Consider the following 72089-nt stretch of genomic DNA (forward strand, 5'->3'; position numbering starts at 1 on the left):
ACTTCAAGTTTGGGCACTAAAATTGAACAACAACTAACGTGGAGAGCCTCCGGGCGCGCGCTTGAAATCGAATCTCACACACTTTTTTTTTTGGCTTAAAACAAACTCACACTCAATCTTGAATGCCTTAAAGAAAATTAATCGATACTTGACGTGGAGGGCCTATAGGCGCGTGAGTTTGCTTTTGTTGACCCTAACTCTTCTTATTGTTTGCATTCTTCGATCGATTTACTTTTGTTGGCACTTCAAGTTGGAATTGAACATTGTCTCTTAAACATGAGTTCTTGCAAAGTCTAGATTAGCACACATAAGAGTCAGTTGGTAAAAGAACAAGCGTGTTTTTTAGCCCAAGGTCATCCAAGTCTTCTCTCCCCTTGTCGTCTTTCGAGGCCATCTTGGGTGCATAAGATTAGGATCCAAAACCTTGTTTCTTTTTAGGAGGCCTGCTTGGGGATTTCATCACCCCTTGGACGACCTCAACTCCAGCATTCTAGCAGAGTATAAGAATCGAGAGGTGAATCAAAAGACACCTCTCTTGGGATCAAGATTTTGTCACTCGGGCTAAGCCTCAAGGAACTTTATACCCTTGAGAAGTGAAAGAGGAGAAGTGGGTTACCACTCCTCTCGGCTGAGTGACATCTTTTTGGTCTCATCTACAGATTTGGGCCTCACGTACCTTGGGTATATCGAGGACTCCTTAGCTAAACCAACTGTTAGACTTGTAGACAACCATCTAGGATGTTAATGTGTTTGAGGTGACTGATCGAAACATTTGTAGAACATACACACTCCTTGGCGCAAGTATCACTTTCTGAGAATCAAAAACTTCTATCTGGTTGTTTCTATCTATTGCTTGATCTTTTATTTGTTGAATGAATGTTTGCCAAACTTGGTCAATCCTAGCTTAGGGCATACTTAGTGTAGTCACTGCCTATTCTAGAAGTTGAACGAGTTGAAGCAAAAAAACCAAGATCTCTCAAAGCCAAGCAGATTTAGAAATTGATGTCAGAGCAACCCAAACCCAAACAGAAGTTCCACAAAGTTAAACTCAAACCATCTCTAGCATACCAAGAACTTTCAGCCAAGAGAAAAGAAATAACACCAAGCCCACAAATTGCCAAACTCCACAAAGTAGAGGAAAAAGCTACCGAGGAAGCACTTCAAGAGGCCTGGTTAGAGCACAACATCAAATTTAGCCAACATCTAGGAGTTAATCCTGCTTATGCCTTACCAACTAGGCATGATTTCTATGATTAGACACCCTTGTTTCTCCACATCTTCTTGGATAAGCTTCACTTTAGAGTCATCTTTGTAGAAAAGCCAGCCATCTTAGGTTATCCCCTTAAGAATTATTAGCTCATCCATCTCATTTAGAATCAAACCATCTAGCCAGCAATCAAAACCTCACATCCAAGCCTTCAAAATTGTTGTCACTTTTGCCAAAAGTTTGCCACTCCTAAAATCTTCCAAATCCATCAATCTCACCAAGGTTATCCCTTTGACAGAGCTTTGTCTAGGGTAATCCAGCTTTGTCACTTGTTATCCCTCATCACCTTGAGCTAAAGGTTGGGATCCACAAGTGGTCAATCTCGTGTTCTTCCTAAAGGATCATCAGTCTATCCTTAAGTTGACACAATCACCACCAAACTTGCACATAGGAAAGCAGACCTTTCGTGCTTTGGCAACATATCTTTGAAGTTAGAATCTCCAACCCAATCCTCCTTAGGTTTTGTCATATAGCTTTGCCTTAACCTAGGAAATCATTTGCATAGAGAAGCCTTCCCCCTTTTGCATCCATCAGCATTATTGCATCTCATCCCTAGGAGCATTTTTCATGCCACCCATCACTCGCTTAGCCAAGAAGAAAGAAACAATGGAGCCCTATCATTTGGATCGAACAACCTCACCCCCCTTGAGCACTCAGCCATCCTTCAGCCCAGAGAAAGCTATGCCATCATGTACTGACATTGAAGCTTTTATGAACCAACCAGGAAATGCAGTATTGGTAAATGCCATTATAGACAAAAACAAAGAGACAATCATGGCTAATTTTTGAAGGGAAAATGTAGGAACCTTTGACTTTGGAAGACCCCCTCCATTATCAGATCCATCTCACCCATTGTTTGGGCAGCTACCACCACCCATAGGCTCTTATGATCCAAATTATCCTCAATATATGCCAAAAGAAGAGCCTCCAGCCAATCCATATGATCCAACAGACCCAAACATACCATCATCCACCCAAGTTGAAATCTCCATGCCGCAAGCCAACCCAACCACCACCACTCCATCCTTGGTTCATACCTCTCTGCTCCAAACCCCCTTTACCAAAAAAAGCTCACCGTTCACCCCCTTCACTATTGCTGCTGCTGCTCCCCAACCCAACCTTCCAAATCCACCCATCTCCCAAATCAGTGCTAGCATCTTTGGCCAACCTCAGCAATATACAACAGGGATGCCACCCATGGGGCTAAGTAATCAACCTTTCATCACCCCCAGCTTGTTCACTGCAGCCCAAAGCACAATCCCATCATTTCCATTAGGTCTTGGGAGCTCAATACCATTAGCCACAAATCTACAAGCTACTACCCTCACTCCACAAAGCTATCAAATCCCACAAGCTACTACCAATTTTCTACCAAGCTCCCAAGTGACCCCAGCCCCTGCCACCGCTCTACCAAGCTTCCAAATCCAACCACAAAGCTATCAAACCCCATCAGTTCCATTCCCAAGCTTTTAATTCCCACCACCTCCACCACCAACTAATCCATTACCTCCAATTACCAACTACTTTTCAATGCCACTTCTAGGAGGTAATCCACCACCCCAGCCAACCACCAATTATTTGCAAATACCATCCCAAATGGGGGGCACAACCCACATATATTGGTCAAACCCCACAAGCCCCCCGATCCTTTCCCCAAGCCTCTCAACCATATTATACCTTACCTCCACAAAGAAATCCATTTATCCCATAGCCAGCTTATGTTCCTCAATCCCAACCTCAAATCCCATATCAATAGCAAGCCTCGCAGCACATGCAGCAATATGCGCCACCTCCCCCTCAGCAACCTGTCATCCACCATGCAGCTGCCCAAACAATGTACAATCCCTATCAGCAAATCCCTCATAGCCATCCATATTCAGTGGCCCCATCCAGCACATACCTACCTCAAGGCACTCCTACATTGGGGGCACCCCATCCATCACCTATCAATTCAGAATGGGAGCAAATGAAGATAGCTCTGAAATCCATCCAAGAAGGGAATGATCCAAAGACATTCAAGTTTGAGAATGTGTGTCCTTACCCATTTGACAGAGCCATTACCATGACACCATTTCCCAAACACTTTGAGGTACCCAAATTTGACAAATTCAAAGGAAAAGGAGACCCTGTCACACATATCAAAGAATTTTACATGCACTGCCAGGACGTAGCATACAATGATGTCTTCCTCTTGCGCCCTTTTCCCAAAAGCTTGGCTGGACCAGCTCTTGAATGGTTTTATAGAATCCCCTATGGCACAATTAAAAACTTTGCTGAATTATCTGAGGCATTTATAGCCCAATATGCCCATCTTGTTGAAACAGAGCTATCAATAGTTGATCTTGTCCACACCAAGCAAAAAGGTGGAGAAAGCCTTACCGAATACCTGCAAAGATGGCAAACCCTTACCACCCGCATATCCTGCACCTTGCCAGAACGCCATGTGGTGAAAATGTTTATTGATAATGCCCATCCTAGCTTGGCTCACCACATGACCATGAACTATTTGCAGACCTACAAATATATCAAAGAGAAAGGAATGATCCTTGAGCAAGGACTCATTAAAGATGGTGTGGTCAATATTTACAAGGAAGCCAACCAAAATCAATCACATTCCAATGACAAGTCTAGGTATTGGAACAAAAACAAGCACGTTGCAACAGATGGTGTCACTGACACTAGACATGTGAATATTGTTGGTCCTTCTCACAACCAGTCCAACCCACCATATCAACCAAACAATCAACAAGCTATCAACTACCAACAACAGAATAACCAAAGCTATCAAAACCACAATCCAAGACCCAACTTCCAAGGGTCTAGCAATCAAGCTAATGCCATCAATGTAGCTGCAGGACAAAAGCCTAGATTCCAACCTATACCTAGAAACTATACACCCCTTGGTGAGCCATTGGATGTCATTTTTGAGAAATTAGTCAAGGAAAACCTCATCAAATTTCCTCCTACCCAGCAAATTGACCCAAGCCAATCCAAAGCTGCATGGTACAAAGATAATGGGTACTGCAAATTTCATAGGGTAAAAGGTCACACTACCCTCAGATGCATGAAACTGAAAGACTATGTGCAGGACCTCATTGATCGGAAGGAAATCACTGTTGGTGCCCAAACCTCTCCCAATGCAGGCTTACAGATCTATCAAAATGCTTTTCCTCCACACCACAACCAAAATCCTGGAAAAGCACCTATCCAAACCAACAACAACAACACCAACAACCGTCAACCAAACCAACAACATGGGAAGAACAATGACCACACTTCATCCTATATAGACTATGGTAGCCTTATAGGTTGTATATCCGAGAAAGAGCCTTCCGTCAATGTTATCAATATCCAAGGACCAAACAATGAGTGTGTAGTCACCACTCGAAGAGCATGATTTAACATCGTAGGCCCACCTGTTACACCAACACCATCAGCTCCATCAAAAAGCCAATACAATATCTTGGAACACCTTGGGAACATGCCAGCCCAAATCTCCATTTTAGACCTTCTTCGCACTAGTCCTATGTACAAGAACATCCTTGACAATGCTCTCATAGAATCCTGTGTCCCTTCTGATATCAATGCTAATGATTTTCGTAATCTTGTTTGACACCTCTCATCCTCATGTGCCCTATCGTTCAAACCCACTGACATACCCGTGGTCGAGCCAGATCACACCCTTCCGCTTCGCATAGCCATCATGGTATCCAAATTTTCTGTGAAAAGAGTAATGATAGATAATGGATCAGCCTTGAATATTTGCACCCTAAAATTCATAAAACAAGCTGGGTATACTGAGGCAGATATCATCAGTGAGGTTATCACCATCAAAGCTTATGAGAACTTGGAAAGAACCATAGAAGGAACTATTTTGCTACCAATCAAGGTTGGGCCAGTCATCCAAGAGACACTCTACCATGTTATTGATCTAAACCTACCATTTAACATCCTCCTCGGTCACCCATGGATTCATGCCATGAAAGCCGTTCCATCCACTTACCATCAGTGCGTCAAATTTCCGCATCAAGGCACTGAGGTAACCATCCATGTCGATCCAGAACCCTTTGCTTACTGCAATGCGGTTGAAGCTTCATATACAAACCATTGCCCTGGAATTGATATCGGCACATCCATCGCCAGCTCATCCCACACTTATAATGACCCAGAAACCATCCTCGCCTCTACCCTGTCTACTGTGAAGATCAATAACAAAGGTTGTGGAGAGTATAGTCTGTCAGATGCATTTGCTATCGGGGCACTCCCACTTGATCCACATGCCCATGGACGACTAACATATCACAAAGCTAAGGAGATTCCACCTCCTCGATACAAACAGTTTGGCCCAACAACCTTTGTATCCTCGAAAATCCCTCTTCATGAGGAGCTCACTCCAGATATCAACAAATGGTTACATAAGGATGCACCTCAAAGAAATCAAGCACGCCTTGATCACTTCAGCCAAAAGTATCCCCAAGAACATAAGCTCATTATTGACAAATGAAACTATCAAGGTGGTGGTCTAGGACCAGAAGAAAGAGGCATGCAGTGCCCCATCGACGCACACAAGTGGGAATCAAAGTTAGGTCTTGGCTTTGGCATACCCACAACTGGGGGCACCAATGAGAACGGTCACGCTTTTTCGAACATTCACCGCAACCTTGTCAAAATCGAAGACATTCCTGAGGAAGTTGAAAAGAGAGCCTACGACGATATCCTAGACCAAATCTCCCTCGGAGACTCTGTTCTCCAAGAACTATCCATCCACCTCATTGACCTACCAGTCGCCCATCCACAACTCATAGATTGGGACCAACCAAGTGTCATACACATCGATGAGTTCACATCAGAGGAGGCACTTCTAAGATTCATGGGAGCTGAAACTCCTCACAAGAAAACAAAGCCAGATTCTGCCTATATCTACAAGCTAGATCCCAAGGGGTATTTTGGAGAAAATCCCCAACCTAGTTCCGATACACCCAAAACTGGAACTAAGGTGAATCTGAGACTAGCTAAGGCAACGAAGAGAACCCCTCAGCAAGAAAATCCAAAGCCACAAGAAGAACATGAGGATTTAGCATTGCCTACTCAAGATAATCGACCAGAGGTGTCTTCTATTCTAATTGAGGATACTCGAGAAGTCAAAATTGGTTCTTCAGAGGTCCCTAGACTTGTTCACATTGTTGCATCCCTATCACAAGACCAAGCTGACCTCCTCTTTGAGGTCTTAAGAGAGAACATTGGCCGATTTGCATGGTCATATCAGGACATGCTAGGACTTGATCCAAAGCTTGTAGTTCATCATCTTGTAGTTGATCCAAAGATCAAGCCCGTCAGACAAAAGCTTAGAAAAATGCACCCCAAGGTGGCATTATTGGTCAAAGCTGAATTAGAAAGAATGTTAGCTGCTAAGGTTATCCGACCTATCGACTACTCAGAGTGGATCTCCAACATGGTCCCTATCACTAAACCTTCCGGTGACATCAGAATCTGCACTGATTTTAGAGATCTTAACAAAGCTTGTCCAAAAGATGATTTTCCCTTGCCCAACATAGATATGATTGTAGATCTTACAGCTGGACATGAAATTTTGTCCCTCATGGATGGATTTTTCGGGTATAATCAAATCAAGATTGCAGAAGAGGATCAACATAAGATAGCATTCACTACCCCTTGGGGAACCTTTTTCTACAACATGATGCCTTTTGGCCTAAAGAATGCTGGGGCTACCTATCAAAGAGCTATGACGGCCATTTTTCATGATCTCATCCATAGCATTTTGGAGGATTATGTGGATGATATCTTGGTCAAGTCTCATACCTTCATGGATCATCTTGCTGACCTAGAGAAAGTCTTTGATAGGTTAGCCAAATATCATCTCATGTTGAATCCCAAGAAATGTGTCTTTGGGGTCACATCTGGCAAGCTTCTAGGCTTCATAGTTTCTAAACGAGGTATAGAGATCGACCCCAAGAAGGTCAAGGCTATCTTAGACATGCCTCCTCCCCAGACACTGCGACAGCTTCGCTCTCTTCAAGGAAAGCTCCAATCTGTTCAGTGCTTCATCTCCCAGCTTGCAGATAAGTGTACACCATTTTCACATTTATTGAAGAAGGATGAGAACTTCAAGTGGGATCCTTTATGTTAGCGCAACTTTGACCATCTCAAGCAGTATCTCATCAATCCCCCTATCTTGGTTCCACCAGTTCCTGGTCATCCCCTGATTTTGTACATATCAGCAACACCTACTGCTCTAGGGGCACTTCTAGCACAACTTGATGACTACAACAGAGAAAGAGCCATCTACTACATCAGTAGAACCCTAGTTGGTTATTAACTCAATTACACTCCTATGGAAAAAGCTTGTTTGGCAGTTGTTTTCTCAACTCAAAAGCTTCGCCATTACATGCTAAGTCATACGATCCAACTAGTCTCCAAGATTGACCCTCTCAAGTATATGCTCTCTAGAACAACACTTACAGGCCGTTTGGCCAAATGGGTTATGCTCCTTAGTGAATTTGACATCTAGTATGTGGATAGAAAGGCAATCAAAGGGCAAGCTATAGCAGATCACCTAGCTGATGCACCTCTAATAGATGCTTATCCATTGATCACAGAATTTCCAGATGAGCATATCTGTCTAATTGAAGAACAACCCCCATGGAAACTTTATTTTGATGGCTCATACACATCTCATGGATCAGGGGTAGGAATATTGTTGGTCACACCTCAAGGAGATTACATTCCAAAAGCCTTCAAGCTACAATTCCCTAGCACCAACAATATAGTTGAATATGAGGCCCTCATAGCAGGATTAAAGATAACTGCAGAATGGAACATTGTTGAGCTACAAATCTTTGGCGATTCTCAGCTCATCATCAAGAAAGCCCTAAATGAATATCAAACCAAAGATGAAAAGCTATTACCCTACAAAGAGCTAGTTGATCAGCTAACCCAACATTTTACAAAGCTTCAGTTTACACAAGTGCCTCAAATACAGAACAAAGCAGCAGATGCTATGGCTACTATAGGCTTGCTCTTGGAAATTCCCCAAGCAACTACACAGTATGAGTTTTTAGTGGAGCAGCTCCTCACACCCGCCTATGTGAATGAGGATTCAAACCGTGTTTGTATCTTGGTTGGTCCCCAATCCCCTTGGTACCATGAGATTCACGCTTATCTTAATGATGGTATCATATCCCCTCACCTCACACATACCCAATGCCAGAACCTCATCCGAAAATCATCTCGCTATGTTATCATAGCCAATACCCTATATTGTCAAGGTTATCACGATACTCTCTCTCGATGTTTAGACCAAAATGAGGCCGCGATGGTGTTAAAGGAAGTACACTCTGGACTTTGTGGTGCCCACACGAGTGGTATTGTCCTAGCGCAACAAATCCTTAGAGCAGGCTACTATTAGCCTACCATTGAAGAAGACTCCTATGACTTTGTTAGAAAGTGTCTCCCATGTCAGCAACATGCAAATCTTGTGCACGCTCCAGCACAGGATCTACAGCCTATTGCACCACCTTGGCCTTTCGCTTGTTGGGGCCTTGATCTAGTTGGAACTATCACACCCCTCTCATCTGATGGACATAAATGGATAATAATAGCTACAGACTATTTCACTAAATGGGTGGAAGCAGTCCCCCTAGTCTCAGCTACAGGAGTTCAGGTCTCCAAGTTCATCTTGTACCACATTGTTTGCCGCTTCGGCATCCCATCCACCATCTTCACCGACCACAGAGGTAACTTTGAAAATCTCAACATGGAAGAATTATGCACTTCCCTCTGCATCCATCACTGCTTTTCTAGCCCATATTTCCCACAAGGTAATGGCCAGGCAGAGGCAACTAACAAAACCCTCCTCAAAATTCTAAAGAAAGTTGTCAATGATTCCGGCCATGATTAGCACCTACAAATAAATCCAGCCCTATGGGCCTATCAAACTTCCTTCCGTACATCCACAGGAACAACTCCATACTCCCTAGTCTATGGTGCCGAAGCGATACTACCTATAGAGGTTGAAATTCCCTCCTTGCGCATATCTTTGCAAGGGCAAATATCAGATGAAGAATATAGAGTAGCTCGACTCACCCAGCTAGATCTCTTAGACGAGAAGTGACAACAAGCCTATGATCATCTCACAGTCTATCAAACTCATCTCAAAAGGAATTTCAACAAGAAGGTGCTTCCATGACACTTTCAGCCAGGTGACATGGTCCTCAAAGAAAACATGAAAGTCCAAGTAGATCGAAAAAAGAAAGGCAAGTTTGAACCTACATGGCTTGGTCCTTATGTTGTCACTGCTTCCTTTGGCTCCGGAGCTTATCAGCTATCTACACCAGAAGGAGAACTCTTGAATGATCCTACTAACATCATTCATCTCAAGAAGTTCTATGCTTGAAGATCCTTGGTATACCCAGCTTTTGAAAAATACAAAAGAAAAAAATAGTAAAGAGAAATAAGCGTCCAATGGTGAAAACTTGGCAATTCAAGCACCTTGGATAGGTGCCTTGGTGAAAACCTGGTAATTCAGGCACCTTGTGTACTAAAGACTAATCCATTATCTATCACTATCCTATCCCTCATCCATTCACCCACCATCCCATAAGACACACTTGCTTGTTCCCTTGGTGTTCCAACCAAATATCCAAAATCTGATGAAGCTTGTAAATACCTCCTCTATAGCTTGTAAAATCTTGTACCAAAGCTTGTATTATACTTTGTAAATCTTGTACCATACCTTGTATATCCAAATCTTGTCCAAAGTTTGTACCATATTCCAGCCTATAAATAATCTTGTATAATAGCTTGTATACTATCACGTGCACACACAAAACCCCATTTTCACTTAAGCTTTTCGCAAACCATCTATCTATCCACCTATCACCTATTATAGACATCCCATCCTTCACAAACATTTAAATCTCACAAAAACCAAAACATGAACAAACTTGTACATTTGTAACATATCTTGGTCCATCAGCTTGTACATCCTCTTTAGCTTAGTACCATTGTATCTATCCAGCGTTCGTGTCAGTTTGTCCTTGATCAGCATCTTGCACCCATCACACATCTTGGTTAGCTATTCCAACGCATCCTTTAGCTAGATTTCCTGTCACCAAAGTGTTATCTTTCTTAGTTAAGCTTGCTAGACGCATCACTCATCCAAATCCACCAGCTTCAGTGCTCTGCGATAGGTCCTTGTAGGATATAGCTTTCCTCATGTCTGATCTTGGTCTGTTAGTACCTTGTCCTACCCATCTCATTGGAAAACAACTCTCTTTTGGATTTTCACTTTCTTTTGATTTGGGATCTTCCCTTTTGGGTCTTGAAGTATCTTTTCCAAGCAATCTCCTTGTTCCCTCCTCAAGGTTGCCATGATCTTCCATATCATGGTATGCTGCGAATGGGGCAATTAGAGCATAAGGTCTTGATCAGGTCTTTCATTTGTTTTTCTTTTCTGCTTGTGGGTTCTCCAGTGTCATTTCCACGCTGCTTCCTCTAGGATTCATGTGTGATGCTGGGGCAATCCTTGTGTGTTTGTTTTGAGTTAGTTTGTCAGTCCTTTGGACGGTTGGTGAAAAGGCCTTGATGTTCTTGGTAACCTTGGCAATTAACCAATAGTCCTATAGCAAATCTAGTGCTCAACTACATGGTGGTACTTCTCTTTGAAGTATCCCCTCGCTCAAAAAGCTTCAATGGTTTTCCTTCATCTCCATTATCCCCCATCCATATCCAGTATCTGTCTCTACTACCCCAGCTGATGCATGAGTATCTCTTTGAATCACTCATCACTCTTAGCTTTAGGGATCCACAATCCTAGTCTTAGGGATCCACCAATCCAAATCAACCCACCAAGCCTCATCTTTCGAGATCCACAATCCTAGTCTGAGGGATCTTCGAAACCCATCTTTCTCCAATCTAACTCTTTGAAATCCTGTTGCATCAGCTTTATAATCCCCTCATCCATCTCCCTATCCTGGATTCTTTTTTATAGCGCTCCGCTCCTTCATCCTCTGCAATCCCTGAGATCTTAACCTTGCTTCCTCTTGTGCCTCTGATTCTCCCTTTATCATTCTCCCATAGTAAGAGTTTGAGCTAACTAAACCTCTTCTCTTAATCCAATCTGAGTCTCCTTGCTCATCCCAGATTCTTGTACTTTTCAAGAAGTCGTCGAGCCTCGCTTTCTCTCCCCGCCGCCTTCTTGAGGGGGCATCTCACAGTCTATTCTCTCCTCTTCTGCTCTAGCCTTGGGCATCTTATTTTCTTATCTTTAATGCCATGCCACTTGCGGCATCACATCAAAGAGGGGCAAAATGTAGACACCTAAAAAACCTTTAGAAAATAAAGTATTTTTATTTTCTAAAAAATTCCTGATGACATCATCATTTATTAATTAATTAATTATTTAATTAATTAATTTATTTTTATGCCATTAAATCCCTTTATCTTAATTAAAAATATTTAATTAAGGAATCCCTCCCAAAAATGTTTAAATCTTATTTAATCATTATTTCCTTATTTATTAATTATTTAATTAATAAATTGACCAAAAATCCTAAAATAAATAAAAAATTTATTTTTTGCCCAAAACTTGGCCAATTTCCTTATGACCAATAACCTCTTCCAAAATCTTCTAATCCTTCTTTAATTTTGATTAAAGGCTAATCCCATCATTTCCTACCCCTAATCCCAACTCAAAATATTTAATTAAGATTAAATATTAATCCTCATGTTTATTAAAAAAGTTTTAATAAATATCTCCTCAACCCAAACCCTTGAAATAAATAAAATTTTATTTATTTCCTAAAAATATAATTTATCCTCATCCTAAGAAGTTCTAGACTCTTCTAGAAAGTCTTCATCCTCATCCTAGGAAATTCTAGACTATTCTAGAAAGTCTTTATCCTCATCCAAAGTCTAGACTCTTCTAGAAGATGTCTTTAAACCTAATCCTAATCCCCTCCTAACCTTGTCACATTCCCTAAACATGGGTTAAAACTTACTAACCCAAGCCAAAGTTAACAAATATCTCCTCCTTCACCCACCCTCATTAAATGCCATCCACTTGCCTATCCCTAAGCTAATCCTAAACCATCCTAATCCATCCTCTAATCATTTTCACAAGCCTAAACAAGCTTAAAACCTTCCTAATCAAGTCCAAGTCGAAATTGCTTTCATCACCCTCAAAATATCTCAACCATAAAACTTTATGAAGTCCACTAGGTCATAAATGACTCTTACAAGCCCTTTTATTGCTCTTACAAGTCATTATGAGGGTCTTTATGAAGATTTTATCCCTTGAGCCTCCTTTGTTGACTCATCCTTCCCCTTTCCTCCATCCTCTCACCATGTGACATGTGTCACTCCTTGATTGGTTGTAAGGAAGCACAATCCATGTGCTCTCCTCTCATGCAATTTGAGCCCTCCATGATCTTTTTCCCATCCTTGCATCTTAGCCCTCAATCCCTCAAGCCTCTTGCCTATAAATTGTATCCTTCCCCTTTGCAAAATAACACAATCCATGAAGTAAAGTTATAATGCTAGTTTGAGAGCCAAATCCATAGTAAAGCCATCTATCCACACCAAAAATCCACAATCATCCATTGAAGCCTTTGGAAGCATATTGAGCATACATCCTATCCATTTAGATAAAGCTACTCAACAAGAGAGCTTCTTATTGAGAGAGTCCATTAATGGCTCATATTCTCAATTGAGAGCTCATCTTAGTCTATCTTGAAGTTTATGAATTTTTTTTAGTTTGTAGAAGCTTTATTTAAATTTGGTTTCTATTAGCATACTAACATTGCTCATATACAGTAGTGGGGTCTCATATGATGACATGGCACCTAACATGTGGTAGGTGTTGGCATGGCACTAGTGCCACATGGCAGGTGCCTATGATGCCACGTGGGTGGGGTATAGAGGTGGCCAGAGGGCAAAAGAGTAGTGGTCATAGGTGATGATGTCAGAGCTTAGTGGCGAGGGTGGAGCTAAGTGGTATGGTGATCTTGGTGGTGGTGAGGCGCCCCAACTGTGTGGTAGAGGTTCCAGCGACGAGCTTGACCGATGGTAGAAAAAGATCTCTGGTAGCTACGAATTTTTGCTAGCTAGCAGAGGGTCAGTGGTGTTGAAAAGCACTACCAACACTAGAAAAGAGGGTTCCAAGCTGGAATATGGCCTGCGACGTCTTTTTTTAACTAAAAAAAATCACCTTGGAGTGCATGCAGGAGCCCGTACTACCTTCTGTGCAAAACAAACTTGCCTTCTGGATCAACATTGTCTAAAATGGACAAACTTTATATGGAAACAAAAGTTTTGACGCCTTCTGGATCCATCCATGAAGTCCGTTTGGCCTTAAATTGCTCCGATAATCTATGACCCCCATGTTTTCTCAAGAAATACTCAAAAAAATTGAGATCTAATCTGTCAAACCCTCATTCTTCCTTTTTCTCCAAATACCGAGCAAGCTACAACAAATCTAGTTTTGATACCATGAAGGATTTGAGCAAATATGCAAATCAAATCCATGAAGCCCTCAAATACGTGCATGTAGAAAACTTATTACAGAGAAGAAAAAGACAAGAGGAGGCAAGGGTTTGCTCTAAAAACATGCAAATTGTATTCTCAGAGAAAGAAAAAATGTAAGATGCTTACAAACAATCTATCCTTATAGGAAGATTGAAACCCAAAAAGGGTAACCTAAAAGGTACAAAGGGTAACCTAAAAGGCTAAAGTCATTTAATAATTACTAAATAATTATTAAATGTGAAATGTAAAAGTGCATAAAGTGAAATTTTAAGAAGGGAGAAAAGGTAATTTAAATTAACGAAATTAAATTAACCTTTGTCTCTAACATGTATATGTATATGTATGTATGTATGTATCATCTTACATTGAAAGCATTCTAATTTAATAAAAGTTTAGCACCTATTTAATGTGAGATGATAAATCTCCTTGCACCTTTCCTTTCTTTTTCCTTTTTCTATCCCTTCTCCTTGGTGGAATTGGAGTAAAACCTAATAGATCCTCTTGAAAAGATCCTATTTTCATGGCATAAAGCTTTAGGTAGGATCTATCCACCTAGGTCTTCCTCTCTTTTCATTTAATTACTCAAAATCTTCTCTTTATATTGACATAGCCATATCTTGGACTCCGTGCTTGAATTTTGAGATCTAGAACTTGTTTTGGGATCTCAAAGGTTTTGAGCCTTGGTTGATAGGGACATTGTGCATCCCTATCCAATAAGGGACATGTGACATCTTTATAGGACCATTCAAGGACATAGTGCATCCCTATTTTGGCCATGTTTTGGGTCCTCTATTTGGGTCTCGTGTCTGGATAGCTTTTAATTCCTAGGTAGGTCGGCCTATGAGAGTTAGTCAATTCCAAGTACTCTATAAGCCTCTCCATTTTCTCAATTTCTCATCCATCAAGTTAATGTTTAACCACTCATGCACTAGCACTCAAGTATTCAAGTTTTCAAGCCTTGCCTTCAATTATCCTTCATGCAATTCCTCCATTGAAGATCAATGATTCAAGAAATCAAACAATTGAGTGAACAATCTTCAAGATTTCCTTCAATCCATTCAAGGTCCTTTGTTGCATCTTCTAAATCTATTTATCTTCATCTTCTTGATCCAAATCAATTGGTGAAGTAAGCACATTACATTTGATTCAAGAGATCCTACTATTGTAAGATGAATTCGTACATTTATTTTATATTTATGCAATTTCAATAATTTCAATTCAAGGTTAATTCCTAAAATGAGGTTTGACCAAGGCAAAACGCCCTATAAAAAAAAAAAAATTCCTTTTTTTTGTTGTAGGTTGTGGATATAGGATTAGTGAACATATTGCAGATATGAGTACCCTTTTATGCTTTCTTTAGAACTACAAAATCAAAAACAATTTTAGAGTCATTCCTATGGGGTCGACTGGGAGACCCTTGATGTGCAACATCATCTAGGTCACCCTTGATCATCTAGTTCAACCTTGATAGGTTGCCAAACTATTTGTGCGTTTTATCCATCACAAAGTTTCAGGCACAGATCGTACAATTTCTATCCATTCTAATCAGTATAGAAAGCATAAAATCAGATTTTAAGGTGTTCCTTCTAACTTCTTTTTTCTTTAAACATATATACTCATTTCATGTATATATCTACCCCTAGCTTCCCATATCATCAAAGGGGTTTCAAGGATTTGGCTATCTTTTCCCCTATTCTTCCATAGACATAGTTTGCATTAGTGCTCCTTTCTCATTTGGCTAGTAGTAATCTCTCTAGATCTATCTCCTTACGATTGGGATTGGAAGGACCTATCTCCTTGACTTCCCTCTTTATTTATGTATGTGGGTTCATGTGATGAACTTAGGCTTTCTTGTCCTTGATTCACATTTCCAACACTACATTAATTGGTGAACCTAACCATGTCAACTCTTTCTTTTGTGGTGTTGGATTCCTATTTGCATGTTTTACATTCTTACTTTTATTAGATCATATTGTGTGCATGATTTAGTTCATATCACAAGTTTTAGTTTCTTTTTCATCTTCTTTCCTTGTTTGGTGTATAAGCTTTATTACCTTTAGCCCTACCTATCATATTCTCATTAGGAGAAGTCATAAACTCATGGTTCTCTTTGATTTAGATTCTCCTTCTCCTCACCTTAGGAACCTTAGTGACCCTATCGCTTCTCACGATCCTAATCCTTCCATGGATCATGACTCTTCTCACTCATCTCATGATGAGGATGAGGTTTTAAGGGTTTTTCTTGAACAAGTTGATATGCTTGCTATTGGGATTGATAAAATGCATGATTGGCTTTTTTAAGAGGATCACAATATTGATACTATTGCTACTTTTGATGGTATTAAGAAAGTGATACATAATAATAAACATGGTGTTAATATTTTACATGGTCTTACTCACCTTGTCCATATGTATGTTAAACCTTTGGCTCAAGTTGCATATGAAATAGGAATGACTTGGCCTATTACTACTCTTGAACCTACCTTGCTTATTTCTACACCTATCTCTATCATTTCTACCTATGTTTCTTTTTAATGTGACTACTTCTGTTCAATTGTCTAATCTTCCTAGTAGTCTTCCTATTCCTTCTTTTCGCATAAGTGTTCTACTTGCTTCATTTTCCACTTCACAACCTTCATAAAATAGTGTTCCTTTCACTTATCCTAATTCTCCTACTACAATTCCTAGTGTTCCACTTGTAGTTCCTTCTATTCTAGCTAATTCATACACTCTTCATAATGTATCGAATGTGTCTATGCCAGCTATTTCCTCTAATGATTCCACTATCCTTAGCCTTTCTCAAATTGTTTCTTCTTTGCAACAAAAACATGCTTCCTTTACTCAATCTAAGTTTAATGGTCCTACATGTGATATGGATAGTCCTTTGTTTTTTGACATTATTTGTCTAGTTTCTCCTCAACAAGTTGACATGCCTCACCTTGACACTTCTAATGGTAACGGTGATCCTGTGACTCATCTTAAGACTTTCCAATTTCTATGTAGTGATTATTCTCATGATCATAGGATTTTAGCTAAGTTGTTTTCTTGCACCTTCCATGACAAATCTTTGCAATGTTATTTCTCTTTTCTACCTTATTTTATTGATTCCTATCATAATATTGCTAATGCCTTTAACAACTAATTTCAAAATAACATTGGTCCTTCAATGTCTTTGTCTAATTTTATTTATTATAAACAAGGTCCCAAGGAGAAATTGATTAATTTTATTGGTATATTTTGATACACTCTTCATAGTGTATCGAAATAAATATAGTTATATGTGTGTGTGTGTGTGTTTGTATATATGTATATAAATATATGCTTAAACTGTCGACCTTGTGTTTCCTCATACATTATCAAAATTCAAAATTAAAATCTTCCAGTTGGGCATTTATATCTAGAATGTCATCCCTACCTTGTCAAGTTCTTGATTTGACAAGTCAAACCAACTCCTTGACCAATTTGCTAATACTCTTCCAAATTATCCCGTCTCTACGATGTCAAACATGTCCTTAGAAAATCTTACTAAAACATATGAAATGACATCATTATGTTTGGAGGTTTAAATGTATCTTTTATGATGCCAAACTAACTTTGTTCTAGTCCACAAACTTATATCCGCTCATTGTGAATCTCTTTGAAATAAATAGTTTAACTGTGCAATGCATTACCACTTCATACTTGGACAATTTTCTTAGTTAGTTATCACTAAGCTCACTACTTATATTCATAGAACTTAATACATCTTAATTTTTTGATTAATGAAAAATCTTATGAACTTACCTCATCCAGACTTCCAACAATCTCCCCCTTTTCCATTGATGGCAACATAGTGAAAAATTGGTTCAAAATTCAAAAATGTAAAAGCTACAAAATTGGTGGCCAAGTCAAAATTTGTGGATGATATCAAAATCATCTTTAAATAACTAGTATTGTTCTCCCCCTTAGATTACACATATTCATATATGTACTCCCCCTTAGCATATAACTAATACATACCTTGTAGGTTGTTGTCCTTTACTTCAAAACATTATTATTTTTTACTGCTCCCCTGCCCCCCCCACCCCCCCCACCTTTGACATCAATGACAAAGGTGAGTCAATGTTATACATAGAAGTTAAAATTATAATTTGTTCTTCAAGGAAAAATATTGATACTATCTAAAAAAATTCTCTTCAAAGTTTGAAGTTCAACATCCCATGTTTCCTTAACTAATTATCCAACATAAATAACTAATGCAGGAGCATTGAGTGGTGTAAGGTCAATCTTGCATCACCCAAAAATATGCTTAGTGTTAGTTTATGTTTAATATGTTTTTATTTTTGGATACCCATTTGGGTCAAATAAAGATTCCAACTCTCATAGTTCCACTATTGGTTTTCTAAGTTAGTGTTTTTGAGCACCTTGGGATATGTGCCAATGCAAAAAATAAGTTATTTTCTACTTGAGCCATAATTGTGATAAGTTAGAGGGTGTAAGTTGGAGGGATGATTATACTTGTAATTTAAAGCACTTAAAAAAAATTTAGCTCAAAAGGCTTTATGGTTTGAAAGTTATTATAATTTTAAGTTGCATGGAGGCCCTTGTTAGGAATAAACCATAGATAGAAATAAAAATTACATGTTGGCCCAAAATCTCGATAAAATAGAGCCCCAAAGAATGTATAAAGTATGTACAATACTTTTTTAATCAGTCACCACAATCTAACAATCTCCCACTTGGGGATTGATTAGGTTCCACTCTAAACAACAATCTCCCACTTGGAGATTGATCTTGTGTAGCTATGCCACTACTCCATGAGGATCCCACTGGACTCTACTATTCTTTTATTCGTGTTCAGTCTAGAAGACCAACCAAAGTTGAAAATGAGTTCAACTTCTCCCTTATTACTACCTTTGTAAACATATCTCTTGGATTGTCATCTGTATGTATCTTGTCTAGCTTTAACTGTCCATCCTCCAAAATTGACCAAATGAAATGGTACCACAACTATATGTGTTTGGTCTTTGAATGTAGAGCTAAATTCTTTGCAAGATGAATGACACTTTGACTATTTGTAAACAAATAATTATCCTTTTGAGAATGTCCCAATTCTTCCAAGAAGAACTAAAGCCATATCATCTCCTTGGCTACCTCTATAGTAGCTACATACTTTGTCTCTCTAGTAGATGAAGCATTAACGTTTTGTAACCTAGAAACGTAGCTCATGACTACCCCACCAACAATAAAGACATAACCTATAGTACTTTGCACAGTATCAATATCCTCGACCAGATCTAAGTCAATATAGCCCTGTAAATCAGTAGTAGAGCCCCAAAAGTGTAAAAGCTTATTGGATGTTCCTCTCAAATATTTGAGAATCCATTTGACTGCATTCCAATGCTCAATTCCTGGATAACTCATATACCTACTAACGACTCCCACTGCATGTGCAATATCTAGCCTTGTACATACCATAACATACATTAAGCTTCCTACAACTGAAACATAAGGTACCTTGGACATCTTATCTTCCTCTTCTTGTGTCTTGGGACACATCTCCTTAGTCAACTTCAAATGACTAGGTAAAGGTGTATTGACAGCTTTGGCATTGTCCATAGATAAATGGTGCAACACCTTCTCAACATAACTAGCTTGAGATAGCGTCAATTTCCTGTTCCTCCTATCTCTACAAATCTTCATACCAAGGATTTTTTTTGCTGCCCCCAAATGCTTCATGGAAAATGCATGTGTTAGTTGGCTTTTCAACCCCTTAATATGATCCATGTTAGACCCAGCTACAAGAATATCATCAACATATAAACATAAAATAATGTATCTTTCATCATCCAACCTCTTAAAGTAAACACAATGATTTGAATGACACCTATTGTATCCATGCTCATATATAAAAATGTCAAATTTAAGATACCATTGCTAAGGTGCTTGCTTCAAGCCATATAAACTTTTCTTCAATTTGCACACTAAGTTATCCTTACCTTTGACCTCAAGTGCTCATGGTCAAGCCATATATATCTCTTCATCCAAATCACCATGAAGAATGGTTGTTTTAACATTAAGCTTCTCTAAATACAAGTCTTTAGTAGCCATAATACTTAAAACAATACAAATAGAAGTCATCTTAAAAATAGGAGAAAATATCTCATCAAAATCAATTCCTTTTTTCTCTGCAAATCCTTTTACAACTAACTTGGCTTTAAATATTTTCTTACCTCCTTCCTCTTCTTTCAACCTGTAAACCCACTTATTCTGTAAAGCCTTTTTACCTACAGGCAACTTGCATAAATCCCATGTCGTATTCTTCAACAAAGAGTCCATTTCATCTTTCATTGTAGACTCCCACTAAATCTTAGTATCCACCTATACAGCTTCATCATAACATTCAAGTTCGCCAACATCTATTAATAAAATAGAATATAAAGAGGGAGAAAATCTTTCTAGAGGTCTAATTTTCCTTCTTGACAGTCTAATATTCACTGGTGTGTGTGGTATTTGCTGTTGCTGTTGTTGCACATCATGAAGAATGGTTGAAACATCATCTTTTGGAGTATCATCCAACACTACATAATCATTTTTTTTCTTCTAATGTTGCTACAAAAATCTTTGTACAACACTTTCTCATTGAATATGACATCCCTACTTCTTACAATTTTATGATTTTCAAAATCCCAAAGCCTATAACCAAATTCATTAATGCCATTTCCAACAAATACACATTTATTTGACTTAGCTTCTAGCTTGGTTCTATTTTCAAAATCTATGTGAGCAAAAGCTTCACAACCAAAGGTTTTGAAAAAATAATAACTCACCTTCTTACCACTCCATGCTTCCTCTAGAATACCACAACCCAAAGGAGTAGAGAGACCTCTATTAATCAAATATGCAATAGTATTGATGGCCTCTACCCACATGTATAAGAGCAACCTAGCATGCAACCTCATGCTCCTTGCACACTCCATTATAGTCCTATTCATGCGTTCAACCACTTTATTTTCCCGTGGAGTCCTTGGAAGAGTTTTCTATCTACAAATACCATTAGTGGAACAATAATCTTTAAATTCATGATTGCAATACTCACCACCAGTATTAGATCTGAGACATTTTAATTTCTTACTAGTTTCATTTTCAACCAAGCATTTCCATTTCTTAAAATTTTGAAATACATCAGATTTCTATCTAAGGAAATAAACCCATACTTTTCTAGTTGTGTCATCAATAAATGTAACATAATAATGAGACCCACCAAGGGAAGATACCTAGGCCGGTCCCCATACATTTGTATGCACAAGCTCTGATTTCTCCTTTTTGTTTTCCTTCATAGTCTTCACAAAATTCACTCTCTTTTTTTTTCATACACACAACTTTCACAGAAATCCATATTAACACATTTCAGACATGGTAAAACTTTCTTTGAATGAAATACTTTCATACCTTTCTCACTCATGTGCCCAAGTCTGTTGTTCCATAGTGTTGTATTAGAATTTACAAGAGCTATTTGTTCTCCCTGCTCAACTGCAACAATTGTTCATGAATATTCATTTTTCTCTGAAATAATTAAATTAGAAGGAACAATATGATGTGTATAAAGATATAAGGTGCCTACTTTCACACATTTTTCTACTATAAGGGAACCTTTTGAAACCTTCCATTTTTTATCATTAAAAGTAACTACACAACCCTCATCACTGAGTTTCCCTGCCAAGATTAAATTCCTACTCAACTTTGGAACATGTCTTACTTCATGTAGTAGCCAATGATTCCCATTCTTCAACTTAATCTTAATTTTTTCCTTTCCAACAATTTGATAGTGTTCATTATCCCCCAAATAAACAAGTCCAAAATCCCCTTGGACATAATCAATGAAATAACCTCTATGAGGTGTAGCATGAAAAGAAGCACCAGAATCTAAAACCCATGAATCATCAACACTTTCTAAAGATAGAAGCAAAGCATCTTCTTCAGATTTTTTACTTACCACATTTGCTTCCTTGTCTCCATCTAATTTATCTCCTTCATTTTTCTTTTGATTCCAGCAATCTTTCTTTTTGTGACCCAGTTTTCCATAGTACCAACAGTCATTGGGTGCTCTCAATTGAGACCTCCTCCCTTTTGACTTTTCTCTTGATTTCCCATGATTTCTAGAGTTACTTCCTCTCTTAGTTGTTATGCCCCTACTTTGTGCATTCAAAGCACTTCCTAATGTAGATCCACCTAAGGTTTTCCTATGAGTTTCCTCACTCAAAATAACACCAATCACATCAACATATTTTAGGGTACTAGATCTAGGAATAGAATTACTTACAACCATTACCAAGCTATTCTAGCTTTTAGACAAAGAACACAAAATCAAGAGAGCCCTAATTTCTTCATCAAAATTGATACCCACAAAAGATAACTGACTAGTAATAGTATTAAACTCATTTAGTTGATCTATAATAGATTCGCCTTATGCCATTTTCATATTAAATAAATGCTTCATGAGAAATACCTTGTTTGAAGGAGAGGACTTTTCATATAGTTTCGCTAGGGTTTGCATCAATTCTTCTGTCGTTTTCACTTTTGTAATATTAAATGCCACCGATGGTGCTAGGCATAATCGAATGTTCCCAAGTGCCTTTCTATCTAAAAGATCCCATTCATCATTTGATATAGATTCCTAATTCTTGGCTTTGCCTTCCAACAGCTTCCATAAATCCTTCTGATAAAGATAGTCTTCCATTTGCATCTTCCATAACTGAAAGTTTTGCCCATTAAAACTATCAACCCTCAACTTACCCTTGTCCTCCATCACTCCCACTTGAGTGTGAGACTCCCACTCAACCATGAGACTTTCCTACAAAGGATAACTGAAAAATAACCTCGCTCTAATACCACTTGTTAGGATTAAACTATGGATAGAAAATAACAATTACATGCAAATATAACCAATAACAAAAAATAATAGATCACATAGAAAAAAGAACACAAGACACCAAGATTTAACATTGTTCACCCAATCCTTGGGCTACGTCCACCAAATAGCAAGTCTAATATTTTTATGATCCAGTGATTACAACCTGATTACAATCGGTAATCCCTTACAACTCAATACCACCACAAGAACCAATTTTAAATCACCACAATAAAACATCCCTAACCCTAAACCCTTTTATACAAGTATTAAACTACTTTAGTGTTACTACATGTTGGCCATAAATTGGCAAATATTAGCCATTACTTTATTGGCAAATCTACAAATGGAAAATCTACAAATAGTACAAAAAAAAAAAAAATTCTCCAAAGAATTTATGAAGTATGTATAGTACTTTCTTGATCAATCACCACAAACTAACACTAGGTAAGAGAGAGATTGAAGAGCCAAAGAAAGACCCTAGATAGAAAGCTAAAGCACATGGGCCAACCTTAAAGAAACTTAAATGACTATTTAGAGAAAGAGTAAGAAGGAAAATGAAGTTGAAGAAGAACATGAGAAAGAGGAAGAAGAATGAGTTCAAGAACAACAACAATTGGACTTAGTTGTAGAAAGAAAGAAGAGGAGGCCAAAAATGATGAGGATCGTAGAAAGAATACAACATGGTATGGGAAGAAAAACAAAAAAGAGAAATTAGAGCTTGTGCATACTGATGTATGTGGATTGGCTTAGGTATCTTCCCTTGGTGGCTCTCATTATTATGTTACATTTATTGATGACACAATTAGAAAAGTATGGGTTTATTTCCTTAGATATAAATTTGATGTATTTCAAACTTTTAAGAAATGGAAATGCTTGGTTGAAAATAAGTCTAGTAAGAAATTAAAATGTCTTAGATCTAATAATGGTGGTGAGTATTGTAGTCATGAATTTGAAGATTATTGCTCCACTAATGGTATTCATAGATAGAAAACTATTCCAAGGACTCCACAGGAAAATGGAGTAGTTGAATGCATGAATAGGACTATAATGGAAGATGCAAGAAACATGAGGTTGCATGCTGGGTTTCCCTTACACATGTGGCTAGAGGCTACCAATACTACTTTATATTTGATTAATAGAGGTCACTCTACTCCTTTGGGTTGTGGTATTCCAAAGGAAGCATGTACTGGTAAGAAGGGGATTTATTCTTTTCTCAAAATCTTCGATTGTGAAGCATTTTCTCACATAGATTATGAAAATAGAACCAAGCTATAAGCTAAGTCAAAGAGATGCATATTTTTTAGATACGGCATTAATGAATTTGGTTATAGGCTTTAAGATTTTTAAAATCAAAAAATTGTAAGAAGCAAGGATGTCATATTCAATGAGAAAGTGTTGTACAAAGATCTGTTGCAACAACATGAGAAGAAAGAAGATGATTATGTAGTGCTAGATGATACTCCAAAAGCTGATGTTCTAGCCATTCCTCATGATGTGCAACAATTGCAACAACAAATACCACACACACCAGTGAATGTTAGACGGTCAACAAGGAAAATTAGACCTCCAAAAAGATTTTCTCCCTCTTTATATTCTATTTTACTTATTGATGCTGGTGAACCTAAAAGTTATGATGAAGTTGTGCAGGTGGATACTAAGATTTAGTAGGAGTCTGCAATGAAAGATGAAATGGACTCTTTACTAAAGAATAACACATGGGATTTGTGCAAGTTGCCTACAAGTAAAAAGGCTTTACATAATAAGTGGGTTTATAGGTTGAAAGAAGAGGATGCAGGTAAGAAAATATTTAAAGCTAGGTTAGTTGTAAAAGGATTTGCATAGAAAAAGGAAATTGATTTTGATGAGATATTTTCTCTTGTTGTTAATATGACTTCTATCCATACTATTTTAAGTCTTGTGGCTACTAAAGATTTACATTTGGAGTAGCTTGATGTTAAAACAACCTTCCTTCATGGTGATTTGGATGAAGAGATATATATGGCTAAGCCATAGGGATTTGTGGTCAAAGGTAAGGAGAACTTAGTGTGCAAATTGAAAAAAAGTTTATATGGCTTGAAGCAAGCACCTCAGCAATGGTATCTAAAATTTGGTAGTTTTATGCATGAACATGGTTATAGTAGGTGTCATTCAGATCATTGTGTCTACTTCAAGAGGTTGTATGATGATAGCTACATTATTTTATGTTTATATGTTGATGATATGCATGTACCTGGGTCTAACATGGATCACATTAAGGGGTTGAAATGCCAATTAGCACATGCATTTGCTATTAAGGATTTGGGGGTAACAAAACAAATCCTTGGTATGAAGATTTGTAGAGATAGGAAGAATAGAACATTGACACTATCTTAGGCTAATTATGTTGAGAAGGTGTTGCAACGTTTCTCTATGGAGAATGCTAAAGCTGTCAGCACACCTTTACCTAGTCATTTGAAGTTGACTAAGGAGATGTGTCCCAAGACACAAGAAGAAGAGGATAAAATGTCCAAGGTACCCTATTCTTTAGCTGTAGGAAGCTTGATGTATGGTATGGTATGTACTAGGCCAAATATTGCACACGTAGTGGGAGTTGTTAGCCAATATATGAGTCATCCAGGAATTGAGCATTGGAATGCTATCAAATGGATTCTTAGATATTTGAGAGGAACATCCAATAAGTGTTTACACTTTGGGGGCTCTACTACTTATTTATAGGGTTATGTTAACTTAGATTTGGTAGGGGATATTGATACCAGGAAAAGTACTATAGGTTATGTCTTTACTATATGTGGGGCAGCTGTGAGTTGGGTTTTTGGGTTACAAAAGGTTAATGCTTTATCCACTTTAGAAGCATAGTATGTAGTTGTTATAGAGGTAGCCAAGGAGATGATATGGCTTCAGTTCTTCTTGGAAGAATTAGGACATCCTCAGAAGGATAATTATTTGTTCATAGATAGTTAGAGTGCTATTCATCTTGCAAAAAATTTAGCTCTGCATTCAAAGACCAAACACATATAGTTGTAGTACCATTTCATTCGGTCAGTTTTGGAGGATGGATAGTTAAAGTTGGAGAAGATACATACAAATGATAATCCAATAGATATGTTGACAAAGGTAGTAACAAGGGAGAATATGAACTCCTTTTCAGCTTTGGTTGGTCTTCTAGCCTGAACATGAATAATAGAATAGTAGATTCTAGGTTGGTTTGATCTAGTGGGAGCCTCATGGAGTAGTGACATTGCTATAGGATCAGTCTCCAAGTGGGAGATTGTTTTTTAGTGTGGAGCCTGATCAGTCCCCAAGTAGGAGATTGTTAGTTTGTGGTGACTAATCAGGAAAGTATTGTACATACTTCATAAATTCTTTGGGGCTCTGATTTTTTTTTTTGGGTACTATTCATAGATTCGCCATTCGTAGATTTTCCACTAAAGTAATGGATAATATTTTCCAATTTATGGTCGACATGTAGTAACCCTAAAGTGATTTAATGCTTGTATAAAAAGGTTTAGGGTTAGGGTTGTTTTATTGTGGTGATTTGAAATTGGTTCTTCCAGTAGTATTGAGCTGTAAGGGATTACAAATTGTAATTAGGTTGTAATCATTGGATCATAAAAATATCAAACTTGTTATTTGGTGGATGTAGCCCAGGGATTGGGTGAAATATGTTAAATCTTGGTGTCTTCTGTTCTTTTTTCTGTGTGATCTATTATTTTCTATTATTGGTTATATTTGCATGTAATTGTTATTTTCTCTACGCAATTTAATCCTAACACCTGGTTTGTCAACATGCTTATTTGGTTCATCTTCTTTCTTGACTACAAGTGAGGTTCTAGATGATCGTGTAGGAGTTATAATTTGTAGAATAACTTGTACCTTAGTGATTTCAATGTCATCCTTAACCTTTCTTTCTTCTTCTTTACCCTTTGTTGCTACCTCTTTTGAGATGTGTTCTTGTGGTACCTGATTGCTAGAGGCTTCAAGTTTAGCCTTATCTTGCATTTCACTAATTCTTCTCTTTATTTCTTATCATTCTTCTTTTGTTATACCTTATTTTTTAACCATTTATTCTACCATTTTGAAAACTTTCCTATGTCTTTCTCCACTATAAATTTGTTCTCTCACTTCTCTAGATTTTTCCTTGTATGTTCCCCATATAGGACATTCAATGTCTCTCTTAGACTCTAAAATTTTCTTTGTATATACTTCTAATATTTCTTCATTGACCTCATAACCCACTGGGTGAATAAATATGTTCCTAGGCTCCACTTCCTCCATACAAGTGTAATGTGTATCCACTATAAAACATATAGTATCCTCATACTTCACTATAGACCTAGGAATCCTCACTCTTTATTTCATCTTTATTTGGAATGTCTTAATCATCCCAAAAATTTATGTTGTTATCATAGATTTAGGTTGTCTATTATAGTGTTCGGTAAGTAAATTCATTGCACACATTCTAGTTGTCCATTCAATGTGTGACATGTTAGGAAATCTATGAGTTACTTGGAAGAAAAGATAGAAAACTTGATCTAAATATAAATGGTGTTTATTTTTCTATCTTTATCCTTTTAATGTTTTCAAGTAATTGTTGTCTTAGTATCTCACACACATTAACCTATTCTCTATCCACTATCACCTTATTCTCTATCCTATTCAAATTCAGTTTAGCCTAGATGTGTGATTCATTTTGTATCCATGATCTTACTAATTAATCTAATGTACATTTGAATACTAGTATTTAATTTCATTCTTCTCCTATCCCAAACTACTATAGTATTTTTCTCAACTTTTTTTAAAACTTTATTTTCTTCTATAGGTACAATTCCTTCAATACTAAGTCCAATTACTTTATGGATTAAGCCACTAGTAATTATAGTGGGTTGTTCACCCATTCACATCATGAATTCTATTTAGGATTATTATAGTCCAATCAAGTTGATCTATTCCTTATAAAACATATATTGTTTAATGTTGCATTGACCTAACTATTCAAATCATTCTTATAAAACTTTTCCAAATCATCAAATATTTTTCTATCTCTAGTAGACTGAAATTTATAGTCAATATATGCTCTAATATCCTCCAAATTCAATAAACCTTCTGGAGTCTACACGAATGCTCCTACAAGATCATCTCCCATGGATATAAATGGATGTTAAATTGATAATACCTTCTTAGTAGAATTTAGGCAATCCAAAAATAAAGCTCCAAACACTTCAATTCACTTTGAATTCTCTCTAACTCTTTATTATTTTTTAGGGCTTGATTGGTAAGAAATTCCTTGCATTCCAACCCTTAAATCAAAATGAAATGGAATCTGCATTTAATTGCACTTAGGAGTACAACCAAAGAGTTGATTATACTACTAGAACTCATCAAATCTTTTGTGGCCTCACATACTTACATCTTATATTATATATATATATATATATATATATGATAATCATTTCATGCTATAACTAACTACATAGAACTTAATTCCATCTCTTAGAGGTTTGATAATTTTTTGATGTAATATCCATTTTTAATGCTATAAAGTGATAGATCATGTAGATATAGAAGGTTCAATAATAGGTGTTAAAATGTTAAACAACTAAGATGGGGGTTGAATCAACTATCCAAGGTCCAAATGCACTAATTGAACAAACAAACACTTACATTACTTCAAAACTTAATATCCATTAGCTCAACCTCTGTACAGTTCCACAATAGATAAAGATAATCACGGCATCATTCCTCTTAAGAATACTATGTCCATCTTGAAAATTATCCATTCTATCATGAAATACACTTGAATTGTCAACCCAGGGATGTAGGACTTGAAATGGGTCAGCACAATTAAGAGTCTTAACACCTATGCTACAGGAAAATAAAATGCATGAAAGGAATCTATACTAATGATACAAAATAGTAAACACACTTGGACTAACAATAGATAACTATAGAAAACTTTGAAAAAAGAATTCTAAACTAGTTAACTATTCAAACATCCACCATGATCATTTCCCACAAGTGCTATAGGAACTCTCATAGTAACAATACTGTAGGACTAATATAGTAAATCTATCTTAAAATAAGAAATTGCAAGAAATTAATCTACTATACCTAAATCTATTCCACCTACCAAGTGGTCCCCCTTGGTTGGCTTCAACTAACTAATAACACAAAAGGTATTCCAAAATTACTCTCTCATTAGAATCCTTTTTTGTTTACATCATTGAATAATTCATGAAGAATAGAAAAGAGAAACTTGTAAATCTTAAACTAATGTTATCTTTTTACTCCTCTCATTCAAAATGATCCCAAATCTCTTATATAGAGGATTGGATACTTATTAAAACAATGACATAAATGCTAACAACAAACATCGCCAGAAAAGAATGCGGAATCTCAACCATGACATTGAACATTGATTAAGAAATAGAATAATAGCTTCATAAGAAATATAGAAAGTTGATTCTTCTTGGTTTTTCTTAGAATAATAACTCCTCTATAGGTTTGGCTCATCATTAGGAACTAATCTTCACTTCCTTTGCTATGACTGATCCTCATCATCTTCTTTATTTAATATGGTAATCACCACTCTTTGTGCCACTTCTCCATTTCCTAAAAATTATAAATGTTCAAAACACATATGCATGACCACATTTCTACTCTTATTCAAATATTAGAACATAGCTTAAAATTTTTATATGAAATACTGCATTCTATGTATAATATTAAGCATAGTATGTCATAACCACTATCCATTAGTTCAATAAGTTCTAGCCATATCTGGCATAAGTTCACAAGACATTTAAAAAAAAGAGTGTTGTAAATATTTTTCACAAGGATCAAAGAGTAAGTTCAAACTATAAAAACTATATCAAATTTGAGACATTAATATGCCTCATCATCTACCCCCCACTATGCCATTGCTTGTCCTCAAGCATTGCATTTCTTTACCATGGTTTTGAAATCTCCCACTATAGTCTTCCCTTTTTTCCCACTTCTAAAAGTGTAGAAATATCCTTTGGTGCATCCAGGACATTAAAGCTTCGAGGTGGACATCCCCTATGTAAAGTAGAGGGTTCCACTCTATCTCATGTAGAATTATAAAATTATGCAAATAGACTTGACACAACAAATTCTTTTGCCATGAAGGTAAAGTCTGATACATGTTATAAAAATGTTGAGCATTTTTGAATTCATAATCAATATTTCTCATTACCATCATCAACTAAAATAAGAAAAGCTACTCCTTTAAAAAAATAGCGTACACTCTTGGTGGTGGTTTACTGGCCATTACTTGGTTAGTTAGCTTTAAAGTTTTATTCATTTGTTGCTTCTATTTTTCAAGTTGGTCCTTCAATGATTCAATTTCCTCATCTCCATTAAATATTGCCTTCTACATTTGGTCTCTTTCTTGCCTCCACAAGGCTTTTTGAAAATTGAAATGATTGTATAGACCAAAAAATATTGATTAAATTGTAGATAAATGAAAATTTTGAGCCTTAGATTTCATCTTTTTTTCTTTGGCAACTTACTGGAAATATTGGGTGTACCAGGAGATTTATAAGGTATAAGAGAAACATTAGAATAAATAGGGACTAGAAGCATGGTAGGTTGATTATTGCTAGGGGCCTTTTCTAGAACAACAGTAGGGTTTGATTTACACATTTCCTAATTCTCTTGTGATGTCTCATTGATAGGTTCATTTTCATGTGTTTCCACATTTTGAGGTTCCAATTGCACAAGAGAATCATCTGGGATATTTTCAACTACTGGGTCTATGTGAGACTTTAAAATTGGGGCATTTGGATTTTCAATGGAAACTGGGGATGCTTGACCTTGTATACAAGGGCTTCTACACACAAGAATCTCTTTAGCTTGAACTATTTTGTGGGTTTGCTTTGGTTTAGGCATGACTGGAGTAGATGTTGTAGGAATGGTTGCTGCAGAAACATGCCTTTTTCTTTTTTTAAAACTTTAATAGAGGGGTTTTGGGCTTCCTTTTCAAAATTAGTGCTTTCTTTACCAACCTTACACTTGCCTTTGTCTATAGAAGTGCTTAGTATAACATCCTCTAGAATAGGTTCAACTGGCTTATTAGGAGAGGGTTCCTTTTCCATTTTAGCTAGATTTCGACTTGGCTCTATAATTTCTTCCTCATTTCCTAAATTTTGTGGAACAAAGTTGGCTTGAGGCTGCAAGGTTTTAAATTTAACAAATTCTAACCATGATATAGGGGAATAATCCCTAAGAGAGCTCTCAACTAAAATTTTGATGAGGGCATGATGAGAGAAAAAAATTGCATTTCCTTTTTGAGTTTCTTCAGCAATAATACAAAAAATATTATAAAGGAAATTGGGGACATTAATTTAAATATTATGCCTTATACAACTGAGCAACTTAAAATGATGAGCATGCAAGTTTAAAAACCTACCTTCACAGGTCAAATACTTGATAATGTGGGCTGCCAATTCTGGATATGGAGCTGGAAGAGAAAGTCTTTTACACCCTTGCATTGTAATGCCTAGTGGAGTGAACTATGCCCGTGAGGACCTGACATCATTTTCATTTGGATAATGCTCCTAAACTATTGGTAGTCCTGTGAATTTTGTTATTGAATCCTTAGTAGCAATCACTCTTAGTCCCCATACTATGGCTTCCCCTTCATAAAATGTAGTCATAAATTCCATTGCCACTTCTTCATTGTACTCGATTAATTGTAAGAAATAGCCAAGCCATCCACAAAAATGAAATTGTTAGACTACTTCAACATCCACAATTAAAATATTATGAATGATCGGCTCATACCTTTTTAACTGCCCCCATCTCAAAATGTCTAGCTTTGATTTTCTCTACTCTCACCACACTGATAAGTTTTTCCCCTTTTTGCCTTTGCAAATTTCCTCTTCTCAAAATTTCAAATTGATCTTTTTGATGAATTCCGTTACCACTTCCCTTAACAAGATTCCATTGTGTTCGGCATGTAAAATAATGATGCATTAATTATGAAGGACATCAAGGTTTAACTAAATGTGTTTTCATAATAAATCTTAGTCCTTTCAATCATCCCAAACACAGGTGATCTGTACCAAAATTGCGATGAAAAGGTATGATATATACATAAATATTTTTAAAATTAATAAAAATATCAAACTATTGCCAAAGTATAGCCTATAACATGGACATGACCAAGATAATGTGGAGATGATATTTGGGAATTAATACACTTTCTCAGCTGCCCACTAAAATTTGACAAGTGTCCACACTTTAAAATTTTTGGCATAGGAATGAGAAACTAGCTTAGGACTTATACGATGCATTTAATGCAATATTAGATATAAATATCAAAACCTATGCGCTAAAAATGAACAAAGAGTAAAAACTATTGTACCTAAAAATTTGAGAGTATATGTTCACATGCAGGTTGATGATGTGGAAAAGGCTAGTGATCGTAGAAAAGGTGTTGATGGCATGGTTTATTGAAAGCAATAAAAATAGATTTTTTGGGTGATGTGGAGTGTGAGTGGATAGTGCTGGTGTTTTAAAACAACTAAGCAACAAAATTCTCAATACCAAGATGACATTACTAACACAATCTAAAGACTAGCCAATTCTAATTAACAATTGTACATGCAAACCATTTTGGCCCAACTTCAACAAAAAAAAGGGTGATTTTCTACTCTTCAGGCTTTGCAAAACCAGGGTGGGTATACCCAGGGATGATTCAAGACTGGGAAATACTGTATGAGGAATATTTTAGTTTCATTCTGATTCTAATCTCACATCCTCAAATATATGCATAATTCATGGAAATTTTCTAAACACATCCCATATAACAGATCTAGCCAAAACTCTTCTATAGGTCTGTAGATGTTCTCAACAATAGTGGCTAATTGAAGCTAAAACATTCCATGCAAACAAGGACAGGCCAAATTTGAAAATCTTTAGGAAATAAAAGTAAAATTGATTATAATTATGCATTTGAAAACCATTTATGATAAATCTCTCTTTCAGCTAAATCAATTTGACCAGTGCCTAATCCATCAGGGTTCAGAGTCTACAACAAATCCTTAGATCTAATTTGTTGCCTTACAACAAATTTTATTAGCAATTCTTATCAGAATTCATCATTCAAAAATCCTTTCACCTACTACAACAATCTTATCAAATTCATCAAAGCTTTTACTTAATCCATTGAATTAATAGTAGTGATGAACAAATATACAAACTAACTAGATTGCATTCAATTGCACAAGCCTTTACTTATACAATATCAAGATAACCAAGTAATCAAAAGGAGACAAGATTTAGAAAGAACTAATATGGGGACAACTCATAATTTGTATTCATTTTCTTTGAAAATTGTATACATTTACAGTAAAATCAGAATGACCTTAGGGAAAAACATAGGGATCATTCTATTATTCATGTATTCTGAGGAACTAACAGAGAAAATACATCACAAGCTTGCTCCAAACAATGGACCAAAAACAAACTAAGTATATCACTTAGAAAAAATAGAATTTGGACCCTTTCTCTAGTCCTGAAATCTCACTTATATAGTGTGAGATGCAACAAGCTTTAGGCTAAGATAAATTGACAGGTGTCCTTTACAAGAAATATTTACATACACCCATCATGAAATGACAAAAATGTGGGTAACAGAAGATATCCAAATCAAAACATTCTTTTTGGTGGGTCAGCTTCTGTCACATGTTCTAATGTTGCTGAGTTGGCTATTAATCTGATTCCTCTTCATATGCAACTACCAAATTAGCCAATGATGAAGTTTTTTTTTACGATGGCACATTAGCCTCCACCTGTAGGTTTTCACCATCTGTATCCTGTATGGTAGGCACAACTTCTACCTTTTCCCCTTCTTTAGTTGTAGTGTCATCCTATGGTCCTAGGCTTGCAACTAAAAGTGATAGATTATTCTTGTCTTCTTCTTCTAGTCGGGTCTGAGTAGTGATGGTGTCAATGATTTGGATTTCCTCACCCTACACCTCATCACTGTCAGTTTCATCTTCATCATACTGCTCACTAGGAGCCATTTCTGCCATTCACTTGTCAAATAGTGTGTCATCTGGCCAATTGAATTGCAAAATATCCCTTTCTCCTTTTAGTATATACTCAGCCTCATTATCAATATCAATGAATTCCTATTTTAAAGAATCAAAGAATATTTGGGCTTTCACCATTTCTTCTGTTGTAGAAGCCCATCATGCATGCCCTATTTCATTTATAATTTTGTTCATCTTTAAACAAAAAATATCATCAAGCTCCTTCGCCCATTCATCTTTGTTTTTCAAATTATTGCTTTTATCTAGGGCATGAGGAAACAAACTAAATTTTTGGCTCTTGTATTTGTTTAAGTAGCCTATTATTATCTTCTGTAAATGAATCCTTTTATTGTCAAAATTAGCAAGATCAGAAACAATGTCGAAGGTTTTTTCAATTTGATCATAAGAATTATTTATAACATATAAACACAAAAATGTCATTGCTTTCTCCCTTCTCACCCATTTATTCACAATAGGCTTTAGAGCCTCATCATTAGCTTTCAAATCCTCCCAGATACTGATCACCCTGGCCAACTGATCATGAATTAGTGGCCATTCAACTTTGTCTCCTAAATATGTGAGAGCTTTACTTAGTTTATCTTCATATTTGGACTCCAATTCTACATGTAAGGCCCATAGTTTACTCTTTTCTTCTTCAAAATCCTCAGAAGTGTAGTATTGTGGCCTTTCGGGTGTATCTGGCATTTCTATGAAGGGGGTGGATTTGAAGGGTTCAACTGGGGGGCAAGGGTATGTTATTCTTGGCCTAGTGGATTTTCCCAATAGCTTGTTCTCAATCTTAATTCTCTTTTTTACATCTTTATTGTAGGAATCCACCACTGTTTCATACTTATTTTGTAATTCAAACATAGCCTATTCCTCCTTCTTAGTAGTGGCCAAAAGAAACTTGGAAGAATCCACATTCTAGTGTGCTTCCTGCACATGTGATGTATCAGCAACTCTTCTCACAATTATGCTTCCCATCAATTTGGACTCATCTAGTTGTGATGATGGGGCTCTAGATCCTCTTCTCAATGACCAACTGACTAATGCAACTTGATCTTCAATGAATGAAGTGCCCTAGAAATGCCCTTTATTTAGGTCTTGCAACTCAAATTTATTAGAAATAGAATTGAAAATCAATGCATCTGCAATATCCCAATTGGGAAATAATAGAATGTTAGATGTCTTTACCATTTGCCTTCCCTCTTTAGGGGTAATGTTCTAGAACTCTTGCATCATTTTTTCCTTTATTTATTTTTTGATGGAGGCTTCATCCATTTCTAGATGCTTTGTTTTTAACCTTTTACATTTCTCCTCAAACATATTCATGTTTGCCCTCCAGGCAAACTGTTGAAAAGCCCTAGACTTCACAAAACTGTCATCAGCCAAAAATTGATAACTTGCTTGTTCTAACACAAGATCCAATTCCCTTCCTCTATAGTTAGCTATTGTTAGGTCTAGACTTGGTAGAGGAGGCTTTGGACAGTTACCTTCATCCAATTCTACTTGAGTAATAAAAATACCTCCTTGTGATCCCATCTCCTCAACTTGCTCACCTGTGAGTTGTTCTTCTCCAATCCTCGAAGGAGATTGAGTGGGTGAATATTCCTCAACTTGAGGCCTCTCTTCTCTTATTACCTTTTGCCTCTTGGGACTAGGCTCATCAAGTCTCTCCTCTAGGGCTGCACTAGTGGATCCCATTATTTATTTTCCCTTATCTATAAGAGCCCTTTTATTTTGAATTACAGTGTAACCAAGCTTCTTTTGTACAATTATTTGACCAACTCCTATATTAGTAGTGAAAGCCAACCAGAGGCACACCATCATTTCTTCTCACAACTTTAATGGCTTGGTCATAATTTTTGGCAATGTCTTCTAGAAAATTATAATCCATGAAAACACTTGGAACTACTAGCTTTCCCAAATCAAAATTCTAGATATTAGCATGAGGGGCAAACAACTTCCTTTCTGAAAACCACTTTTTTAAAAAAACAAGGCCAAATTGAGTAGTTACTGCATCCCTAATCCAGTTCCTGTTCTCATATAAGATATCAAAAATTTTAAGCCTAGGGTTTAATGAAATTAACCTTTTAACTTGTGTAGGCTTTGTAGTGGTTCCTGGGAGTAATTCTAACAAATCGTCATGGGCATTCTTGTCCATATAATTAACTTGCCTAGAAAATGCTTTCTTAGGAGGCATCTTGATTGTAATAATGGAAACTGGAATGTCACAGATGTTATTATTGAGTACTTACTTGACTTGCCAGAATTATCCTTCTTTGAACTTCTGTAGTTGCTCTCAAACAGATGTGGGATTGCTTCATGTCTTTACCAAGCTTAACACAATGTGATCGACAGGTTTTTGTGCTCAGAAAACATGAAATATTTGTTTGCGTGGGATTGAAATGAACGAAAATCTTTTGTATTATACTCTATTTTTTCCCACACACGAAGCTTTCTTTCATCATAAATGCGCGGAATAGAAAAATAGGATAGCATTGCACTTTCTTTTAAATTTGCGCTGTTGATCCTTGAAAAATCCTACGATCCAGGAATGAAAACTAGGTTGAATCAATATTTTTCTTAACATGCTGGTAGTCAAGCCAATAAATTGCCTCCATCTATACCTTTCCTCCAAAGATGGCATTTCAAACTAGGCCCACGGATGACCAAGGACATGTGTCATCAACTCGCTAAGTAACTATATTTTACTTTCGAGCACCTTTCCGTAGCGAGCTAGTGATAACCATTGATCTTGATTTGATTTTATGGCAGATATTTGAAATAAATTTTCAAGGAAACAACGATGGGTCCCTCACTCGGTAACTCACTATACTTAAACTTTGAACATCTCTTCATAGCGAGTTAACAAACATTGTTGATCCATACTTAATCTTGTGGATGACAATTTACCGCAACAGTGGTGGGTCCCTCGCTTGCTATCTCGCTATACTTATCTTTCAAGCATTTTTCCACAATGATTTAACGATGGCCTTTGATCTTGGTTTGATTTAATGATCAGAATTCTTTTTATGCTTTATACATGGGGAGTGGGTCCATATACTGCTGTCACTGAGATAGCTGAACACACTGGCACACACATGTACTCTTTTTTTATTCTTTTAATGACATCACATGTTCTTGGCCTTGTTGCATTTGTGACTTTTAGGTGGGTCACTACATCGCTATTGCCAAAAACACTAAATATTCGACTAGTGATACAGTGAGTTCTGATGAATCCAGATTTTTTGGCTTATAGATGCTCAATAGGATGCCATCATGTAATTTGATTTGCTCAACTCAGCTTTATCATTTCACTTGTTCAGGGCCCACCTTTGAGGATTTTCTGATACACCACTACTTTTTGACCAGTCACTACATCACTACCGATGAAAAAACCAACTATCCAGCTAGCGATACAGTGACCTCCCGGTAAACATCAAAACTGACATTAGGAAATAAAGCACAACTTGCACAAAAGTAAAAGAAAAGTCTGCATAATATTTTCTTCGAGATCCTCAAAAATCATTCCTTGTTATAAAAGAATGTCATCTTTTGCAATGATCAGGCCCTCACTATGTTGCTACCAAAAAAGTGGTATTATTCTGGCTAGTGATATAGCGACCTTTGACAGATTCTCAATTCTGGTGACGAAGAAAAAAACATGCATTGATTGAAAAAATACCAATTAATGTTGGTGTCAGAGAAGGTGGCTGTGCACATTTATAATACTGCGTGGGAACTTCTGTGTTCATATCAACTTTTTAAGAGAATACTACCTTTTTTGCAAAAAATTTGAGCATTCGCTATGTCGCCACTGACAAGTCACATGGATTTTTGGATAGTGACTTAGCAAATTGTCGAAGAAACTTGGACGTCGGTGACACCATTCACAGTTTTCTTTACATGTGTTAATTCTTAAAATTGACAATTTTGGGAGATAGCACGTGCCATAATTTATTCATGTTAACACAATTCTTGGCACTGGAGTTCACTTTTTTAGTATCACAAACACGTGTCATCAACTCGCTAAATCGCTATACATAACAATTGAGCATTTTTCCATAGCGAGTTAATGATGACTGTAGATTCAAAAAAGATCCAATGGTGGGGTAAAACTTCTTTCACAAGGACTAAAAAATGACCCTATAATGGGTTGAAAAAGAATATTCACTTATTCTTATTTTTTGAAACTTTTGTGCTAGGGAATTTTTAAAATGGAATGAGACATAGGGTTTGAACAAAAAATTTCATAGGCTGATGAAATGGAAGGTTTAGCTAGAAACCCTATTCACCATCAATGGATTCAAATATGAATTTTTATACCTGGGCAAAGGAAATTTATTATGTAAAAATTTAGACCAACAATGGCTCTATTTGGGGACATTGAATTCTTTGGATTCAAATGAAGGCTCAAAATTTTTGGGAGAATCATACCACACACCTGAGCCTTAAACTAACAACTTTGAGAGAGAAAGAACACAAAATAGAAGAATATACAAGGACTGTACAGAAGACACAAAGATTATACAGAATGTAGAAGGAAACCTAGAATACTTTTCATGGAGAAAATAAGTATTTTTTAAGAAAAATACATCTTCAATAACTGTCCATGAACTGGCAGTTCAAGAATATTTTCTGATAGATCTTTGAGTATATAAGAATCCTCACCCCAAGTAGTTTCAATCAAATTAGGGCCTAACCAGATAGGATCAAATTTTCCATGTTTTCCTTTATCCTTAATTTTGGCATTCCACATTAAGACTAGATCTCCATCTTAAAACTTCTTGCTTACCATTCTTTTATCATAGAGTGTCTTAACTTGCAGTTGCAACTTTTGGTTCTTAAGAGATGCTTCTCTTCTAGTTTTTGTCAGTCCTACTAGTTCATCCATCCTTTCTTGCATTTCATCTATAGTATCTTCATCATACAATTGAATGGAATTGTAGAGTCCTATCAAGTTTTCTAAGGAATTCATGCTTGAATTCCATACACCATATCAAATGGAGCTACACCAATGGCTTTCTTCACAGTTACCCTGTCAGTCCATATTGCTAATTGTAACTTGGAATCCCATGCTTTCTTGTTATCATCCAATGTTCTCTTAATAACCTTTAATAGGCTCTTATTTATGGATTCAACTTGTCCATTTCCTTGTGGATGATAAGGAGAAGATTATGAACTTGTTTTTCCATATTTATCACAAAATTTGATGAATTCCTTAGACCTGAAGAACATTGCATTGTCTGTTACAATTTTCTGAGGACAACCAAATTTGGAAATAACATTATTTAGTAGGAAATTGTTGACAACTTTACTTGTTGCATTTCTTGTGGGGATAGCCTCTACCCATTTTGTAAAGTAGTCAGTAGCCACTAGTATCCAAGAATAGCTAGTGCTAGACTTGGGGGAAACCTCTCCTATGAAATCCATACCCCATTGTTGAAAAGGTGCTTGGACTTCCACTAGCTTCAATGGAGTATTACCTGAGAACTTCAGTTTCCCAAAAAACCTCTGACAATGGTCACATTTCCTAATCATAATTAGAGCATCCTTGAAAAGAGAGGGCCACCAAAATCTAGCCCTCATGACTTTATGTGCAGTAGTCTTGGCCAATAGTGTCCTCCACAAACTCTAGCATGCATTTCATTTAAGACTTCTTTTTCCTTTTCTTGATCAATACACTTCAGCAACACTCCCTCAAAATTTCTCCACCACAAACAGCCTTGAACAATTATATATCTAATGGCTTGTAATTTAGTACTCCTTTTTTCATTTTCAGGCAAATGGGAAGGAGCTTCCATGTGTTGCAAGTAATATATAACATTAGTGTACTAGTCACAATGATCCAAGTCACATAAGTCAAATTTGAGGCCATCAACTACCACATTTATTTGATTGGCATCGAAATTAGATTCAGCCATGAGTTTAGCCAAACCTTGACCTCTTACCAACTTAGTTATCTGTATTTCAATATTGAATTATTTGATCCTATTGATCCATCTGCACCTCCTGCCTGATACTTCCTGTTGAGAAAATATGTCCTTCACAGCTACACTGGGTACAAAGGCGATGATAATAGCACCTACTAGGTAGCATCTAAAAGCCTTTACAACCTTTACTAAAGCATATGCCAATTTCTCATTTATATCATATTTCAATTTAGCAATCTACAATGACTTACTGAAAAAGGCAATGGGTTGTTCATATCCTTCTTTATTTTTCTACAACAAGACTGCGGCTATAGTGTGGAAGGATGCAAAAGAAAAAATATGCATAGGCTTTGTATAATTTGGGGTTCTGAGGACTGGAGCATTTTTTATTACAGTTTTAATATCCTAGAATGCTTGTGAAGGCTCACCATTCCAATCTATAGTAGCTCCTTTTTTGAACATCTTTGAGATAGGTCTACTAATTTTAGAAAAAAATGGTAATAAACCTTCTAAGGAAATTAACTTGGCCAAAGAAGGATTGAATTCCTTTTACATTCTTTGGCTTGGGGACTTTATCAATAGCTACTACTCTCTCAGGATCTATTTTCACCCCATCTTTAGATATTATATGTCCTAGTAATCTGCCTTCTATCACGCCAAAGGTACATTTCTTTGGGTTCAAGGATACTCCATATTCTAGAGCTTTGACAAAAAATTTCTCAAAATGCCTGCAGTGATCCTTAGCCTTCTTAGAATATACTATAAGATCATCCTAATACACCACCATAAATTTGTCAATATAATCATGAAATGCCACATCCATAGCTCTTTGGAAAGTAGCTCTTACATTAATCAAGCCAAATGGCATCCTTACATATACATATGTTCCCCATGGGGTTGTGAAGGCTGTCTTAAATTGTTCATTCTCCTTTACCAGAACTTGATTGTACCCAGAGAAACCATCCATCATGGACATTAATTCAGAACCAGTTACTTGTTGCAACATGGCTTCCATATTTGGTAATCCATAATTGTCCTTCAAGGATGCAATGTTCAAATTTCTGAAATCCACACATAATCTTATGTCTCCAATTTTCTTTCTGACAAGTACCAAATTTGAAACCCATGTGGAATGTCTAATTGGTTTGATTATCCCCCCATCCCTTAGTTTCATCAACTCTTCTTGCATTTTGGGAGCTAGGGTAGAGTTTATTGGTCTTTGTTTCTATCTAAAAGGTTTTACATTGTCCTTTAGTGGTATGACATGTTGGAAAAAATCTTCCCTATAAGCCTTAAGGTCATCATATGACCATGCAAAAACATGTCTATACTTCCTAAGCAAGTCAATTAATGGTTTTCTGATTTCAACAAGCAAATTTTTTCCAATATAAGCCTTTTTTGGAGCTTCATCAGTACCAAGGTTTATCTCTTCTAATTCTTGAGGCTTGGGGTCCTTAACTCCTGGTTTGACTCTATCTTGATTATCAAAAATACTTTCCAAAACCACTAACCCCTTAGGCATCTTGTTGATTTTCAACTACATAATCTCCTAACCAAAAATGGTTTCCTTACCATCTATGGTTTCGATTAAATCACTATAATCCATTTCCTAGCCATGGTACTTGTCTTCATTTTACAAAAAATTTATAATGTCTTTGTCATCTTCAAAGACTTGCCAATTTTCAATGTTATCAGGTATAGAAGGTCTATTTTGTACCTCAATTTGAGAGATTCCTGCAAATGATATCTCCTTAGGTTTGATTTCTAAATTTGCTAATAAATTTTTCATTTCATTTTGAGTCCTATCTCTCCATGAGATACCAAATGCATCAAAAGATTCTATCTGATCCCAAACTGCATTTCTATATTATTTCAATCTCCTGTTCTTGGATGCATAGTTTTCTTTTATTTGGGAGATAACTAGTTTAGAATCACCTATGACATGCAATTTTTTGATTCCATGATGTGTAGCAACTTTCAATCCTAGCAACAAGGCCTCATACTCTGCTATGTTATTTGTGCAAGAAAACTTCATAGTGAATGAGTATCTGAAAGTATTTTTCTCAAGGGAAACGAAAACTACCCTTGCCCCTGCACCCTCTTTAGAACTAGCCCCATCAAAGAAAATTTTCCATAATATTGGTGAATTCATGCAACATTCAACTTCATGTTCAATTATAGCAGGAAAATTCTCAAGTTCTTGAATAATCAATCCAGCTCTGAAAGTGTTGACACTAGTGTCCAAGAAACAAGTGGAGTCTTTGTCAATATCTTCCCCTAAAATGTGACTGACCTTGGTCTCTATTTACCTTGATAGCTTTATCTCTAATATGAAAAGTTGGATAAGTCAAATCATATTTTAGGCTTCCCCCTATAGCAGCACTCCATTTTTTGGAGAGGAACATTCCATAGTGTGGAGGTATATCCACTACAAGGACAGACATGGTTAACTCCACTTCAGGATATGCAACTAATTTGAATGGTAAAGCATTTATGGTGCCTATGACTGGGACTTCCCCAACATCCATTCCTCTACATCTTCCCTGCTTGGTGTCCACTTTTAACCCTAAGGCTTCCATTACTTTGAAAGGCATTATGGTGTTAGAAGCTCCTAAATCTATCATGCAATTTTTTAGAGTCTTCCCTTTTATGATCAGACTGAGGAAAAATGGGTCAATATCTTCTAGAAAGGCCACTAAAGAATCATCTAATTTTTTTTGGAGAATCTGAGATATGATACCACTATCCTCTACTACTAATGGGGTTTGTGGGATAACAGTTCATTCTACAACAGTATTATTGTTTCCTATCCCTCCCAACCATGATAAAGCCTTACTCTTATGTTCTTCAATTCTAAAAAGTTCAAACAAAGGTACTTTTACAGTTATTTGGGACAACATGGATATCATATCAATAGGTTCAACAATAGTGGGTTTTGCAAGAATACCTAGAGTTGAAGTCTTTTGAATAGTAGGCACCACTGTTGGCTTGATAGTGTTCAGACTTCTTTCCTTGCACAACTGGTTTTGTTGTTTCATTCATTTTAAATTGAACCTTCTTTTCTAGTTCCCACTTCTTAACCTTGTTTTCTTTGATCTTAGGCACATCTATATTGGCCTTCTTAATTTCATCATTCATTTTATGGGTAATGTCTTTGATGAATACAATGGATGGCTTTCTTGCATCATTATTTATTGTTCTATTTCTCAAATTGTAGTTACTATGGACTTGGAAAATTGTTTATGCTATAATTCTGTCAATCTCCTCTTTAGAGGGCATTCTTAAGCTTGTGTGACCTACATTAGAAGATGTAACACATACCTTATCTGCATCATAATCTTCATCATCTGAAAGCACCTGCTGATGATGTAAATGATAAGTAATTCTCTAATTGGTAATATCATTTTCAGGTTCCTTAGAATTAGAATCTATAAAGTCATCACACATGCTCACCATATTGCAACTTATATCATCATGGATTTTCTCTTCACTTTCTTCTTCAGGCTACATAGCTTGATCTTTGGAAAATGACTGAGCAACAACACAATAATCATAAGAATGAGGTGATTGACATACAATGCACCATGGTACATCATCATTCATATTTATAGTGTTCCTTTGTAGGGGATCTAGGGTACCCTTATCCTTCATATTTTGTGTCTAGGTGGGGACTGGCTTACCATCCTACCATTGGGTGGTGTAAGGGTAATTTTACATTCTAGGTTGCCTATTGAAGTTGTTATTGTTCACAGGGGTTCTCTCAGCAACATTTGGCTTATTGAAGTTAGTAGGATTCATCTTCTTCAGTAATTCCAAAACCTGGCCTATAGTAGGTTCTTCTGGCTTTTTTCCTATGGGAGTTTTATCACCCTCCCCTTTTTTGTTGTTCGTGGGATTAAAAATCTTTGGATCATCCCTTCTATCTAGTTTTCTAGATGCTTTTCTATTATTCTCTATATTTATAAATATTTTATAGGCATCCCTTAAAGTTTTGGGATCCTTATCCCTAAATTGATAAGCCATTTTCCTATCAAAAGCATTGAAATATGTTGTGAGAAAACATCCTCATTCAACCTCATAACTTGAAATAGTTTGTACATACCTTTCTGGAATCTTACATTGAAGTCAAATGTGGACTCATTTGGGTTTTTCTTGATGTTATTGAACTCATTCAACATGAATTCTGCATTAGTGTTGTCTCCATATTGCTCCTTGAATAATTTCTCCAAGTCACTCCATGAGGTGATACTATCATCAGGTAGCCTCTTAAACCAATCCCTTGCATCCTCAGTTAGTGAATGCATAAACAATTTCATTACCATATCTTCATGTTCAACTTCATAATCATTTAACATGTCAATGAAAATTCTCAAATGTTCTTCACCAGTAACAACATTATTCCCAGAAAACTTAACTACTTTGTCTCTTAAATCAAACGATATGGGATGTGGAGCACAAGGAATTCCAGCAAATGATATTTTTCTATACTTTTCCAGGTATATAGATTTCTTTTGGAAACTAGGAACATTGTAGGTACTTGCTATGTTAGCTTGGTTTAGAGGAGTAGCTTGGGATTGTTGAGGTTGGATAAAGGGGACTTGGGTGCTAATGGTGGAAGATGAGGCAAGGGCAGATTGGGATATTCCCTGAGTTGAGATTATTTTACCAATAGCTGGTGTAGGAGTTGCAGGTGGGTAAGAAAAATTGGGCCATGAAGCCAATGTAGAATTAGATTTTATGAATTGGATTTTTCTCCTAGTTTCCATGGCTTCATCTTCATTCTCAACCTTCTCCAATTTTTTTGCAAGATATTCCTTCTCCTTTCTAGCATTCTCCAAATCTAGATCTAATTTTGACATGGAGGGTTGTATGGGTTTGCTTGGTAGAGTTTGAGGTTCATTTATTTTGATCCCTATAGCTTTTCCTTTCCCTTTATCTATAGCTTTTGTAGTGGGTTCTATAGGGTCCACTTAAACAGGTCTATAGGCTTGGACTTGAGCAATAACTGGTTCTTGCCTTTGATTTAGGCATTTTTCTTGTTCTTGAACTTTAGCTCTCAAATTCTCTACATCTCCAAATACATCAGTATGGAGAGTTGTGGTATTTTCTTCTAGCTTTTTATTTTTCTCCTTCAAGGTAGCCATCCTTCTCAGCAGAGCATCCCTTTCTATTATGGCATCCAAGGTGGTTTTCTCCTTCTCCTTTTCAAGATGAATGCATTTAGCTTCTTCTTTAGCAATCAATTTCTTTAGAACTCCTATCTTAGAATTCACTTCTTTAGGATCTACAAAAGTAGCCTCTGAATCAACAGAATTGTCTAGATCTATAAGATTTGGCTCTACATATGGGGCTTCTCTAGGATTAAAAGGATCATCAAATGAACTCCTAAATCCTAGCCTATAGTTCATATTTGCTATGAGATTTGGCCTTGATGAAGAAATTCCTACCATGGACACATATTTGTCTGGAAAAATCTCTCATCTAGTAAAGGGGTACTGAAAATGCCTCCTAAGAGTCTAGTAGTTTCAAATTCAAAATTGAGTGAAGAGGACTCTCTCCCTAATGTTGGTTGATACTGGGAATTGATAGATATATTACCTCTGGGTTTCTAGGTGGGATTTGGATTTGTCCTTTTTTAATTTTGGTTCTTCCTACCACCTTGAGGTAAATTAGTATACATTGGTACATCAGGATTGGCTCTCATGTAAGCTCTTGTGTTCTTTCTTTTGTCATCCATATTCACCTTTTGTTAAAATAAGCACTAGTTTCAAAGCCTTGACTGAGTCACCACCCTATTTTTGGGAAAATACACAATGGAAATTATTCTTGACTCCAAAGAAAAACACACAAATAAACTTTGAAATATTTGACACGGATAGAAAAATCACTGAGATCATAAGACTGCAAATCTTGCTTGTTAGATAAGACACTTGGATAGGTTGGATACATCAGTGTGTCATTGTGGTACTTGGGCTATTCTCTTTTTAAATTCTCAAGGTTTGTTACTATAATACTCCCTCATAACCATGAGAAAAACTTAGATAACCTGACACACATGTACACAATAGAACCAAAGAAACTACAGTACTTTTCACAGACTTGTTGGACAATTCCCAAGCAAAGTTGCAATTTTGTTGGTGCTTTAAAACTACTAAGCAACAAAATGCTCAATACCAAGATGATGTTACTCACACAATCTAAAGACTAGCCAATTCTTATTAACAATTTTATGTGCAAACCATTTTGGCCCAACTTCAACAAAACCAAGGGTGGTTTTCTACTCTTTAGGCTCTGCAAAACCAGGGTGGGTATACCTAGGGATGATTCAAGACTGGGAAACATTGTATGCGGAATATTTTAGTTTCATTCTGATTCTCATCTCAAATCCTCAAATACATGCATAATTCATAACAATTTTCTAAACACATCCCATATAACAGATCTGGCCAAAATTCTTCTATAGGTCTGTAGATGTTCTCAGCAATAGAAGCTAACTGAAGCTAAAACATTCCATGCAAACAAGTACAGGCCAAATTTGAAAATATTCAAGAAATAAAAGTAAAATTGATTATAATTCTGCATTTGAAAACCATTTATGATAAATCTCTCTTTCAGCTGAATCAATTTGACTAGTGCCTAATCTATTGGGGTTCAGAGTCTACAACAAATCCTTAAATCTAATTTGTTGCCTTAAATTTTTTTTATCAACAATTCTTAACAGAATTCATCATTCAAAAATCCTTTCCCCTACTACAAAAATCTTATCAAATTCATCAAAGCTTTTACTTAATCCATTGAATTAATAGTAGTGATGAACATATATACAACCTAACTAGATTGCATTCAATTGCACAAGCCTTTACATATACAATATCAAGATAACCAAGTAATCAAAAGGAGACAAGATTTAGAAAGAACTGATATGGGGACAACTCATAATTTGTATTCATTTTCTTTGAAAATTGTATACATTTACTGTAAACTTAGAATGACCTTAGGGAGAAACACAGGGATCATTCTATTATTAATGTATTCTCAGGAACTAATAGAGAAAATACATCACAAACTTGCTCCAAACAATGGACCAAAAAAAAACTAAGCATATCACTTAGAAAAAATAGAATTCAAACCCTTTCTCTAGCCCTAGAATCTCACTTATATAGTGTGCGATGCAACAAGATTTAGGCTAAGAGAAATTGATAGGTGTCCTTTACAAGAAATATTTACATACACCCATCACAAAATAACAAAAATGTGGGTAACAGAAGATATGCAAATTAGAAAATTCTTTTTGGTTGGTTAGCTTCTGTCACATGTTCTAATGTTGCTGAGTTGGCTATTAGAAAATTCTTTTTGGTGGGTCAGCTTCTGTCACATGTTCTAATGTTGCTGAGTTGGCTATTAATCTGATTCCTCTTCATATGCAATTGCCAAATTAGCCAGTGATGAAGTTTTTTCTGACGATGGCACATTAGCCTCCACTTGTAGGTTTTCACCATCTTTATCTTATATGGTAGGAACAACTTCTACCTTTTCCCCTTCTTTAGTTGTATCGTCATCCTATGGTCCGAGGCTTGCAACTGAAAGTGATAGATTATTCTTGTCTTCTTCTTCTAGTTGGGTCTAAGTAGTGACAGTGTCAATGATTTAGATTTCCTCACCCTACACCTCATCACTGTCAGTTTCATCTTCATCAAATTGTTCACTAGGAGCCATTTTTGCCATCCACTTGTCAAATAATGTGTCATCTAGCCAATTGAATTGAAAAATATCCCTTTCTCTTTTTATTATATACTCAACCTCATTATCAATATCAATGAATTCCTATTTTAAAGAATCAAAGAATATTTGGGCTTTCACCATTTCTTCTGTTGTGGTAGCCCACCATGCATGCCCTGTTTCATTTATAATTTTGTTCATCCTTAAACAAAAAATATCATCAAGCTCCTTCGTCCATTCATCTTTGTTTTTCAAATTATTGCTTTTATCTAGGGCATGAGGAAACAAACTAAATTTTTGGCTCTTGTATTTGTTTAAGTAGCCTATTATTATCTTTTGTAAATGAATCCTTTTATTGTCAAAATTAGCAAGATCAGAAACACTGTCGAAGGTTTTTTCAATTTGATCATGAGAATTATTTATAACATATAAACACAAAAATGTCATTGCTTTCTCCCTTCTCACCCATTTATTCACAATAGGCTTTAGAGCCTCATCATTAGCTTTCAAATCCTCCCAGATACTGATCACCCTGGCCAACTGATCATGAATTAGTGGCCATTCAACCTTGTCTCCTAAATATGTGAGAGCTTTTCTTAGTTTATCTTCATATTTGGACTCCAATTCTACATGTAAGGCCCACAGTTTACTCTTTTCTTCTTCAAAATCCTGAGCAGTGTAGTACTGTGGCCTTTGGGGTGTATCTAACATTTCTATGAAGGGGGTGGATTTGAAGGGTTCAACTGGGGGGCGAGGGTATGTTATTCTTGGCCTAGTGGATTTTTGCAATAGCTTGTTCTCAAGATCAATTCTCTTTTTTACCTCTTTATTGTAGGAATCCACCACTGTTTCATACTTATTCTGTAATTCAAACATAGCCTATTCCTCCTTCTTAGCAGTGGCCAAAAGAAACTTGGAAGAATCCACATTCTAGTGTGCTGCCTGCACATGTGAGGTATCAACAACTCTTCTCACAATTATGCTTCCCATCAATCTAGACTCATCTAGTTGTGATGATGGGGCTCTAGATCCTCTTCTTAATGACCAACTGAATAATGTAGCTTGATCTTCAATGAATGCAGTGCCTTGGAAATCCCCTTTATTTTGGTCTTGCAACTCCAATTTATTAGAAACAGAATTGAAAATCAATGCATCTGCAATATCCCAATTGTGCAATAATAGAATGTTAGATGTCTTTACCATTTGCCTTCCCTCTTCAAGGGTAATGCTCTGGAACTCTTGCATCATTTTTTCCTTTATTTATTTTTGGATGGAGGCTTCATCCATTTCTAGATGCTCTATTTTTAACCTTTTACATTTGTCCTCAAACATATTCATGTTTTCCCTCTAGGAAAACTGCTAAAAAGCCCTAGATTTCACAAAATTGTCATCATCCAAACATTGATGACTTCCCTGTTCTAACACAGGGTCCAATTCCCTTCCTCTATAGTCAGCTATTGTTAGGTCCAGACTTGGTAGAGGAGGCTGTGGAGGGTTACCTTCATCCAATTCTGCTTGAGTAATAAAAATACCTCCCTGTGATCTCATCTCCTCAACTTGCTCACCTGTGAGTTGTTCTTCTCCAATCTTCAAAGGACATTGAGTGGGTGAATATTCCTCAGCTTGAGACCTCTCTTCTCTTATTCCCTTCTACTACTTGGGACTAGGCTCATTAGGTCTGTCCTCTAGGGCTGCACTGGTGGATCCCATTATTTGTTTGCCCTTATCTATAGGAGCCCTTTTATTTTGAATTACAATGTAACCAGGCTTCTTCTATACAATTATTTGACCAGCTCCTATATTAGGAGTTAAAGCCAACCTTCTCATGACTTCTCTAGCCTTATCGGGATAAGAATCAATTAAAAATTGTTTCTTCTCATTCATAGCTTCCATTATTTCAGGGAAGTTACTCATGAGCTTATTTATTATGTTAGCCTCTGTGTTAGCATTATCTAAAGGACCATATTTTTTATCAAAACAATGAATGAATTCTACGACCCAGGAGTAAACTCTCCAATTTTTTTTTTTAGTTTCTTGTTCCTGTAATGAGAATTCATTTCTTATAATGTCCTTTGGATAATATGAATCATGTTTGACCAGTACCAGCTTAATCCTATGCCTCAAAGTCTGATTGAAAAATCCCTCAGAATCACAAAAATGGGGATGGGAGATAACCATCATATACTGATCCAAAATTTTATGCAAAAAGAGCCAACCCCCTTTGGTAATCATGAACTGATGGGCCATTGTGAAGTTAGGGAAAATTGACCCTAGTTGCCTCTTCAATAGAAACATTTATTCTACTCCTCCTACCTTTAGAGGCACTTGGTAATGCAAGACATGAGGACTCCCTTTAAAACCATAGATTTCAAAAACTGTAGAAACAGGGTAAGGAATGATATCTCCCCAATTGTGTGAAACTTTCAAGTTATGGGGCTTGTCCATAGGTCTGAGGAGGTCCATTAATAGCTTAGGGATTCTAGGATTGTCTCTTAATATGAGACATTTCTATTTAGAAGCAAAATATCTATCAAATCTGAGAAAACTAACATTATTTGCATCCCAGGTAATATCTGCACTCCACAACTGGACTGGCAGTGCTTCCCCATTTTCCTCTCTATCCAATTCCATCTCATTACCTAAATATGTCACCCCATTGAACAAGAACATATGCATTAATAGAGAATAGTGGCCAAAAGTTTTCTCCACTTTTCTTTTTGCAATTCCAACTAAACCAATGTGAATTTCTTCAGCCAAAAAGGAGGCAAAATCAAAGATAACATCTACACCAAAAGAAGCAATTTGAACCATCATATACATAAGGCCAATGGGCATGAAATCCCACTCATCTTCACCAAAAACATGGCACAGGGTCCTGTATATCTCTACAGCCCGAGAAGTGAAAAGACTCTTCTTAAAAGGTTCTCTAGATGCTGCGGTAATTACTAGTAGAGTTCCTATAGTACCAATGTGTTCCCTTAGTGCACCTCCCCTAATTACATCTCTCATTTCTTTGTATTCATTTTCTAATTCTAGTAAATTTATTGGCACATGGTAATCTGATAATGGTTCTAAGTGAAAAACCTCTCTAATTTCTTCAGGGTTAATTAAGACCAGAGGCACACCATAATTTCTTCTCACAACCCTAATGGCTTGGTCATAATTTTTGGCAATGTCTTCTAGAAAATCATAATCCATGAAAACACTTGGAACTACTAGCTTTCCCAAATCAAAATTCTAAATATTAGCGTGACGGGCAAATAACTTCCTTTCTAAAAACCACTTTTTAAAAAAAAATAAGGCCAATTTGAGTAGTTACTGCATCCCTAACCCAGTTCCCCTTGTCATATAATCCATCAACAATTTTAAGCCTAGGGTTTAATGAAATTAATCTTTTAACCTGTGCAGGCTCTGTAGTGGATCCTGGGAGTAATTCTAACAAATCATCGTGGGCATTCCTGTCCATATAATTAACTTGCCCAAAAAATGCTTTCTTAGGAGGCATCTTGATTGTAATAATGGGAACTAGAATGTCACAGAGGTTATATATGAGTACTTACTTTACTTTCTAGAATTATCCTTCTTTGAACTTCTGTAGTTGCTCTCGAATAGATGTGGGATTGCTTCACATCTTTACCAAGCCTAACATAATGTGATCAACAGGTTTTCATGCTCAGAAAACATGAAATCTTTATTTTCGTGGGACTAGAATGAATGAAAATATTCTATATTATACTCTTTTTTTTCCCACACATGAAGCTTTCATTCATCATAAATGCACAGAATAGAAAAATAGAGTAGCATCACACTTTCTTTTAAATTTGCGCTGTTGATCCTTGAAAAATCCTATGATCCAGGAATGAAAACTAGGCTGACTCAATGTTCTTCTTACCGCATTGGTAGTCAAACCAATAAATTTCCTCCATCTGTACCTTTCCTTCAAAGCTATCATTTCAAACTGGGCCTACGGATGACCAAGGACACGTGTCATCAACTCACTAACTCGCTATACTTATCTATCAAGCACTTTTCCATAGCGAGCTAGCGATAACCACTTATCTTGCTTTGATCATATGGTAGATATTTGAAACGACTTTTTAAGGAAACAATGGTGGGTCCCTCACTCGCTAACTCACTATACTTAAACTTTGAACCTCTCTTCATAGTGAGTTAACAAACATCATTGATCCATACTTAATCTTGTGGATGACAATTTTCTGCAACAATGGTAGGGCACTCACTCACTAACTTGCTATACTTATCTTTCAAGCATTTTTCCATAGCGAGTTAATGAGGGCCTTTGATCTTGGTTTGATCTAATGATTAGAATTCTTTGTATGCTTTATACATGGGGAGTGGATCCATATACTGCTGTTGTTGAGATGGCTGAACACACTAGCACACACATGTACTCTCTTTTTATTCTTTTAATGGCATCACATGTTCTTAGCCTTGCTGCGTTTGTGACTTTCAAGTGGGTCACTACATCTCTACTGGAAAAAACACTAAATATCTAGCTAGCGATACAATGAGTTCCCATGAATCTAGATTTTTTGGCTTATAGATGCTCAATAGGATGTCACCGTGTAATTTGATCTGCACAACTTAGCTTTATCATGTCACTCATTTGATGCCTACCTTTGAGGATTTTCTGATAGACCACTACTTTTCGACCAATCACTACATTGCTTCCAGTGAAAAAACCAACTATCCACCTAGTGATACAGTGACCTCCCAGTAAAAATCAAAACTGACACTGAGAAATAAAGCACAACTTTCATAGAAGTAAAAGAAAAGTCTACATAAGATTTTCTTCGGGATCCTCAAAAATCATTCCTTGTTATAAAAGAACACTATCTTTTGCAATTATTGGGCCCTCTCTATGTCACTACTAGAAAAGTGGTATTATTTTGGCTAGTGATATAGTGACCTTTGATGAATTCTTAATTCTGGTGATGGAGAACAAAACACACATTGATTGAAAAACTACCAATTAATGCTGGTATCAAAGAAGGTGGTCATGCACATTTATAATACTACATGAGAACTTTCATGGTCATATCAACATTTTAAGAGAATACTACCTTTTCTGCAAAAATTTGGGCATTCGCTATGTCGCCATCGGCAAGTCACATGGATTTTTTGATGGGGACTTAGCGAATTGCTAGAGAAACTTGGATGCTGGTAACACCATTCACAATTATATTCACATGTGTTAATTCTTAAAACTGGCAAGTTTGGGACATAGCTCGTGCCATAATTTATTCACGTTAACACAATTCTTGGTACCAGACTTCACTTTTTCAATATCACAGACATGTGTCATCAACTCGTTAACTCGTTATACGTAACAATTGAGCATTTTTCCATAGCAAGTTAATGATGACCATAGATTCAAAAAAGATCCGACAATGGGGTAAAACTTCTTTCACAAGGACTGAACAACGACCCTATAATGGGTGAAAAAAGAATATTTGCTTATTCTTATTTTTTGAAACTTTCACGCCAAGGACTTTTTAAAATGGAATGAGACATAGGGTTTGAATTTATTTTTTCATATGCTGATGAAATGGAAGGTTTAGCTAGAAACCCTATTCACCATTAATGGATTCAAATATGAATTTCTATACCTAGACAAAGGAAATTTATTATGCGAAAATTCAAACCAATTGATGGTAGATAGAGAAATGAGATGGGTTGATATGAAGAAACATATGAATGAAAGAATGGACCTCATACTAAATAAGGTTTTATTATAAAGTCTCTTTAAAAGTTTGTCATGGTATGGCTGCACGAAGAAGGTTATCACCTTCTATTGTAGGAACTATGTTCGTAGGAGTTGGTAAACTAGTTGGTTGGAACTGCTACAAGAACTCATCTTAGGTCTATAGTTTATGATAGAGGTGCAACCTATGGCCATTTACAAGTAACTTGAGCTAGACATGATCAATTTTTGTTAGTTGCATGGCTCCATTGTCAAATACATATTGAATTTCATAAGACTCTAACCATCGAGTCTCCAACTTCCCTGGATTATCTTTGAAGCGAAAATCTTATAGGAGAGCCTAATCTCCTGCTTTGAATTATTTATTATGGATATGTACGTCATGCCATTTCATTCACTATTGTTGAATAAGTTATGTTCTTTCCAAAGTTGTCTTTCTTATTTCATCTAGCAAGTTCAAGTGGAAAAGTCTCTCTTCTTGTGCTACAAGAAGACTGATGTTCATCTCTAAAGTAGTGTGTAGTATTTTATGCTCAAATTCAATAGGAAACATTGCTACTTTACCATAGACAAGCTCAAATGGAGTGAATCTAGTTGTTGTCTTCCATGTGGTCCTATATGTCCAAACAACTTTAGTTAATCTGCTGGCCCAATCCTTCTTGTTTATGTACATTATCTTAGTCAGAATGGCCTCAGTTTCTCTATTAGTGACCTCTACTTGCCCATTTTCTTGAGCATGATAGGGACTAAATTTATGGTGCCTTATGCTATATTCTTTCATAACCTCAATGATCAAGTTTGATGTGAATTGGACTCCTTGATCTATAACAAGTTCTCTGGGGACTCCATAATGGGCGAATATTTCTTCATATAGGAATTTGGCTACTTTCTCATCTCTTGCATTTTTCATTGCTCTAAATTCCACCCATTTAGTTACATAATCCATGCATACTAAGATGTAGTATTTTCCACTTGATGGTGAGTCAATCAGACCTATGAAGTCCATACCCCACTTGTCAAAAGGTGTTACTATGATCTGTGGATTGAGTGACATCTCATCAATTTTGGTTGGTCAGCCCATCCATTGGCATTTTTCGTAGTTGGTTGTATAAGTTATTGCATCCTTATGTAAGCTTGGCTAATAATATCCAGTTATAAGTACTTTCAATGCTGTTCTCTTTCCTGAAAAATGGCCTCCACATGGTTCATCATGACAAGCATGAAGTATATCATATATCTCATCTTCCCTAACACATCTCCTCATAACTTGATTTGATCCAACATAGAAGAGATTGTTATCTATCTAGGAATACTGAAAACATTTCTCTGTTAGCTTCCTCCTCTATTTATGAGAGAAGTGTGGGGGCATTCTCTTTGCAGCAAGATAATTTGCTATGTCTGCATACTATGGTGTATGAGTTGCTATATGGAACACATGTTCATCTAGAAAGGAATCTTTAATTGGAGTTGGATCTTCATTAGTAATGTTCAATCTAGACAAATAATCAACAACTATGTTGGATTTTCTTGGATTATCAATAATGGTAATATCAAACTCCTGTAACAATAAGAGCCATCTTGCTAATCTACTAGTTATAGTAGGTTTGTTCATTAAGTACCTTATAGCTAAGTGATCAATATGAACAAAAATAGGATATCTAGTTACATAATGTCTAAATTTGTTCAATGCATAGACTACAGCTAAAAGTTCTTTTTTAGTTACTGTGTAATTCAGTTTAGGTCCATGAAGGCTTTTACTAATATAGTAGATGACATTTTCAAGATTAGCAAGCTTTTTTCCTAATACAGCTCCTACTACATAGTTTGATGCATCTGTATGGATATGAAATGGAATTGACCAATTAGGTCCCTTTAAAACTGGTGCCGTAGTGAGGGTTTTCTTAAGCTGTAGGAAGGCTTCATTACATTTAGGTGTCCAAATGAATTCAACTTCCTTAGTCAACATTATTTACAAAAGACTAGCTATTTTACTGAAATCTTTTATGAAATGCCTATAATAGCAAGAATGACCTAAAACATACTATACATCTTTTGGTTTTGTAGGTATGGGTAATGTTAGAATTACCTCTATAATTACCTCTATCTTATCCAGATCCACTTGTATTCCTACAATGGTTATGAAATGACAAAACATCACTCCTTCCTGCATGAGCATGAAAAATTTCTCACTATTAAGTGATAGATTATATTATTTGCATCAGACAAGAAACTTTTCAAGATTCATTAAGGCTTCTTCAAAGGTGACTCCAAATGTTGTGAAATCATCCATGTATATTTCCATGCAATCATGTGATATATCAGTAAAGATGCTGATTACAGCTTGTTGAAATATTGTAGGGGCATTACATAGGCCAAATTACAAGACAAAATATGCAAAAGTACCCCATGGGCATGTACATGTAGTTTTATGTTGATCTTTAGGAGCTATACTTATCTGATTATAACCATTGTACCCATCTAGAAAAGAAAAATATTTCTTACCAACCAAATTGTCTAGAAGTTGATCAATGAAGGGTAAAGGAAAGTGATCCTTTTTGGTTTCCTTATTCAATTCTCTATAATCTACACAAATCCACCATTTCCCTCCCATTTGAGGCACTATAACTAGAGGTGAGACCCATCTACTATTAGATTTAGGGTATATAAAACTAACATCAAGTAAATTTTATAGTTTAGTTTCAACTATTTCTCTGAGGGCTATATTAATCCTTCTCTGGGGTTGATGAAGTGGCAGACACCCTTCATTGATGTATATTCTATGAGTGCATAATGTAGGACTTAAACCTTTCATATCCCTATAGTCCCATGCAAAAGCCTTTTCATATTTTAGAAGAAGCTCTATTAACTATTACATTTGTGTGGAAGGAAATTTGGGATTGACATGGAGATTATGACCTTTTAACAACTCAACAGTAGTTTTAAGATAAACTATAGCAGCTTTAGAGATTGGACTTGTATTTAGTTCACATGGTAAGAGCTGATGGATAATGTCTAGCTTCTTGAGAAAAAAAAAAATCTTATTAAATTCCTCATACATAGTTAATTCTAACATAGAACTATTAGATACATCTTTTTCTATGACACAAGTGTTATTAAGAATACTCTAAATTACCAAATCCTCTTCCTATAGCTTTCGAAAAGATTGTATACGTAACATTATAAGTTGTGCTATAGAGTTTGACTCTTCTTCTCCATCCCCTAAATCTGGCCATACAAATGTACTTAAATCTAGTTGTGATTGTGCTCGAGGATATAGATCAACTTTCTTTGTTGCCTATCCATTAGATATGGTCATACTTCTTGACCTACAACTTATATTTGCATCAGCTATAGCTAACCATGGTCATCCTAAAATGATAGGGTAACTAGATAAATTAACTTTTGGGGACATAATCATGAAATCTATAGGATACTCTAGAGAGTCTAGGGTTACTACTATATCTTCTATCATCCCCTCAGGAGTGATAGTAGAATTATCTACAAGTTGCAAAATTATTGGGGTAGCCCTTAACCTTTCTATATTTATCTTTTTCAAAGTATCCTTAGTCATAATATTTATAGAAATACCAAAATCAACTAAAGAATTTTTCATAGACTGACCATTTATAATTACATCCACAACTAGACTTCCTAGATCAAAATATTTAGGAATAATCAATTTTCCTAACATAATGTTAGCCAATTGTCTTACAACTTGGACTGTAGTTGGGTCCTTTTTCTTCCTCAAGGGCTTTTTCAAAAAGGCTTCTCTGATGGCTTTTCCATAAATAGGAACATCTTTAATAGCTTGGAATAAGGTTATTTGGAAATGCATGTTCTTTAACTAATCAATGATTTCAAAGGATTGTTTCTCTATTTGTGCAGGTTTACTTTGTTGGAGCTTTTCTAGAAAAGGAGGTTCAACTGCTGTTTGAGTTTGAGCTGAGCTAGTTAAATTAGTTGGGTCAACCACTTGTGGCTAAGAAGTTGCAAGTTCTAATGTTATAGGAGTATTTGGTATTTTAGTTATGAGAGGCTGTTTTGGCACTGGTAGGGTCATACCAAATCTCAAATGTATATCTACAACATTTAGAGCAAAAGAAGGGCATTATCAAGCATCAACAAAATACATGGGTTGTTGTGGTTGTTGGCTATTTGGATTTGGTTGAGATTGTGTAGGCAACTAAGTTTTCTTTTAAGGTCTAGGACTTGTAGGTGGTGGCATTAATGCAGATTGTTAGACTGGAGGTGGTAATTATGGATTACTAGTGTTTTGGTTAGGCCATTGCTAAGGTCCTCTCCATTGGTTTGTAGACTACCAATTCCCTTGGGGTGGTTGCCATTGGTTCTGCTAATTCTTCCATTGATTATTTTACTAGGTTGGCCAGAAAGGTTGGGAATATTATGGCCATTGAGGTTGTTATAGATTATTTTGCCGGGCATTATTCCAATTAGGTTGATTATATTGTGGAGGACCTTGGGTACTATGGTTTTGCCATTGATTACCATATAGATTTGAATTTTGTAAAGGGGCTTGAGGCATACCTTGACATTGGGCCCATGGTTGGCATTGAGCAATGAAGAATACTTGCTCATTCTATCAATCTATCTTGATGTACTTAGTTGGGAGATGTTGGTTTTCCACGTTAGTAACCAATTTGCATTGGCAATCTACTTCTGCTATCTTGCTTAAAATTTGAGAGCAGATTAGATATCTTGAGCTTCGAAATACCCTAACTAATTCCTTTAGTACTTGTAGTTTGGTGTCCTCTTCCTTTCTTCATAGTTGACCTTGAGTAGTTAAGTTAGATTTTTTTAAAGATCATCCCAAGAATATTGATACACATTACCACTAGCTATCAAGTCTAGTGCATCTAGACAATTATCATTCACCCCTCTCAAGAAGACTAGCTTTTATGAATCCTTTAATAGTACATGATGAGGGTTCTTTTGTAGTGTATACAAAAAATGTGAAACATAGTCTTCCAATGTTTCATCCTCCTTTTTTTGATATTTTAAAGATATCATATCCTCTTGAATCATTTTCTTTGCAATACTCTTTGTATTTATCTAGAAATAGAGTGGCATTTCATCCCAAGTGCTTGCTGCATTGGCTCCTAAGCCCATGAACCATTGTAAGGCTAATTCTTTTAGTGTTTCTAGAAACAACTTAACCTTATAGGCATCAATGTTGTAGTCAAAGCTATGATAGAATATGTCAAACTCAGACAAGAAAGTATTAGGATCTTCAGTTGCAAGGCCATAAAACTTTGGAATAGCATTTGGGGATATATTTTTGAGATTGGAATTGGTCACAAGGATTGGGAGAGGAAATGGAAAAGTAGATTGTGCCATTACTAGAGGTATTTGATTATGGGGTTGCTGCTAAAAAGGAGCATTGGGTACTGTATTGATAACAACTGGTGGAGTTGGAGTAACACTATCAAGGAAATTGGCCAAAATATTATCTAAAGGTTCTACTCTAGAGGACAGTTCTATAGGAAAAATAGGGCTTGCATCCACGAAAGGAAACTCAACTTCTTCTTCAATTTCTTCATTTAGATTAACAGATTCCCATGGAAGAAATCTCCCATATTCATCTCATTGTCTTCTTCTTCGATGCATGCAATTGAATTGGTGAATTGGTAATCAACTCACAATTTTTGCAGTTTCTAACTAATAAACTAATTTGAAAATAAAGGACTCACAAAGGTTCCTAGTTTGACACCATCCTCAAAAATGGTGCCAAAAATGTATGATTCCATAATAGATAAAGATAATCACACCATTATTTCTCTCAAGAATACTACATCCATTTTGAAAATTATCCATTCTATCATGAAATACACTTGAATTGTCAACTCGAGGACATAGGACTTGAAATGGGTCAGGATGGTATGTGCACTAAGTTCCTTTAGGATTCTTAACACCTATGCTGCAGGAAAGTAAAATGCATGAAAGGAATCTTTACTACTGATATAAAACAGTAAACACACTTGGACTAATAACAGATAACTATGGAAAACTCTGGAAAAAGAATTCTAAACTAGTTAACTATTCAAACATCCATCATGACCATTTCCCACAAGTGTTGTAAGAACTTTCACAGTAACAATGCTATAGGACTAATATAGTAATCTATCTTAAAATAGGAAATTGCAAGAAATGAATCTACTCTACCTAAATCTATTCCACCTCCCAAGTGAGCCCCCTTGATTGGCTTCAACTAACTAACAACACAACAAGTATTCCAAAATTAATCTCTCATTAGAATCCTTTTTTTTGTTTACATCATTAAATAAATCATGAAGAATATAAAAGAGTAACTTCCAAATCTTAAACTAATATTATCTTTTTCCTCCTTTCATTCAAAATGATCCTGAATCTCTTATATAGAGGATTGGATACTTATTAAAAACATGACCAAAAATGAAGGCAGAATGTCAACCATGACATAGAACATTTATTAAGCAATATAATAACAACTTCATAGGAAATATATCAAGTCAGGTCTTCCTAGTTTTTCTTAGAACAATAACTCCTCTACAGGTGTGACTTATCATTAGGAACTAATCTTCACTTCCTTTGCTATGATCGGTCCTCATCATCTTCTTTATTTAATATGGTAATCACCACTCTTTGAGCCACTTCTCCATTTCCTAAAAATTATAAACATTTAGAATACATATGTATGACCACATTTCTATTCTTATTCAACTATTAGAACATAGCTTAAAATATTTATATGAAATATTGCATTCTATGTATAATATTAAGCATAGTATGTCATAACCACTATCCATTAGTTCAATAAGTTCTAGCTGTATATGGTATAAGTTCACAAGATATTTAAAAAGAGAGTGTTGGAATTTTTTTTCACAAGGCTCAAAGAGTAAGTTCAAACTATGAAAACTATATATAATTTGAGACACTAACATGCCTTGTTAGCCTCTATAGTAAACTTTTAGTAACATAAACTAGCAGTCCACTGTCCTAAATATAATAGACTTGAAAAATGTAAACATTAATAGTAAATCATCACAAATAACATCAACACAAAATTTGACCCTAGGATTTAACATGGAAACCCAATTTGGCGAAAACCACGAACAACATGTCACTAATTTTTCACTCTTCTGAAGTGGGCTCTGTTAGGAGCCAACCCTATTAAAGGTTACACAAAAAATTGTTAAATCTAACCATGTTAAAGGATTTAATCACCATATTAGGAGGGGCCTTGTTAGAGGACTGTACAATATTCCATTAGAATGACACCTTGATTATAGGATTTACATATGACTATTAGGACAATCTCAATTAAAGGATCTGAATACTGATACAATGGATAGAAAGTAACAATAGGTTTTGATATGAAAAATACAACTCACTTTACAAATATATATCACAATTTGGCTCACATGATGATCCATTGACTAGCCTTCATTGTCAACTTAGTATTTGATTCACTTGGAAACCCTTCAAGCAATCACTCTTCACCTCTTCTAAACTCTTCTTAGCCTTCTATTTAAATTCTCCTATCAATAACATCATCAACTGCTCCAACCTTGTTAAGTTAGTTCTTGTACCTCCTAAAATAGGTAATTATGATATTTTCCCACTTAAACACCACCATAGATCTTAGGTTTACAATTAGATTCAACATATATAATAAATTTGTCCAACTTATTGTTCATCTTCTTTTCTAGAAACTTCTCTTGGAATCCATTCATTTAATTTCTTACCTAACCCTTTCCTTGCATTACATGATCCAAGTCATCCACTCTTATCTTCAACATGTTTTACATATTCCAAGATATCAACTCTCCTAGCTAGAAATCATGATTTCCTCATAAACTATTAAAATATTGTCCCACGACAAACACTATGTTCTAACACTCATTCATCACTAGGTTACTTAGTTGCTACTGATATTCTTGTATGACACATATACTAACACTTAGTCAATACTGATGCTTGATTGACACTACTTTTTCTTGTCTTGTACTAGCACTCAGTTGACACTAGAATCACTATACATATATTGTACATTCCTTGATCTTCTATTGTTTTGCTGAGTAAAGCTTATGCATTTGGCCAATCTTTAATTATTTCTTCAAGGCTTCAATACAACTATCTTCTTCAGTTGTAACATGTCTAAACAATCACTTTATCTTGTCAAACTCTAACTGATCAAGTGCCTATTATAATTTATTCTCATAACTCAACCTTTCCTCTAGGTGCTTTGCCTTAAATTCTCTTCATCAATCATCTAGATATAACACTCAAATTAGATAGAAAATTGTCTTACCAATATGATTTGACATCAGTGACAACATAACGATTGTTCCAATTGTAATTTCCAACAATAGGTACTACTTAAACCTTATTCCCTAATTATTTATTTTACTTTTCAATCCATACCTTAATATTTTTTGAAGCTCCTTCTTTCACAAATGTCTTATTAATGTGTTCTATCTATGTTCTATTCACATTCTAACTCTTTCCTCTATTTTTTATGTTTCTTTTCACATTAGGTCTTCTCATATTGTTGAATTCATTAAATCTAAAAATCTTATTGTGTGTCCTAAATTATTGTAAATATGACATGGTACAACTCTATTTCTATAACTTGGTTTAAACTAATTCATTGGTAATCTACAATCTCTAGCAATATGTCCACAGTTGTTGCATTTATAACACATTATTCCATTGGTGATAAAAAAATTCACTACCAATGGTCTACTAGTTGTCACATTATTCCTTTCATGCATCCTTACATTTGATCTTTGATAGGCTTCTTACATTCACTAGTCTTATGTCCATAAATAGAAAAATTGTAACAATAACTACTAAAAGATTTAGTGTTAAGGTTACCTTTGTAATTTTTCTTGATGTATCCAAATTTATTGTATGCAAAGCATCTTCCATTGAATTGTATAGGTTGCTCAAACTAATTAGGTGCCTGATTGATCTGATTTATTGATTGATTAGGTTCCTATTATGTATAGCATGTTATTCTTGTTGAAAACAATTGTTCAATTGTATATTGTCCGTGATGTCATACAAAATTTCAAGTCTTTACTAGTTAGTCTCTACCGAGATCACTCGAGAAATGAAGACATTTTCTAGTGCCTATTGAGCATCCTAGAGATGATCAAGTTCAAAGATAGTATCTACCAAGATCACTCAAGCACCAAAAGAAGTTTGTAGGAAGATATTGTTTACCAATTTCACTCGAGCACCAAAGAGAACTTTGCATGGAACCAATGTTAACCAAGCTCACTTAGTTAACAAAGGAAGTTTGAAGAAAGTCTTTTCTAAGTTAGTGTTGATTGAGATTGGTTGGTTAATGAAGGATTTTCTTGAATCAACATATTTAGTTTGGTGAATTTATTTGTTAAGTCTAGCTGACTTAAGGGATGAATATTAATTATTTTTAAGTTTATTCAAGCCTACTTGACAAGGAAAAATATATAAGTATAAGGTCAAGTTGTGGGATTAAATGAGAGAAGCATGGGATTAAAAAGATAAACCAAGGAAGAAAATTGGAAGGATAATAGAGTATCCTAAGTTGACTGAGCTACAAAGTTTTATCTAATCAAGGAGGATCAAGCATACAAGCTAGAATAGTGATCTAAAATCAACAATTTAGTTGCATCAACAATCAGGTTGTATCATTGTTACTCTCTAATAATTGTAGTAGTGTATCAAATCTCTTAACATAGTTACCTTAACAACTATTTTCCAAATCCTCTAACATGGTGACATTTCTAGATTGAAGTGTCTAAAGACCTCTAAAAAGGCCACTCCTAATAGGGTGATTTAAATCCTTTAATAGTGTCACACCTAACAATGTGTTTTGTAACCTTTAACAGGGTTGGATCCTAATAGGGTTCACTTCAGAAGAGTGAAAAAATGTGACTAGTTGTAATTGGTGGTTTTTCCCAAATTGGGTTTCCATGTTAAATACTGGTGTCATATGTGTTCATGTTATTTTATTTATGAATTTAAAAATAAGTTAATTTTTATTAACAACACTAAACATCTTAAGAAGTAAATATTTTAGTAATTGTCAAGTAATAGATATTCTTAGTGTTAATCGAGTGATTTTAGTGTTAATCAAGTTACATTAGTATTTCACATTCAGCAGAGTTTAATTTCTATTGACATCTAAGGAATCTGGGATTTTTTTTTTGTGGTAACTGATTCACCCCTCCCCTCTTAGTTACTCTTATATTTCTAACAATTGGTATCAGTGGTTTTGGTGCTTTTAGAGAAGGTTTCAAGGACCTAATCTAAAGATCAAGATGTCTTACAGAAGGGAGATCCCTAAGTTGAACATAGATAGCTTCAAGGCATGGCAGTAACTCATGAGGTTGCACTTGGAAACCATTGGAGACTCAGGCCTAAAGTACCTAGACACCAAGCATGTGGCACCTACTGGAACTATGACTATTGAAGAAATTACAAAAAAGAAGAATCATAACATTATATTGATTGATATTGCTTCAACTCTTAGCTATGCTGAATTTGATGAAGTCAAAGACATTGGTACTTCTTATGTGATGTGGATCAAGGTGAAAGCTGTATATGGATGTAATGAAAATGTAAGGAGAGATAAGGAAGAAAGTTTTAGAGGTCAATTTGATTAAATGAGGATGAAAGAGGATGAGAACATTGAAAAATACAATGATAGAATGAAAGCCAGTGTGTGTGCAATCAAAGCCATAGGAGGAAAGATAAATGATGAGACAGTGGTAGAAAGGTTCTTATAACACTTCTTCTTATATATGAAATTAGAGTTTCAAAAATTCAAGAAATGAAATGTGATCCTAAGACTGATATATCATTGGATGCACTAGTGGGAAGGTTGACAACATTTGAGCTAGATAACTATGATAATTATGTTCCTAAATTTAGTAACCTTGAGTCTACATTTCAAGCCAAGCTATCACTCAAGAAGAAAGCTAAAAAATCTAAAAGACAACCTAATAGTGAAGATGAAGATGGTTCTAATGAAGATCTTGAAGTCATTCAAGAATTACTTGCAAGAAGATTTCCCAAGGGAAAAGGAAAGTACAAAGACAAAATTCCTTTGATTTTCTTTTCTTGTGAAGAAGTTGGTCACATTGTTGCAAGGTTTCCAAATAGAGTAGGAAAAGAAGAAAACGAGCACAGAAAGTACAGGGGAAAGATAGACTTCAAAAGCTACAAGGGCTACAAAGACAAAGGTAAGAAATCATGTTACATTACTAAAGATTCTAATAGTAATGAAGAAGATGAAATGGTTTACATTGATGTTAAGGATGAAACTGATGATGAGAATGATTAGATGACCCTTATCTCACATATTAGTAAGAATGATACATGGATTATTGATAGTGGTTTTTCTGACCATATGACTGGTGACAAATCTAAATTTGAGAAATTAGTACATTATGATGGTGGAAGTGTTAGATTTGGCAATGATGAATGATGGTATGTGGAAGGTAAACATTGTATGTCACTAACCAATGATCTCAAATGTGATAATGCTTATTGGGTTGAAGGACTAAAGCATACTCTACTTAGTGTGGCTCAATTGAATAACATTGGATTCAAGGTAGAATTCATGAATGGAAAGGCCAATGTGCTAGATGGGAAAAGGAACCTAGTTCGGATTGGAAAGAAAACAAAAGGTAACCTATTGTACCTAGATCCAAATGAAAGTTCATGTTTCCTAGCTCAAGTAGAAGAAAGCTACTTATGGAATTAAAGATTGTGTCATGTGACCTTTGATAATTTGCTCAACATAGGAAGAAACAAAAGAGTGAGAAGCATTCGAAGCCTCAAGAAACCTGACATGGGCATGTGCAAGAATTGTCAAACTAGTAATATGGGAAAGACAAGTTTTAAAAGAAAAAACTATCATTCTGAAGAAGTATTGGAGTTGGTTCATATAGACCTTTGTGGAACTATTGGCATAGAAAGCTACATAAGAGATAAGTAATTTATTTCATTTGTTGATGATTATTCTAGGATGATGATAGTTATGTATTTAAAGGATAAATCATAAGCCTTTCAAAAGTTCAAATGGAATTTGGCTAGAGTGCAAAAAGAAGCAAGAAAGAAATCGAAATGTTTAAGATCAGACAAAGGAGGATAATTAATTTCTAATGAATTCAATGAATTCTGTAATAAAAGAGGAATCAAAAGGAAAGTGTTTGCACCTAGTACACCTTAGTAGAATGGCATTGCTAAAAGAAGGAATAGATCAATCATGGATTGTGCAGGGACCCTGATGATAGAGAAGAATGTTGGTGTCAAATATAGGAAGGAAACAATCAGCACTATAGGTCATACCTTGAACCGAGTTCAATTGAAGAAAGATTCAAAGAAAACACCTTATGAGTTATGGTATGGCTATAAACCTAATATGTGTTATTTCAAAGTATTTAGAAGCAAATGTACTTTTGAAGATTGATGAGTTTGTAGAAAAGAGCAAAGAACAAAGTAGTATGGAACCTGAAAAATACAAAAACTTGATTCTCTATGAGCCTAACACTTTATCTAATGCAGTTGGGAGTCAGTAGTCTTCACCACTTGAGTCCCCAAAATCTCCAGTTCAACCCAAGTTGTAGCCTAAATTATTAGAAGGACCCAAGTTTCAGCTAGTGGAAATTGAGTCATAGTCTAATGGACTTGAGTCAAGTTAGTGGGACCCAAGCATGATTTAGAAGATCATGATGAACCTAGTGAATTTAGAAAGAAGGAGCCCAAACTTTCTAGATGTGTTAGAAGGCATCATGTACTTGAGAAAACCATTGAAGATTAGTTAGTTGGTATAATGACAAGGAACAAATTAAAAGGTACATGTTTTCTTACTGAATTTGAACCTAGATCTATCAAAGATGCATTAGAGAATGAAAGTTGGATTAAAGCAATGAATAAAGAAATTAATTAGATTGAAAGGAGTACAACTTGGACTCTTGTTCCTAGACCCAAGGATAAGAATGTAATTGGCACAAAATGGGTATACAGAAATAATTTGAATGAGAATGAAGAAGTTTTAAGAAACAAGGCAAGGCTAGTTTGTAAGGGCTATGCTCAAGAGGAAGGTATTGACTATGGAGAAAAATTTTCTCCTATTGCTAGACAAGAAGGTGTCAGAACACTCCTTGCATATACAACACACGAAAGATTCAAAGTGTATCAGATGCATGTGAAATCAACATTCCTAAATGAAATCTTAGAAGAGGAAGTATACACTGAGAAACTAGAAGCTTTCATTGATCCTAGTAAAAGGGACATGGTTTGCAGTTTACACAAATCTTTGTATGGTCTAAAACAAGCCCCTAGAGCTTGGTATGAGAGATTTCACAATTATATCATAAAGATTAGTTTTCAAAGAGCTAATGACCCCAATAGCCTATACATCAAAAAATGACAAGATATGAAGATTGTGTAAGTAGAAATCTTTGTGGATGATAAATTATTTACTAGAAATGATGATTTGTGAAAATATTTTTAGAGGAAATGAGTAAGTAATTTGAGATGTCAATGTTTGGAGAGATCGAATTCTTTTTTGGCTTCTAGATTCAATAGAAGAAGGACAGTATCTATATTACTCAATCAAAGTACATCAAGAAGATACTAAAGAAGTTTGGAATGGAGGATTCTAGACCAGTTGGAACACCTATGTCTACTAGACATAAGCTTTCCAAATATGATGATTCAAAAGAGGTAAATTAGACTACTTACATATCAATGATTGAAAAAATTCAATGTGTGGTGCATACAAGACCTGATATAGCATTAGAATTTGGAATGATGAAAAGATTCTATGATAATCCACAAGAAAATCACATGATGACAATAAAAAGAATTATGAGGTATCTAATGGGTACTAAAGATTATGGTTTGTGGTATAAGAAAGGAGACAACTTTGAATTGAAAGCATTCACTGATGCTAATTGGGCAGGAAGAATTGATGATATAAAGAGCACTAGTGGTGGAGAATTGTTTCTTAGAAGGAGGCTAGTATCTTGGACAAGTGAGAAGAGGAATTGTATTTATCAGTCAATAGAAAAAGTGGAATATGTTGTTGTAGCAGTCAACTATTCAAATATTGTTTGGCTCAAATAACTATTGATAGGTATGAAGGAAGAGATAAGGATCTAGTTGTTTTTTTCTATGATAACACTAGTGCAATTAATATTTCTAAGAATCATGTCATGCATACCAAAACAAAGAACATTGCAATTCATTATCATTTCTTAAGAGAATTGGTGGAAGATAAGGAGGTAAGATTGGAATATGTTAATACAAAAGAATATATTGAAAATATATTCACCAAGCCATTACCTAAGGATGAATTTTTGTATCTAAGAGGTAAGATAGGGGTCATTCCCCTATCTAAAGCTCACTAGTTAGATTTTAGTGATGCATCAACCAAGCATAATGAAGATAAGCCAAGTTGATGCAGTATTGTAAAGGATAGATTGCATATGAATCTGTACATAAGGTACATAGGAAGTTCACTGAATGATATCTTTGGCATGAGATGTCAAAGGGGAGAGTTTTTAATTAATATCAAGAGATTTTGTGTTTTCTTATGTTTTAGCATAAAGGGATAGTTTTCTGTCAAGTCAGATGAAGAGTAAAGAAGAAGATTTTGCTGATAGAGAGAGAAACAGTAATTAGAGAATCTTTCTAGAAGGAGAGTTTGATGTTAGAGGGAGTTTACAATGATAGAGGGAGTTCTCATGGATGAGAATCAGAATGAAACTAAGGATATTTTCCTTCTATTTTTCTCCAAAATTTTCATTGTATTATGACATGTTGTGTTGCCATCAATGCCAAAGAGGGAGATTGTTGAAAATAATTGTTCAATTGTATATTGCCCTTGATGTTATACAAAATATCAAGTATTTAACAATTAGTGTCTTTTGAGCTCACTTAGGAAATGAAGATAGTTTCTAGTATCTATTGAGCATTCCAAAGATAATCAATTTTGAAGATAGTATTTGGTAAGCTCACTCGAGCACCAAAGGAAGTTTCTAGGAAGATAATGTCTATCGAGTTCACTTAGGCACCAAAGAGAAGTTGGCACAGAACTAGTGTTAATTGAGCTCACTCAATTTCTAAAGGAAGTCTAAAGAAAGTCTTTTCTGAGTTAGTGTTGACTAAGATGGGTTGGCTAACAAAGGATTTTTTTGAATCAACATATTTAGTTTGATGAATTTATTTGTTAAGTCTAGCTGATTTAAGGGATAAATATTGAATATTTGTAAGTGGATTCAAGATGACTTGACAAGGAAAAATATATAAGTATAAGGTCAAGTTATGTGATTGAATGAGAGAAGCATGCGATTAAAAAGATAAACCAAGGAAGCAACTTGGAAGGATAGAAAAGTGTAATGCCCCACCAAAGGATCCAAAGAATTAACCTAGAATTTCACTAAGATTGGTAGCAATTTTATTTTTATTTTTTAACATGAAAGTAAATACCACATATAACTTATGCATAATAACAGAAGCAATACCAATGTCCATCTGAAAGTAAACATAACATACATAACAGATTACATTCTTTAAAGATCCCTTAACGTTGAATTACATCTAAACAACTAACATTAATGAATTCATCTAGTACAACATCCACATGAAATAATAATGATAAGTCCAATGTTCATACATTACATTTCAAATGCTCAATCATCCACTGTACATGTCATAGGGTATGAAAAAGCTCAAAAGAATATACATATGTGAAATAAGATACATCATCCTATTCTAATCCATGATACATCAAAGTAAAGATAATCACATGATACATCATCATAGAAGATATACATCCATCATAAGGATCAAACATAATAAATTAAGTGCACGGTTCCTCCCAACCATAAATAGCATCATTAGACCATCGTGGATCCTAGCCATCTCTCCATGCATAACATTCCAAATCATCGAAGAGATCATCGGTAATAACATAGTAGGAATGTCACTCCTAACATATACTATATTATATGCAGGAAGTAATCTAACATGCAAATAAAAGCATAAGATAACATCATCTAACATATGCTAATCATCAATGAAGGGTTACATATCCACCATCATGAAGAATGCATTAGCCACGATGTCTCAATGAATCTCAAATGATAAGAGTGAAAAAACACTACCACCCGATCGCATGGTACCTAAGAGGTCCACTCCCACCGTGCTGAGGAGATAATCTCAAGTCTTGAAAATGCTATCACATAACACAAATCTCTATAAGACCAGGAATCCTAAAAGTATACTAACTCAAAGGTTCCAATCACAAAACTGACATCTAATCCCAGAGGCACACAATGACATGTAGGAACCTACTATGCAAGTAGGAAAGTGTCATTGCATTTATCACATACAAGTTACCCTGGCAATTAGCTAAACTCCACGGGTACATACTGATCTCATGCGGCCACTAGTATCATCTCATACTAACAAGGCATACTATGGAATGCAAGGTTGCAACCATGCGTTCTCTCTACTCCCATCCTAGTCTATACAAGCACTCAAGGCATGGGCGAGAACCAAACCACTTATCTTTTTAGGTTCATTTAGTTAGTATTAGGTGTGAATGTTATCACTTATTAATCCAACTTACAATGAGTTACCCTCGCAGCCTCTTAGGGCCCCGACCCCCATTGCAAGCCACTTCCCGACACTACATGCAGATATCCTACCCTAAGCTCATGGAATCATAAATTTCAAAATCACAAAAGATAATCCATAATAAAAATCATCAAATATGCATAAAAGCATCAAATCTCCATGAGCAAGAATCCATAGAAAATCATGATCACAACAACTCTCTATTGGCAACTAAAGTATCACTGATAATCAAAAAGTATCCATTGGTTCTCAATAACCAAAATATATCTCAATCATACTGATCGAAGACTCCAAAATGGTTGAGTCAAAACATGTCACAACATGACATCGTCAAGAATAAATCCACATTTCAGTCCCATCATGGTGACTAAAAAATAACCAAGGATAACTGATCGATGACCAAAAATGGTTAAGTCAATGTCTCATACATAAGAATCTCAACTATAACAATCAGTAATTACAACCAATACATAGAGCATTCCATCACATAACCATGGTTGGGTTTATAAAGATCAAGATTAAACATCATCATGACATCACAATTACATAACCCCCAAGCCTCTGGTAGACGTCCTATAACTGGTCAACACTAGTCAACCCAAAACCCAAAACAATAGCATAAAGAATACACAATGCAAACACATGTTTTGGTTTTGCTAAATTTACAAACTTGAATTTAAATGTAAAGGTCTCAGTTTATGTTTCCAATTTTAAATATCAAGTGGAGAAGTTTCATGTTTTACCTAACCTATGTATTTGTTTGATAGATAAAAGTTTCTCCCCAAAAATCATTAGGCTCAATTTTCTAAATGTTCTAAATGTCTTTTATATTCACATTTTGATGATAATGACACCCATCATTTCCAAAATAATAATTGAAATTCTTTTCATATACATCTTTCCAAATTAAAAGATTAAATTGAACCTATATTGCTCAACATTGTAAAATAATTTGTTATTAAAGAATTACTCTTTAATTTCCAATCATCTATCAATATATATTAATTATTTATTATTAATAGTGTATATACATATATATAATTATATATTTGTTTACTTATACATATATATATAAATACATATACATATATAATTATTAATTTACAAAATGAATTATATATAAAAAATTGAATTAATAAAACATATGATAATCACACATTACACATGGCGAGTTTAATAACCGCCGGTCACAACATATATATATATATATATGACCTGCGGATCGCAGGGTACACTGCGGTCGCAGGTACACTACAGATCGTAGGTACTCTGCGGTACCACAGTCCGCATAGGCATTGCTATCATCAAGGGTGGGGAAATAAGTCCCTTCCGCCCATTCCAAAATTTACTTATTATTTTTTTATATTGCATTTTTTTTAAAAACGCTTCCCTCCAATGTAAATCGTGATGCATTTTTTTAACATTCGCTCACTGCGAAATATATGTCATTCGACTTTTAATTAAATATATGTATATATACATATGTATGTATATGTGTGTGTGTGTGTGTGTGTGTGTGTGTGTGTGTGTGTGTGTGTGTGTGTGTGTGTGTGTGTGTATGTATTCAGATTTAAAAATATAAACATATATATATATATATATATATATATATATATATATACAAACACACACACACACAATATATAAATTCCAATTATCAAAAAATTTCTATAAACTTTTGATCTCAAAATTTACTCAATAGTTTATCTAATGGCTTGGCTACAATTTAATCCTTAGCCCTGTGTTTTTTTTTCCAGATCTATGCATATAAGATTCTCAAATAAATTTAACTACCCATATTGAGAATGCATACAATAAAAATAGGAAAATCCTTAGAAGACATATGGAAGACACGAAGAAGACAGGGGAAAGCAAGATGCATAAATAGCATAAGTAAAATCACAAGAATCTACCTGGATTCTGATGCTAATTTTCTCTTCCTCAGAAAACCCGCAGGGCAAGCTCCTCCCTTCTTCAGAGTTCTCTAGTCCTCCAATGCTCCAAATGCTCTCCACACTATGTCTACGCTTCTAAGAATGCCTGAATATAAAGAGCTTTCAGGAGACATCTAGAATGCTTCTAGAAATAGCTAGAAGGTGTCACCAACTAAGCATGGGTCTTTTCCAACCTTCTAGATGAGCCATAGGGTTGTAGACACCATGTGCTTAATTGATGCACCCCGTGTTGTAGACATATAAGAAATGAAAAGGTGCGTTAATTCCCATGCAAGCTTATAACTCCAATTTACTTTTTATTTAATTTCTATTTAAATATTTATAACTTTCATTTTAATTTTTATAACTTTTAT

This window comes from Cupressus sempervirens, chromosome 10 (genome assembly GCF_028749045.1).
Source record: "Cupressus sempervirens isolate cs-2001-9-10 chromosome 10, ASM2874904v1, whole genome shotgun sequence".
NCBI lineage: Eukaryota > Viridiplantae > Streptophyta > Pinopsida > Cupressales > Cupressaceae > Cupressus > Cupressus sempervirens.